This window comes from Heteronotia binoei, chromosome 21, assembly GCF_032191835.1.
Source record: "Heteronotia binoei isolate CCM8104 ecotype False Entrance Well chromosome 21, APGP_CSIRO_Hbin_v1, whole genome shotgun sequence".
Classification (NCBI taxonomy): Eukaryota; Metazoa; Chordata; class Lepidosauria; order Squamata; family Gekkonidae; genus Heteronotia; species Heteronotia binoei.
Genome location: NC_083243.1, coordinates 13,429,272 through 13,499,884, shown reverse-complemented (window position 1 = coordinate 13,499,884; position 70,613 = coordinate 13,429,272). Strand labels below are relative to the sequence as shown.

Here is a 70,613-nt window from a genome sequence, read left to right as displayed (position 1 = left end):
TGGAATGGTTTTTAAGACATTGTTGATTTAAACTATTGTATAATTTTTAATGCTGTTTTAAAATTACTGTATATTGTATAACTTTTTATCTGAATTTGTTGTTAGCCTGAGCCTGCCTAGGCGGGGAGGGCGGGATATAAATAAAAATTATTATTATTATTATTATTATTATTACTTTTCACGGCTTAATCTATAGGTTTCAACCTTTTCTGTGACTCTCTCTCACCTGGAGGTTGGCAAAACTCATAGCATCATATTCTCTGCTGAGTCCGCTGCTGTTCTTAAAGTGTTCAACTATAAGGAAAGAAGGAAAGGTCCCCTGTGCAAGCACCAGTCGTTTCCGACTCTGGGGTGACGTTGCTTTCACAACATTTTCACAGCAGACTTTTTATGGGATGGTTTGCCATTGCCTTCCCCAGTCATCTACACCTTCCCCCCAGCAAGCTGGGTCCTCATTTTACTGACCTCAGAAGGATGGAAGGCCGAGTCAACCTCGAGCCGGCTACCTGAAAACCCAGCTTCCGCTGGGGATCGAACTCAGGTCGTGAGCAGAGCTTAGGACTGCAGTCCTGCACCTTTACCACTCTGCGCCACGGGGGTCCTGCATTTAACTATAAAATATGTGCCAAACTATTATACGGTGCCCCAATTTGGATTTCTGCCCTTAATGAAACAGTCGAAAGAGTCCAATCTAAATTTCTGAGGAAAATTTTAGGGTTTCCAGCTTGTGTACCTTATGCAGCAATATGTCTTGAGACAAACCAGAGACGTTTGGCCACAAAGGCATGGATCTCCACTCTCAAATTTTGGCTGCGTCTTCATTTCGGAAGTGGGCCTAATAGTCTCATTGCACATATGCGGCATGAATCTTATCTATCTGATTGGCTGACCCACATTGAAGAGAAAATCACATTGATGGGGCTTAGCATCGATGATCTTGATAGAATAAATATAAGATTCATTAATTCAATGAAGAAGGAGATATAAAGCCCGAAGGCCTCCCCACCCCTTCACCAGCTTTTGGCAGATGAACTATTTTCGTGTGCTAGCTTCCTGATATGGTTTTGTAGTCAAGCTATTTCCTATTGCAGCGTCTCAAACAGGTTGTTAGTTTCTGACCACTTTTCCAACCCACTCCTTCTCATTGTTTCTTTCAGATCTTAGCCCTTCTAAACAAAGACTTTTTGCTTTCTTTAAGGTTTGTTATGATTTAAATACAGGCTTTTTATAGTTAATCAATATTTAGCATAAATAGGTGAATAGAGCAAAGGACAAGTAAGTAGCTAGCCAGGGACGCCAAGTATAAGATTCAGGAGGCCCCCACCTCCTCTCTGACAGTTGAAGCTGTGCTGCTACTGGCTTCCTGTCTCCCTCGATGTGGCTTTGTGGTTAGGCTATTTCCTATAGTAGTTTCTTAGCAACCCTCTAGTTTTAGGGTAAGATACTCACTCCCCCTCCCTCACCATATTCCTATACATCAGCCTCTTAAGCCTGCAAAAGTAAAATGCTTCTTTCTTTTTTTATATGCTAACAAGACAACTATTATAAGTATAGTGATTTATAATATTCAGCATAAATAGTGAGTAGAGTGCACAACAAAGAATCAATCCATCACAAGGGCAAAATTGGTTTTATAAGAGGTGTCAGAACTGGAAATTTCAAAGGGGCATCTGCAGATGTTTGTGAGTGGTTATCTGTCACCTTTCAGTGGTTAGTGGTTGTTTGAAATGCAGAATCACAGGGTTAGTAAAATTCACAATATGGAGTCAGTTGTGCTAACTGAATACCATTTTAGCTAAGCATATAGATAAAGTTACAAGTTCTGACAAAAGGAAGTGTTGTTGGGCGGAGATATTTGTAACTTTTACCTTATTTGGCTAAAAGCCCTCAGCCTAATCGGTAGTTGAAGCTAGGACTGTGAACTCTGCGTCAACTGGCTGTTAGCCACAGAGTAAGGGAGGGATTTATGACGTCGGGGCCCTATAAAAGGCATGGGCTTGGCCAAAATTAGTCAGAGGGAGAACAGCCTTGTTACCTGATCTTCCTCTCCACTCCTGCAGAAGTGAAAATAAAACAGTTTTCTCTGAACAACAAAGCCTCCAGCCTGGTAATTGGTATCTGGGAGAAGGGGTATTGCCCCAAAAACCGGTTGACAATCTCACCCTTTTTTCGGAGAAGCCTGCTTTTGTCATGATTAAACAGAGATTAATTGACATGGAGAATCAGAAGTCTTGCTTCTGGGCGTTGCTCTCCCATGCAATGGGGGATTCCTTTTAGGGGGTTCACTTACAGAGTATTTTTCTTGTTTGATTGACCCACATATTCGAAGGGCGTTTATGCTAATCTGTTTTAATGTGCTTCCTTCTGCTGTGCTATACAGGAGGTTTAAAAAAATACCATTCCTTGATAGGCTTTGTCCCTGTGGGCTGAAGGAAACTGAAGGAACAGACCATGTACTTTGATCCTGTAGATTCTACTGTGATTTACGTGCATCTTATCTGGATCCTATATTGCAATCCCTGGAGGGTAAATCTGATGAAAGCAAGATAGTAAGCTTAAAGGTAAAAGGTAAAGGTAGTCCCCTGTGCAAGCACCAGTCGTTTTCGACTCTGGGGTGACGTGCTTTCACGTTTTCATGGCAGACTTTTTATGGGGTGGTTTGCCATTGCCTTCCCCAGTCATCTACACTTTCCCCCCAGCAAGCTGGGGACTCCTTTGACTGACCTTGGAAGGATGGAAGGCTGAGTCAACCTGGAGCCGGCTACCTGAACCCAGCTTCCGCTGGGATAGAACTCAGGTCGTGAGCAGAGGGCTCCTACTGCAGTACTGCAGCTTTACCACTCTGCGCCACAGGGCTCTTGACATAGTAAGCTTACTAGCCTCAAATAAGGCTGAAACCCATCAAAGTGGTGGCAAACTTCCTTTACTGTGCTTTTAAGAGGAGAAGTCCGCTTTGATTTAGAATGTTTAATTAACCACCTTTTTCCCTGCTTCCTTGATTTGATACTGTCGTCGTTATGCCCATAAAGGTTCTGTGACTCCCCTCCCCTTCCCAAACTTCACCCTTCCCAGGGTCCCTCTTTCCCATCTCCAAGAATTTTCCAACTAGGGCCTAGCAGCTCACTAGTGGGGGAGAAGGTTGCCAACTCCAGGTTGGGATTCTCCTGGAGATTTAGGGGGGGGGGGCCTGGGCAGAACGGGGACCTCAGCAAACTGGAATGCAACGCCCTCCAAATATCCGGTTTCTCCAGGGGCACCGATCTCTGCAGTCTGGAGATGAGCTGGAATTCCAGGGGATCTCCAGGCCCCACCTGGAGGTTGGCACCCTCGTTGACTCCCTACCTTTGGGTTATATTCGGCATTTCTGGCGTGAAGGGCAATGTTTTTGAGATCCAGCTTGCAAGCCAAGTTCACGGTCGCCACAATATTCCTGGGAAAGCAAGAAAGGCGGCTTTTAGAGAGCGCGAAGCGAAAAGGCGATCGCAGGTCTCTTACAACGCTTCAGATCTTCCCTATGGAGACCGATTCCCACAGGGTATAACGGACAATTGATCTGGGGCTCCGAGGGGGGCTGTTTTTTGACACAGAGGCGCACCACATTTGCTGCATAGTATCCAGTGCCTCTCCTCAAAACACCCTCCCAAGTTTCTAAAAGATTGGATCAGGGGGTCCACTTCTGTGAGCCCCCGTAGAAGGTGCCACTATCCATTATTTCCAGTGGAGGAAGGCACTTGTGATGGCCGGAACTCCCTTCGGAGTTCAATTGTGCTTGTCACACCCTTGCTCCTGGCTCCACTCCAATGTCTCCTGGCTCCACCCCCAAAGTCTCCTGACGCCACCCCCAAATTCCCCAAATATTTAATGAATTGGACTTGGCAACCCTAAATTCAGGGGTGTGTGGCCTAATATGCAAAGAGGTTTCTGCTGCAGCCCTGCTGAGAGTCATTAGCTGCATTCGTCTCCTCTCAAGTCTCCAAAAGGTGCCCCCATCCTTCATTATTTCCAGTGGAGGGAAGGCATTTAAAAGGTGTGCAGTCCCTTGAAATGTGATGGCCAGAACTCCCTTTGGAGTTCAATTACGTTGTCACAACCTTGCTCCTGGCTCCACCCCCAATGTCTCCTGGCTCCACCCCCAAGGTCCCCAGATATTTCTTGAACTGGACCGGGCAACCCTATCTGCAGGGGATAATGCCGCAGAGTCCACCCTCCAAAGCAGCCGTTTTTCTCCAAGGGAACTGATTTCTTTCGCTTGGAGACCAGCTGTAACTTGCCAGGGGCAAATCCCAGGGATCAGCCTTGAAGGAGCCTGTTTCCCCTTCCCGCCAATAGCTTACGTCTCTCTGAATGCAGCAGTGCCAGCTTCTCACTAAGCATGCCCAGAGATGCTCCTTTGCATATTAGGCCACACCCCCGATGTAGCCAATCCTCCAAGAGCTCTTGGAGCTGCCCTGAGCCTGCCTCAGTGGGGAGAGTGGCATATAAATGCAAAAAAATTTTAAATAAATAAATTGTCAGCTCTTGGAAGATTGGCTACATCAGGGGGTGTGGCCTAATATGCAAAGAAGCTCCTGCTAGAATTCCACCCCTGAGCCTGCCGAAGTTACTTACTGTAACTGTGGGACGATGCCTGAACTTTCTGAAGCGGAGGTCATGGGGGTCATCGGTGTCAAGGGGGGACAGAGCCCAGAGGCGTCGGGCAATGGCTGGGCTGCCTGTTCCTTCCCTTGTTGGCGCAGGTCGCCATCTTCCAAGACCACGCTACTGTCTTGTGCCACCGACGGAGAGTCGGACTCCTCTCCCAGCAGCCTGCTGTCGTCGTCGTGCCTCTGATCCTGACCGAGGTCGTCCGGGAGGAAGCTGAGGTCCACCGAAGAGTAGCTAGTCGAGAAGTCTTTGGTCAAGTCGGACGGACCATCAAATGACGTGTCCGGGATGGAGGGGAGGGGCAGGTCTGTCGCAAAAGGACTCAAGGGAGAGAACGTCGGCGGGCTGCTTGAGACCAGATCGTCCTTGGGAAATACAGAAAAGAGCAGGGATTTTTTTCTTTTGTAGCAGGGACTCCTTTGCCTATTAGGCCACACCCCTCTGATGTAGCCAGTCCTCCAAGAACTTACAGGGCTCTCCTTGCAGGGTCTACTGTAAGCTCCAGGAGGATTGGCTACATCAGAGGGGTGTGGCCTAATAGGCAAAGGAGTCCCTGCTACAAAAAAAAGCCCTGCTGTGAATGATTAGCTACATTCGTCTCCTCTCAAGTATTTATTTATTTATTTATTCGATTACATACGGAGTACGGAGGTAACCTTGAATATACCTTGAATAAAATTTTGTCGGTCTGAAAGGTGGCGCTGGTCTCAACATTTGTCCTATGAAGCACTGTTTCCCCAGCCTGTCAGTCGGGACCCCAAAGTGGGCTGTCGACCAGCCCCTCCCTACTGGTCACCCCTGCCTTTCCCATTGTGTTAAGCATGCTATTTCTAAAGGTGGTTAGCAGACAAGCTAGATACAAAGCAGAACACTCCTCTTACTTTCCCCCCCTCCTGTTTTCTTCCTTTTTTCCAAAGGATGCATAATAAATCCTTCTGTACCCAGGATGTTTAGAGTAACATTGTATTAACGGTCTAGAGTGCCTCTCCCCCAGATTCACACAGCCAGGTCTTATCGGTTCTCAGAGGATGTGTGAGAAAAGGAGATGTTTTTATTAGCTGACATTCCTTAGTCATAAAAGAGATAGTAGTGAGTAGCCTTTGAGCCCTCAATTCAGTTTGCATCTTTATGTTATTCTTTTGAAGTTATCTGTAACCTAGCCTTTTGAAGTGTGCCTATAAGTTACTATCCAATGCTATGTACGTCATTACTTCCAAGGAGTCCGTCCTTGGGCAAGCTATTGAGTTTTACAATAAAGCAACTTTTGATAAAAGAACAAAAGCTTGATTATTGAGAAATATCAAAGCTTGACACATTCCGCTCTTTTGTATTTTGGAAACCAAGATCTAACCCTGGGAGAAGTATCTTGCATGTCATATCCCCTACCACCAGGGCTTGTTTTGTAGCAGGAACTCCTTTGGATATCAGGCCACGCCCCCCTGATGTAGCCAATCCTCCTGGAGCTTGCAGTAGGCCCTGTACGAAGAGCCTTGTAAGCTCTCGCAGGATTGGCTACAGCAGGGGTGTGTGGCCTAATACGCAAAGGATGTCCTGCTACAAAAAAGCCCTGCAAAAGAGACAAATGGGTTGGTTACGGAATGCTGGCCCGAGTCTAATAGGTGCTGTTTTGAATCCTCCAACTCTGCCTCAGACAGAAACAGCAGTATAATGCTAGATATCCCTGCTGTCTCTCTCCATACCCGACAACATTAAGAACATAAGAGGAGCCATTTTGGATCAGACCAATGGCCCATCCAGTCCAACGCTCTGTGTCACACATAAGAACATAAGAGAAACCATCTTGGATCAGGCCAATGGCCCATCCAGTCCAACACTCTGTGTCACATAAGAACATGAGAGAAGCCATGTTGGATCAGGCCAATGGCCCATCCAGTCCAATGCTCTGTGTCACACAGTGGTCAAAACCCAGGGGCCATCAGGAGGTCCACCAACAGGGCCAGAATTCCAAAAGCCTTCCCACTTTTGCCTCCAAAGCACCAAGAAAGCAAAGCATCACTGCCCAGACATAAGAGAAACCATGCTGGATCAGGACAATGGCCAATCCAGTCCAACAGTCTGTGTGAGTGTCACACAGTGGCTGAAACCCAGGGGCCATCAGGAGGTCCACCAGCAGGGCCAGAACTCCAGAAGCACTCCCACTGTGGCCTCCCAAGCACAGCATTGCAGGAGAATTTTCAAAAATAATACAGCACAGCCTCTTGTTAGGTGGGACCTGGAATTCCAGCTCATCTTCAAACTACAGAGATCAATTCCCCTGGAGAATGGAAACTTTGGTGGGTGGACTCTGTGGCATTGTACCTCACTGAGGTCTCTGTTCTCCTCAGGTTCCATCCCTAAAACTCCAGGAGTTTCCCAAGCTGGATGTGGCAACCTTATACCCCCATTCCTTGCCAGTGTCAAGGGTGCTATGGCAACCCTATCTCTTGTATTTACTGGAAGTTGATGCAGCTAGTGAAAAAGGTCGCTCCATGAATTACCAGAAACTCTGTGCTCAAAGCCTACTTTTTGGTGATTCCTAGAGCTACCCCTTTAGGTCCCTCTCGGTGAGAAAGGTGAGGGATAAATGATGAGGTAAATAAAGTGCTTTGAGCACTTGAACAGGCTATTTAAATGTTAAACATTATTAGTACATCCAGCATCAAGCAATATGAGTATACGGAAATGTCTATGACATTTTTAGCCTGCCCCTTCCTTTGATGTCTTCATATTTGCACACACGGTTACCACAGTCTCCATTTTTTCTTCACACCAGTACCGTGAGTTGGGTGATAATGAAGGAATAATTGGCCCAAGGTCACCCAGAAGAAGACGACTGCAGATTTATACCCTGCCCTTCTCTCTGAATCAGATACTCAGAGCGGCTTACAATCTCCCGTATCTTCTCCCCCCACAACAGACACCCTGTGAGGTGGGTGAGGCTGAGAGGGCTCTCACAGCAGCTGCCCTTTCAAGGACAGAGTCTCAGAGCGGCCTACAATCTCCCATATCTTCTCCCCTCACAACAGACACCCTGTGAGGTGAGTGGGGCTGAGAGGGCTCTCACAGCAGCTGCCCTTTCAAGGACAGAGTCTCAGAGCGGCCTACAATCTCCCATATCTTCTCCCCTCACAACAGACACCTTGTGAGGTGGGTGAGGTTGAGAGAGCTCTCACAGCAACTGCCCTTTCAAGGACAACTTCTGCAATAGCTATGGCTAACCCAAGGCCATTCCAGCACCTGTTAAGTGGAGAAGTGGGGAATCGTGCAAACTTCATGGCAAAGAATGGGCTGGAATCTAGTTCTCCCCCGCCCGGCACTCTAACCATTGTCCCACACTGCCTATCATATACAATTTATGCCAATAAGTAACCCTGTAAGCGTAGGATTTGCCTATTTTTTTGTTCAAAACCAATTTTTTATTTAATTATCATATTCATAGAATTACAAAGATCTTTCGGAAGGATTTGCCTATTATTAAAGGGCAGTTCATGCTCCTTGGATAAAACATAGGAGATGGGAATTTAAATGACGTTAGGAGCTTCCCAGTAACACTAAAGTCAGAGAAGGAAAGACCCCAAACTCCCGTTAGCCTAAATCCATCATCCTTACTCTACCTGGTTAGTGCACTGCTCAAAGTAGCTTTCCAGGAAGAAATCTCCATCCATGACTCGCTTCTCTGCCTCAGGATACAACCAAGGGACATGCAAAAGACCAGCAAATAAGAGAATCCAGTGATTGTAGAGGGGAAAGGGGGAATTGCCTCTGAAGGCAGAACCGCTGTGTCTCCAGCTGCAGACAATTGAATGCATTTGACTTGAAAGAAGGCTCTTCTAAGAACAAATTTTCAGGTGTTTTCTTTCTTTCAAACTGGGTTGTTTTGGCTAGGATCCCTGAGTTTTGAGTTGGGAAATGCCTGAAGATTTTGGAAGAGATTTGGAAGAGGTTTGGAACACTTTCCCTATGAAGAAAGGTTCAAACGCTTGGGGCTCTTTAGCTTGGAGAAATGTCGACTGTGGGGTGACGTGAGAGAGGTTGACAAGATTAGGCATGGGGTGGAGAAAGTAGAGAAAGAAGTCCTTTTCTCCCTTTCTCACAATACAAGAACTAGTGGGCATTCAATGAAATTGCCGAGCAGTCAGATTAAAATGGATAGAAGGAAGTACTTCTTCACCCAAAGGGTGATTAACATATGGAATTCACTGCCACAGGAGGTGGTGGCGGCTATAAGCATAGCCAGCTTTAAGAGGGGATTGGATAAAAATATGGAACAGAGGTCCTTCAGTGGCTATTAGCCACAGTGTGTGTGTGTGTGTGTATATATATATATATATATATATATATATTTGGCCATTGTGTGACACAAGTGTTGGACTGGATGGGCCCTTGGCCTGATCCAACATGGCTTCTCTTATGTTCTTAAGAGGAGCTCAAACAGGGGTTTGGGGGGGGCAGTTAGGGTTGCCAATCTCCAGCTGGTATGTCAAGATAGAGAGCTCACAGGTATAAATAGGCAAATAAATACAGAACACTCTGCAGGGGTTTTTACTAATGTATATACCAAAACTGTTATTATACTAAATGATATTCAGTGAAATTCCAAAAATTTTCTTCTGCAGAAAACTGTGCAATGTCCTCTCTTTGTTTGCAGAGCTACACAAAGTCGAAGAAATTCCAAAATGGCTATGACCGCTTCCCAAAACAGGTGTGGCTGCAAACGGACTGCGTTTCTGTCCTCTTTTCGGAGTTCCCTTATTCAGGCAGCTCCCCTAGGGGGCTGGCATGTCATTTAAGAAAATAATTATACAGTATTTTAAACAATATTTTAAATACATGTTTTCTGGAGGCTTATTCAAGATACTCCCCATCTATACTCACTAAATTGTTTCAATTGACTGTGCTCTTGTCTCCAATGGATCCAGCTCAACACTTCTATTTCCCCTGGGCTTCTCTTGAAAGAGTAGGAGTCCCGTGGCGCAGAGTGTTAAAGTTGCAGTACTGCAGTCCTAAGCTCTGCTCACGACCTCAGTTCGATCCCCCAGTGGAAGCTGGGTTTTCAGGTAGCAGGCTTGAGGTTGACTCAGCCTTCCATCCTTCCGAGGTCAGTCAAATGAGTCCCCAGCTTGCTGGGGGGAAAGCCAATGGCAAACCACCCCGTAAGAAAAGTCTGCCATGAAAACGTTGTGAGAGCAACATCACCCCAGAGTCGGAAACGACTGGTGCTTGCACAGGGGACCTTTCCTTTTCTCTTGAAAGAGCCAGACAAAGAATCCAAGGGAGTCCAGTTTATGAAAACTACCAGGTGTATCCAATTGATTTAGGAGTACACTGGAATAAGACTACTGTTTTACAAAGATCCTGAATTAACTCACAGCTTGTAGCACAGCACACCTATAGGGATCCTGAATTAACTTAGAACTTTTTAACAACAGTTTTTACAAAAATTATTTAACCAAACTAAGAAGACTGCAGATTTATACCCTGCCCTTCTCTCTGAATCAGAGACTCAAAGTGGCTCACAATCTCCTTTATCTCTTTCCCCCACAACAGACACCCTGTGAGGTGGGTGGGGCTGAGAGAGCTCTCCCAGCAGCTGCCCTTTCAAGGACAACTCCTACGAGAGCTATGGCTGACCCAAGGCCATTCCAGCAGCTGCAAGTGAAGGAGTGGGGGATCAAACCTGCTTCTCCCAGATAAGAGTCCGCGCACTTCACCACCACACCAAACTGGCTCTCTCTACACTCTCTTAAGACTTTTAAATGGTGGTGGCTGGTGAGCCCCTGCTATTACATCGGATCTGCAGGCAACAACGATCACTTCACGTGGGGAAAATGGCAGTTTTGGAAGGTGGACTCTGGTATTATACATCCCTTTGAAGTTCTTCTTCTCTCCAAACCGCACCCTCTTCAAGCTCCACCTCCAAAATCTCCAGATATTTTCCAACATGGAGTCGGCCAACCTAGGTATGCCGCCACAGAAGAACCCGCCTTCCAAAGCAGCCATTTTCTCCAGGGAGACGAATCTCTGTTGCCTGGAGGTCAGTTATAATCCCAGGGAATATCCAGGCACCACCTGGAGGTTGGCAACTTCAGCTTTGGTGGGGAAATAAGAGCCACCTGGTAGCTTTTCTTAGCTGTTTTCTAATCCTGTTATAGTGTGCGAAGGCAAAAAAATGCCAACGCTACAGGATTCACCAGGAAAATCTATACGTGCCATTCATTGACCCTGTGGAGAAACGCCATTTTAATCCAGGTTGGAGCTTCATTGGGAGGGAAAACATGAAACTGCGAAGCAGGCTTGGGCCTAGCCTTCCCCTCACTCCCCCCTCCCTTCCAGAGCCAAACCAACAACGTTAGGGGGAAAGTCTCCTAGAGAGACAGGAAGTTCTTTTGTTCTCTGCATGTGGGTTAGGAGGAAGAGTTTTCAGTTCTCAGCTGCAGCTCGAAGGAAGAGGTTGCCAGTGTGGGAGCTCCTGCCTGTGCATGCGGCCTAGTCAGGAAAATGAGGCCTCCAGGCAGTAAGACCAAGTAAGTCATCCCAAAAGGCAGGGTGTGTTTAGATCAGGGACAGTAAGATGCGTTTATAACCACATTTCCTTTGTCATGCTGTTTGCTGTGCGGGTGTTGTGCTGTGTAACCTTTTACAAGCAACTGTTTTTGTTTTGTTCTTCTGTTCTTTTCTTTTTCTCTTTTAATTAAATATTTTTACTGTTTTAAATGCTGGCAGTCCATCTCTGTACCACATAGATCCCCAAACCGCTTAGACCACGCTGTTTTATAAAGGGGGCCCCGGGCAAGGGGGAAGGCATGCAGTTGGATAAGGTGCCAATCCTCCAGGGGTTCCCCAAAGAAGTGCTGAGGTCTCTGTGATACCCAAGTACAGGGTGGCAGAGGACTTTGAGGCCCGGCCTCATAGCTGGAGAGGGGGATTGGGAGTCCTGTTCCTCTCAATCTGAACCCCTAGACTGAGCAGGTGGTGGCAGCGAGCCCAAGGGGCAGGAGGAGAAATAGCTCCCTCCAGGAGTTGGCGACTCAAGAGGGAGCTGACGGGACCGGGTCTGAAGGCAGAATTGGGCCGGTTCCGCCACACTATCCCACCGCTGCCACCAAATGTGACGGAACCGGCCCAATTCTGCCTTCAGACCCGGTCCCGTCAGCCCCCTATTGAGTCGCCAACTCCTGGAGGGAGCTATTTCTCCTCCTGCCCCTTGGGCTCGCTGCCACCACCTTTTATTTGATTTAACCTGTCTGCTCAGCAATTTCATTGAATGCCCACGAGTTCTTGTATTGTGAGAAAAGGAGAAAAGTACTTCTTTCTCTACTTTCTCCACCCCATGCATTATCTTGTAAACCTCTATCATGTCACCCCGCAGTCGATGTTTCTCCAAGCTAAAGAGCCCCAAGCGTTTCAACCTTTCTTCATAGGGAAGGTGTTCCAGCCCTTTAATCATTCTTGTTGCCCTTCTCTGTACTTTTTCCAATGCTATAATATCCTTTTTGAGGTGCGGCGACCAGAACTGCACACAGTACTCCAAATGAGACCGCACCATCGATCTATACAGGGGCATTATGATACTGGCTGATTTGTTTTCAATTCCCTTCCTAATAATTCCCAGCATGGCGTTGGCCTTTTTTATTGCAAACGCACACTGTCTTGACATTTTCAGTGAGTTGTCTACCACGACCCCAAGATCTCTCTCTCTTGCTCCTGCTTTAAAATAAAGTAGGAGTCCCGCAGCACCTTTAAGACCAACAAAGTTTTATTCAGACTTTAAGCTTCCGAATGCGTGTAGGCTTCTTCAGTCGAGTGAATGGGCTTTGTGTTTGCTGTTTCCCTTGCTTGCCATTAGATGGCAGGATGCAACAGGACTGTGTATACAAAGGCCTAATGGATTTAGTGAACCCCTCTCGTCCAGGGTAAGGCCATTTTCAGGGCTTTTTTGGGGGGGAGGGGGGCTCCCAGTCCAAGAGCCCCGTGACGCAGAGTGTTAAAGCTGCAGTACTGCAGTCCTAAGCTCTGCTCACGACCTGAGTTCGATCCCCGGCTGTACTCCATTCATGACTTACCAGAAACTCTGTGCTCAAAGCCTACTTTTTGGTGATTCCTAGAGCTACCCCTTTAGGTCCCTCTTGGAAGCTGGGGACTTTGGGGGTGTAGCCAGGAGACTTTGGGGGTGGAGCCAGGAGCAAGGCTGTGACAAGCACGACTGAACTTAAAAGGAATTCTGGCAATCACATTTAAAGGGACCACACAACTTTTAAACGCCTTCCCTCCAGAATTAATGTAGGGGTACCTTCTTTTGGGGCTGGGTTTTCAGGTAGCCGGCTCGAGGTTGACTCAGCCTTCCATCCTTCCGAGCTCGGTCAAATGAGTCCCCAGCTTGCTGGGGTGGAAAGTGTAGATGACTGGGGAAGGCAATGGCAAGGAAAGGAAAGGCCCCCTGTGCAAGCACCAGTCGTTTCCGACTCTGGGGTGATGTTGCTTTCATGACGTTTTCATGGCGGACTTTTTATGGGGTGGTTTGCCGTTGCCTTCCCCAGTCATCTACACTGTCGCTACAATGGCAAACAACCCCGTCAAAAGTCTGCCGTGAAAACACTGTGAAAGCACTGTCACCCCAGAGTCGGAAACAACTGGTGCTTACACAGGGAGCCTGTCCTTTTCCTCCCAATCCACCCCGGCTTCTTTTCTACCTGTCCTAGAGGGAAGATTCATTGGGACCAGTCCCAGAAGCAACTTGCTACTATGCAATTGACACGGCTCACAGGGTTCGTCTTGTAGAAAAAGAGGTGCTGGAGCTCATTAGCACAACTGATTTGCAAAACTCATTGGCCTCTGCTGCACGCCCCTGACATCACCAAAAGGTGGACTGAAATCTCTCTGCTTTATATGTTTGGTTATTTCCCCATTCTTGGGAGGAGAAATGTATTAGAAAGTTTGTCAAATCCTAAGAGTTCAGCCAAATTCTCACGGGGGGTGGGGTGGGGGTTTCAACAATGTAGTCCAGAAGCAAGAGGGTGGTTAAGAAAGAGCACAATAAAATTTAGAGCAGGGGTGTCAAACATGTGGCCTGGGGGCCAAATCAGGCCCCCGGAGGACTCCTATCAGGCCCCTGAGCAACTGGCTTTCATCTGCTTCCTTCTCCCTCTCTTGCTTCCTTCTGCATCACAGAAGGCTTGTTCAATTACCTCTTCACCCAAAGGGTGATTAACATGCGGAATTCACTGCCATAGGAGGTGGTGGCGGCCACAAGCATAGCCACCTTCAAGAGGGGTTTAGATAAAAATATGGAGCAGAGGTCCATCAGTGGCTATTAGCCACAGTGTGCGTGATTGTATAAATTTTTTTGCCACTGTGTGACACAGAATGTTGGACTGGATGGGCCATTGGCCTGATCCAGCATGGCTTCTCTTATGTTCTAATTGCACAGGAGCTACAGAGCAAAACCTCTACTTTATCCATTGGATGAGGCTTCTCCCTTGGGGAGGAAGGGAGAGGCAGAGCTTGCTTTGCCAGGCTCTCTCAATCTCACAGCAGAGCTACTGAGCCAAGCCTCTCTTCCTTCTATTGGCTGAGGCTCCTCCCCCACCAGTCCCCTGGGAAAAAGAGAGCACCAGAGCTTCCTCTGCCCAGTTCCCCAGATCCCATGGGAGAAATACAAAGAAAGCACCTTTAAAACCGAGTGCTAACGTTTTAAGCATGCTTTAATTAAAAATATATATATATATATTTATTTATTTGTCTGTGTCCCTTATAAAGTTTATATCTCTGCTACTAATCTGAAATAGGTGCACACATGGCCCAGTGCAGCATGGTTTCATTTATGTCAGATCCGACCCTCATAACAAATGAGTTTGACACCCCTGGCTTAGAGGTTTCAGAACTCCGCTCCTGCCCAAAACGAGGCCTGGGTGTCGCAGCGTCTGCCAGACTGCACAACTCACCTGGGCCCAACAGCCATCTCTGCACAACTTAGATAGGTCCAGCAGTGGCTGCCGCACAACACACCAGAGTAAGGTAAACAGGTCTCTCCTCCTCCGGCCCACGGCAAGGAGTGGCCAGCTGGGTTTACCATCTTCTGGTTGGGAAACTCCTGGAGGTTTGGCGGTGGAGCCTGCGGAGGACGGGGACTGCAGTGGCGTACTCTGCCATGGAGTTCGCCACCTCCCCAGAAGCCTGTTCCACTGAAGGAGCGTGTGGCTGGCTCGAGGCCACCTAGCAAATTTTACGACTGGGAGTTTGAATCAAGAGTTGTACCAGCCTTACACTCCCAATACAAGCGTGGCCGAACTCGCTAAATGTAAGAGCCACGCAGAATAAAAATCAGATGTTTGAGACTTGCAGGATACAAATGTCAGATATTTGAGAGCTGCAAGAGGAAGGAAGGAATCAGAGTTGAAAGGGACCTCCAGGGTCATCTAGTCCAACCCCCTGCACAGTGCAGGAAACTCACAAACACCTCCCCCTGAATTCACAGGATCTTCATTGCTGTCAGATGGCCATCTAGCCTCTGTTTAAGAACCTCCAAGGAAGGAGAGCCCACCACCTCCCAAGGAGGAAGCCAGTTCCACTGAGGAACCACTCTAAACTCACAAACACCTCCCCCTAAATTCACAGGATCTTCATTGCTGTCAGAGGACCATCTAGCCTCTGTATAAGAACCTCCAAGGAAGGAGAGCCCACCACCTCCCAAGGAAGCCTGTTCCACTGAGGAACCACTCTAAACTCACAAACACCTCCCCCTAAATTCACAGGATCTTCATTGCTGTCAGATGGCCATCTAGCCTCTGTTTAAGAACCTCCAAGGAAGGAGAGCCCACCACCTCCCAAGGAAGCCTGTTCCACTGAGGAACCACTCTAAACTCACAAACACCTCCCCCTAAATTCACAGGATCTTCATTGCTGTCAGATGGCCATCTAGCCTCTGTTTAAAAACCTCCAAGGAAGGAGAGCCCACCACCTCCCAAGGAAGCCTGTTCCACTGAGGAACCACTCTAAACTCACAAACACCTCCCCCTAAATTCACAGGATCTTCATTGCTGTCAGATGGCCCTCTAGCCTCTGTTTAAAAACCTCTAAGGAAGGAGAGCCCACCACCTCCCGAGGAAGCCTGTTCCACTGAGGAATCGCTCTAACGGTCAGGAAGTTCTTCCTAATGTTGAGCTGGAAACTCTTTTGATTCAATTTCAACCCATTGGTTCTGGTCCTACCTTCCGGGGCCACAGAAAACAATTCCATACCGTCCTCTATAGGACGGCGCTTCAAGTACTTGAAGATGGTGATCCTATCACCTCTCAGCCGCCTCCTCTCCAGGCTAAACATCCCCAGCTCCTTCAGCCTTTCCTCATAGAACTTAGTCTCCAGACCCCTCACCATCTTCGTCGCCCTCCCCTTGACCTGTTCCAGCTTGTCTCTATCCTTCTTAAAATGTGGTGCCCAAAACTGAACACAATACTCCAGATGAGGTCTTCTCAGAGCGGAAGGAAGGAAGGAAGGAAGGAAGGAAGGAAGGAAGGAAGGAAGGAAGGAAGGAAGGAAGGAAGGAAGGAAGGAAGGAAGGAAGGAAGGAAGATGGGGGAGAGGTGGAAAGAAAGCAACTTTAACTTTAAATGCATTTTCCAGGCCCCCAGCTGGGGCGTTGGGGGCTTTGAGAGCCACAGTTTGGCCACCCCTGCTCCAGTAGATCTCTCAGAATAACTCCCCCCCCCAACACACATCCCAGAAGAGATAGTCTGCAATGAGCAAGGCAGAGTCATTTTGCAGGTTCCCCCCCCCCGCACCAAAAACACACACACACACACACACAATGTAAGAAGCAGGTTTTACTCTGCCGCTTTTTAAATATTTCAGCCATCGACAAATGCAAAACAAACACGGTGCTGAAAGAAAGTTACACGTGCAATTACAGGTTCCAGGCAGTTCTCACCCTCCACTTCTAAAGAACTATATAAATAATGGTCCAGGGGTGGAATTCTGGCAGGAGCTCCTTTTGCATATTAGGCCACACCCCCCTGATGTAGCCAATCTTCCCAGAGCTTACAAGGCTCTTTTTTGTAAGCTCTTGGAGGATTGGCTACATCAGGGGTGTGTGGCCTAATATACAAAGGAGCTCCCGCTAGAATTCCACCTCTGAATAATACAGGAGGGTCGAGAGCCCGGGGGCACCTATCTTGCCGCTGGTACCCATAAATATATCACTGGCGCTGGTTTTGTCAGACAGAAAGGGGGGAGGGGCATCCAGTGGCGGCACTGCTTGGGAGGGTGCTCCCCGTTCAGCTCCATTGCAGTCACCAGAATGTGGGAAAGGAACGGGGGAGGGGAAGTGCCAAATGAACGGGGGGGGGGGGGGGGGAGGGTCCTCTCTCGGCCAGATCCCTATTTCTCAGTGGAAAAGGCTCTTTTCATCAGCGGAGGTGGCGTTTTCCCGACATCAAACATCATTTCCAGGGGAGGGTTATTGAGGCAACACCAGTCGGGGATGCGGCCGGTCTGGTTGTAGTACTCCTTCGACACGGAACGGCTCCCGAGGATATCCTGAAGGGCTCCAAAGACGGCTCCTGAAGAAGTCCACACGTGAACAAGAGTCAGAATCTTATTTTAAGAGCAAAAACCTTATCACTCCGGGCTCTTTAAGAGGAAAACCCAAATAATTCTTGCCTATTTTAAGAGCAAATATCTTATCACTCCAGGCTCTTTAGAAGCAAAACCCAAATCATTCCTCGCTCTTTAACAGTAAAAACCTTATAATTCCTGGCTCTTTAATATTCTACTGGACTCCTCTTTATTGCTGAGATTTGTATTTGTAAGTGAACAAGGTTGAGTGAGGGCCAAAAGGACACCAGGAGATATGGGATATATATCTCACCCTATACTCCGAATCTCCTTTACCTCCCCCCGCACCACGTACAACAGACATCCTGTGAGGCGGCTGGGGCTGAGAGAGCTCTCCCAGAAGCTGCCCTTTCAAGGACAGTTCTGTGAGAGCTATGGCTGACCCAAGGCCATTCCAGCAGCTGCAAGTGGAGGAGTGGGGAATCAAAGCTGGTTCTCCCAGATAAAAGTCCACAATAGATAGATGATAGGGGAATGGGGGGATGGAGGAAGATAGATAGATAGATAGATAGATAGATAGATAGATAGATAGATAGATAGATAGATAGATAGATAGATAGATAGATAGATAGATAGATAGACAGACAGACAGACAGACAGACAGACAGACAGATATTGGATTTATATCCCACCCCCCCACTCCGAATCTCAAAATCTCAGAGTGCCTCACAATCTCCTTTTCCTTCCTCCCCCACAACAGACACCCTGTGAGGTGGGTGGGGCTGAGAGGGCTCTCACAGCAGCTGCTGTTTCAAGGACAACCTCTGCCAGAGCTCTGGCTGACCCAAGGCCATCCCAGCAGCTGCAAGTGGAGGAATGGGGAATCAAAGCCGGTTCTCCCAGATAAAAGTCCACAATAGATAGATGATAGGGGAATGGGGGGATGGAGGATGATAGACAAAAGATAGATAGGAAGACAGACAGACAGAGATAGACAGACAGACAGACATTGGATTTATATCTCACCCCCCACTCCGAATCTCAAAGTCTCAGAGCGGCCTACAATCTCCTTTCCCTTCCTCCCTCACAACAGACACCCTGTGAGGTGGGTGGGGCTGAGAGGGCTCTCACAGCAGCTGCCCTTCCAAGGACAGAGTCTCTGAGTGGCCTACAATCTCCTTTCCCTTCCTCCCCCACAACAGACACCCTGTGAGGTGGGTGGGGCTGAGAGGGCTCTCACAGCAGCTGCCCTTTCAAGGACAACCTCTGCCAGAGCTCTGGCTGACCCAAGGCCATCCCAGCAGGTGCAAGTGGAGGAGTGGGGAATCAAACCCGATTCTCCCAGATAAGAGTCCGCACACTTCACCACTATACCAAACTGGCTGAGAAGAGCACCCAGAGCCCTGAGTCTCTCTCTCTCTCACACACACCCCCATTTCCTTCTAAGCCGTTTCAGACTCACCTCCCAGCCAAGCCACGCAGTTGGGTTTGGCAGGTGGGTTGTGCACGCGGAAAGCCTTGGTGGCCAGCGTCTCCTTGTACTTTGGCTTCTCCACCAGGTACCTGATCTCCGCCATCAACCGGTGCAGGAAGCCGGGCAGCATGGCCGTGCCCCCGATCACCACCAGGTTCTCTGCCAGCTGCTTCCGGGTGTCGATTGGACACTGGCGGGAAGAGAAGAAGAGAAAGATATTGGGTTTATATCCCGCCCTCCACTCTGAATCTCAGAGTCCCAGAGCGGCTCAAAGTCTACTTTATCTTCTCCCCCCACAACAGAAACCCTGTGAGGTGGGTGGAGCTGAGAGAGCTCTGACAGAAGCTGCCCTTTCAAGGACAGAGTCTCAGAGCGGCCTGCAATCTCCTTTCCCTTCCTCCCCCACAACAGGCATCCTGTGAGGTGGGTGGGGCTGAGAGAGCTCTCATATCAGCTGCCCTTCCAAGGACAGAGTCTCAAAGCGACCTACAATCTCCTTTTCCTTCCTCCACCACAACAGGCACCCTGTGAGGTGGGTGGGACTGAGAGGGCTCTCACAGCAGCTGCCCTTCCAAGCACAGAGTCTCAGAGCGGCCTACAATCGCCTTTCCCTTCCTCCCCCACAACAGACACCCTGTGAGGTGGCTGGGGCTGGGACAACTCCGGAGAGCTATGGCTGACCCGAGGCCATTCCAGCAGCTGAAAGTGGAGGAGTGGGGAATCAAACCCGGTTCTCCCAGATAAGAGTCTGCACACTTCACCAACATGGCTCTCAGAGAAACCACGACCAGGTGGTTGCATAACAGATAGGAATATATGATTGCCGTAAAACCCATGGACTGAGCGAATGTGGATGTGCATTGAAAGGGAAATTGGGAATGCCAAAACGGACGGTTAGGGGAGGGATGGTGGCTCAGTGGTTGAGCATCTGCTGGGAAGCAGAAGGTCCCAGGTTCAATCCCTGGCATCTCCAAAAAAGGGTCCAGGCAAATAGGTGTGAAAAACCTCAGCTTGAGACCCTGGAGAGCCGCTGCCAGTCTGAGAAGACAATACTGACTTGGATGGACCGAGGGTCTGATTCAGTATAAGGCAGCTTCATATGTTCATATGAAAGTAGGCCTGGAGATCTCCTAAAATGATCACTGATCTCTAGGCTACTGAGATTACGCCCCATGGAGAAAATGGCTCCTTTGAAGGGTGTGCTTTAAGTTATCACATCCCTCATAAACCCCCTCTCCCAACCACTGCCCTCCACAGGCCCCATATCTCACCCCCCTGAGGATTCCTATCCCCCTCCATTTCTATTCATTTGAAAGAATGCACAGTGCTCCCACAGTGGCCAGCCAGTTCCTCTGGCGGGCCCACAACAAGGCAGAGAGGCCGAGGCCTCCATAACAACATCAGAAGAACCCTGCTGGATCAGACCAGTGAGGGTCCATCTAGTCCAGCCTCCTGTCTCACACAGTGGCCAGCCACTTCCTCTGGATGGCCAACAACAAGACACTGTCTTCCCCTGATGTTGCCTCCTGGCCCTGGGATTCGGAGGCTGACTGTCTCTGAACATGGAGGTTCTCTTGGGGGGCAGGGTAAAGCATAGTGAATGGAATCTTTCCAGTCAGATGAGCTCAAGGGAAGCCAAATGCCCATGCGTCCTGGATCTCCGTACCTGTAAGAGTGAGTCCAGGATCAAAGTGGCCACCGACTGCTCTTCGTTGTCCTGCTCAAAGAGTATTTCGACCACGGAGTCCCTGTTGACAAGAAACAAAAGGGTGGCTCAGGATTCCCTGCACAGAAGACAAGGCAGCATTCTGATCAGAAAGATCACCCACCATTTGGTAAGGTGAGAACGTAAGAGCATAAGAGAAGCCATGTTGGATCAGGCCAGTGGCTCATCCAGTCCAACACTCTGTGTCACACATAAGAACATAAGAGAAGCCATGTTGGATCAGGCCAATGGCCCATCCAGTCCAACACTCTGTATCACACATAAGAACATAAGAGAAGCCATGTTGGATCAGGCCAGTGGCCCATCCAGTCCAACACTCTGTGTCACATAAGAACATAAAAGAAGCCATGTTGGATCAGGCCAATGGCCCATCCAGTCCAACACTGTGAGTCACATAAGAACATAAGGAAGCCATGTTGGATCAGGCCAGTGGCCCATCCAGTCCAACACTCTGTGTCACATAAGAACATAAGAGAAGCCATGTTGGATCAGGCCAATGACCAATCCAGTCCAACACTCTGTGTCACATAAGAACATAAGAGAAGCCATGTTGGATCAGGCCAATGGGCCCTCCAGTCCAACACTCTGTGTCACACTTAAGAACATAAGAGAAGCCATGTTGGATCAGGTCAATGGGCCATCCAGTCCAACACTCTGTGTCACACAGTGGCCAAAAAAACCCAAGTGCCATCAGGTGGTCCATCATTGGGGCCAGGACACTAGAAGCCCTCCCACTGTGGTCCTCCAAGCACCAAGAATACAGAGCATCACTGCCCCAGACAGGGAGTTCCAACAATACACTGTGTCTAATAGCCACTGATGGACTTCTGCTCCTGATGTTGATCCAATTTCCTCTTGAAGCTGGCTTTTCTTGTAGCCGCCACCACCTCCTGTGGCAGTGAATTCCACGTGTTGATCTCCCTTTGGGTGAAGAAGTACTTCCTTTTATCCATTCTAACCTGACTGCTCAGCAATTTCATTGAATGCCCACAAGTTCTTGTATTGTGAGAAAGGGAGAAAAGGACTTCTTTCTCTACCTTCTCCATCCCATGCATAATCTTGTAAAGGTCGATCATGTCATCCCTCAGTCGACGTGTCTCCCAACCATTCTAACCTTCCCTCATAGGGAAAGTGTTCCCTATGAAGAAAAAGGTGGGTTTTGGCCACAACGACATATTCATTATTCTTTGCAGGGCCGCAAGACTATCTTGCTACCTGCAGCCTGTGGCAGCATTTCTTTTGGGGTTGGTTCTCTTATGAAATTGGCCAAAAGGGGTCCAAGCTATCCAGCACTATCAAGCACTTAGGCTGAGAGCTAGCTGCTAGACATCTAGGTCAGAAGAAAGTAGGTTAGAGATAAAAGCTATCTAAGGGCAATCTTAGCCTTACGTAGATTGATTTGGCAGCATAATTGTTGATGTCAAGAAGCAGAAAAAGAAGATATTGGATTTATATCCCGACCTCCACTCCGAATCTCAGAGCGGCTCACAACCTCCTTTCCCTTCGTCCCCAACAACAGGCACCCTGTGAGGTGGGTGGGGCTGAGAGAGCTCTGACAGAAGCTGCCCTTTCAAGGACAACCTCTGCCAGAGCTATGGCTGACCCGAGGCCATGCTAGCAGGTGCAAGTGGAGGAGTGGGGAATCAAGCCCGGTTCTACCAGATAAGCGTCTACGCAATTAACCACTACACCAAACTGGCTCTTATATTATACTACTGTATAATATATCTAAATACTACTATATAACCTTCTAACTGTTATGTATTCTGAAATTGTACTAATGTTACCTATTGTTTTGCCTTTTTACATCTGTGTTTGTTTGTTTGTTTTGGAATTGCAGACTGTTTATTTTGGCTGCTCTCTCTTTCTTTTAAAATTTTTTTTTCTTTATTATAAACTCAAACAGCTTACAGAAAAACAAAGTTCCAAAATATGAAACTCAACATAAACTCAACATAAACATAAACTTTATTACACAAATTAAGACAAAGTGAAATAATTAGCAAAATGGATTCTTTAAAAAGGAGACCATTTTTCCATTACAAATTTATGTGGAGGTATAGTAGCACATGACTGCACCTCACCTGTAACGTTATCTAGCGTAAAGTCATCCCATACTTTGAGATTCCAAGCCCATAGACTAGGGGTTTGCTCATCTTTCCATTTACATGTAATAACCGCTTTAGCTGCAGTGAGTAAAGTCATTATAAGCCCTTTATCTTGTTACAAAGAAAATCTAGATTCCTTTCTACATATGTACTTTTTAGCTTTCTGTCCGGAGAAGAAACCTGAGTGTAATAAAGTTTATCAGTGCAGTTTAGAAACCTATTCATTTGTCTGTGTGAGTTCCGGAAAAGCTACAGGTTGTTTGAGTTACTGAGAGTACGAAAGGTGTACAAAAGTAAATCCCGCCTCACAGTCGATCCCCTGGAAGTTGAGGGAATGCCTTGATTCTCTTATGCTTATAGATAAAAATATGGAGCAGAGGTCCATCAGTGGCTATTAGCCACAGTGTGTATATGTGTGTGTGTGTGTGTATATAAAAAATTTTGGCCACTGTGTGACACAGTGTTGGACTGGATGGGCCATTGGCCTGATCCAATATGGCTTCTCTGATGTTCTTATGTGACACGGACTGGATGGGCCATGGGCCTGATCCAACATGGCTTCTCTTATGTTCTTCTGTGACACAGAGTGTTGGACTGGATGGGCCACTGGCCTGATCCAACATGGCTTCTCTTATGTTCTTATGTGACAGAGTGTTGGACTGGATGGGCCATTGGCCTGATCCAACATGGCTTCTCTTATGTTCTCTTATGTTCTTAAAAAAGCAAAATTCAAATTTTCTCACCTGATGGCTCCGGTCACGTGCAAGATCTTCTCTCCGTCCAGCGGGTAGTCGACGTCCGGAGGAGGAGCTGGACGCTAAGTTGAAAGAGACTTGGTCAGAGTCGACCCCTGAGATCCAACCCAATTACAAAAATCCCCAAAAAACGAGGAACACAGTTTCTGCTGCCAAACTGAAAAGGCGGGAGATTTCCTTGCCTACCTCAGCACTGCCGTCCACGTTGAACTTCGCCGCCTGAATTTTCAGTCCTCTCTGGAGGTCGCTCACAAAACAGGTGCGAACTTCACAAGATGGAGAAAAAAAGCTTTCAATTACCCACTGCCGTTTATCCATCCACCCTTTTCCTGCCCAAAGTGTTGGCCATTCTCTAGTTCAATGCGGTCAGTTTGGTGTAGTGGTTAAGTGTGCGGAGTCTTTTCTGAGAGAACCGGGTTTGATTCCCCACTCCTCCACTTGCTCCTGCTAGCATGGCCTTGGGTCAGCCATAGCTCTCATAGGAGTTGTCATAAGAACATCAGAGAAGCCATGTTGGATCAGGCCAATGGCCCACCCAGTCCAACACTCTGCGTCACACAGTGGCTAAAAAAAGCAGGTGCCATAAGGAGGTCCATCAGTGGAGCCAGGACACTAGAAGTCCTCCCACTGTGCCCCCCCCAAACACCAAGAATACAGAGCATCTCTGCCCCAGACAGAGAATTCCAACGATACATTGTGGCTACTAGCCACTGATGGACTTCTGCTCCAGATGTTGATCCAATCCCCTCTTGAAGCTCTTGTCCAGTGGCTCTCCAGATGTTTTTTGCCCACAATTCCCATCAGCCCCAGCCATTGGCCATGCTGGCTGGGGCTGATGGGAGTTGTAGGCAAAAAAAGCAACTGGAGAGCCACTGTTCCCCACCCCTGCTCTTGTCCTTGAAAGGGCAGCTTCTGGGAGAGCTCTCTCAGCCCCACCCACCTCACAGGGTGCCTGTTGCGGGGGTAGAAGATAAAAGAGATTGTGAGCTGCTCTGAGACTCTGAGATTCGGAGTGGAGGGCAGGATATAAATCCAATATTATAATCATCGTCGCTGTTGTTGTCATCCTCGTTTAGCTCCAGGAGAAGGAGCTCCATGCCATACGTGAGGCTCCTCCCTCTGCAGAGGCTCCCTGATTGCTTCAACAGAGGAAGCTGATTGGTATATTGCATTTATATTCCCCTTGAGTATGGGGTCCCCACCCTGGTGCCCACCAACCCCTTCCCTGGTGCCCGCCAAGCGCTTTTAGAAAGTAGGCGGGATGAGGTGGGGCTTTTCCCAGCAAGGCTCCTGGTTGGCCTTTGGACATTTTTTTTTTAAATACTGCTTTAGCAGCAGGTGACACTAAAGTGCAGGGATCTTCACAGTGTGACTGAAGGTAAGCTGCTGTAGTCCTTTTGTGGCTGGCTTCACCTCCTGTGGTGGCCATTTTCTACTTAGAATCATAGAGTTGGAAGGGACCTCTAGGGTCATCTAGTCCAATCCCCTGCACAATGCAGGAAACTCACAAATACCTCCCCCTAAATTCACAGGATCCACACTGCAGTCAGATGGCCCTCTAGCCTCTGTTTGAAAACCTCCAAGGAAGGAGAGCCCACCACCTCCTGAGGAAGCCTGTTCCACTGAGGAACCGCTCTAAACACACAAATACCTCCCCCTAAATTCACAGGATCCTCATTGCTGTCAGATGGCCCTTTAGCCTCTGTTTGAAAACCTCCAAGGAAGGAGAGCCCACCACCTCCCAAGGAAGCCTGTTCCACTGAGGAACCGCTCTAAACTCACAAATACCTCCCCCTAAATTCACAGGATCTTCATCGCTGTCAGATGGCCATCTAGGTTCTGTTTGAAAACCTCCAAGGAAGGAGAGCCCACCACCTCCTGAGGAAGCCTGTTCCACTGAAGAACAGCTCTAAACTCACAAATACCTCCCCCTAAATTCACAAGATCTTCATCGCTGTCAGATGGCCCTCTAGCCTTTGTTTGAAAACCTCCAAGGAAGGAGAGCCCACCACCTCCCGAGGGAGTCTGTTCCACTGAGAAATCGCTCTAACGGTCAGGAAGTTCTTCCTAATGTTGAGCTGGAAACTCTTTTGATTGAATTTCAAGCCACTGGTTCTGGTCCTACCTTCTGGGGCCACAGAAAACAATTCCACCCCATCCTCTAGATGACAGCCCTTCAAATACTTGAAGATGGTGATCACATCACCTCGCAGCCGCCTCCTCTCCAGGCTAAACATCCCCAGCTCCTTGGAGGTTTTTAAGCAGAGGCTGGATGGCCATCCAACAGCAATGCTGATTCTGCGAACTTAGGCATGAGAAGGACGGTGGGAAGGGTTGCATCAGTGTTTAGCTCTCGTGGCCCCTTCTTACACACCCAGGGAAATACGGATTGCCGCTTTGGGGTCAGGAAGCTATTTTTTCTAGGCAAGAGACTTTTTGCCCTCTTTTGGGCATAGATCAACATCTGCAGCAGAGGACACTCAGTGGCAATTAGCCAAAGCGTACTGTTGGAACTCTCTGTCTGGGACAAGTGATGCTCTGCATTCTTGGTGCTTGGAGGGGCAACGGTGTGAGGACTTCTAATAATAATAATCATATATTTTATTTATATCCCGCCCTCCCCGCCGAAGCATGCTCAGGGCGGCTAACAACATATAAAATTTACAAATTACAATATAAAAACATTTCAATGCGATATATATAATGTACTAATGAAAACCATTATAATTAAAACCATCAAAACTACAATTGAAACAGTGCTATATTTTATACAATTTACAGTGCTGTATTCTAGATGTTCTCCTCAGTGGTTTATGATGGCCGGACATGGTAGACTAAATCCACATTTAAGCGAAGGCCATTTGAAAAAGGGTAGTCTTGCAGGCCCTACGGAATTGACCAAGACTCTGCAGGGCCCGCACTTCATCCGGTAGTTGGTTCCACCAGTGTGGAGCTGCGGTTCTAGTGTCCTGGCCCCACTGATGGACCTCCTGATGGCACCTGGGTTTTTTGGCCACTGTGTGACCCAGAGTGCTGGACTGAATGGGCCACTGGCCTGATCCCACATGGCTTCTCTTATGTTTTTATTTCTGGGGCAGTGATGCTCTGTATTCTTGGTTTCGGGGGGGGGGGGGAGGCAACAGTGGGAGGTCTTCTAGTGTCCTGGCCCAACTGATGGACCTCCTGATGGCAGCTGGGTTTTTTGGCCACTGTGTGACCCAGAGTGCTGGACTGAATGGGCCATTGGCCTGATCCAACATGGCTTCTCTTATGTTCTTATGTGTGACACAAAGTGTTGGACTGGATGGGCCATTGGCCTGATCTAACATGGCTTCTCTGATGTTCTTAGATCTCTAGACTGGTGCATTTCTTTACAAAAGCCTTGTGAAGCTTTACAGTGAAGCAAATTCTCACAGGGTCAACGTTGCCCTCCTATTGACCTGCTCGGGGCCACGATGGTCTTGTTGAAAGAGTTTCCAGTAAAGGAATCATGTCTGTGAGTCCACATGTCCACAATCATGGTACAGGCTGGGACAGAAGCTTGAGAACGGTCACTTGCCTACTATGATGTAGGGCCACGTGCAAAGACTACAACCGGTTTTTCATTATGAAAATGCAAAAAAACACCATCCTGCACCACAGAGCATCTAAAGATGCAGTCCAGGTAAAAATCTGAACGACGTTTAAACCCTGCCCATGTTATCATGAGCTACTGCACAAGGCTACTGCGTCCAAGGTAAGATCTGTATAAGAAAAGATATTTTCTTACCTTTTATGTCTTCTATGATGTCTTCAGGAACTGAGCCTGAAACACGAGAAAATGGTTTCAGCCCAACAGATCCGGCAAGGGTGTCGACCAAACAGAATCCAAACCCAGAACAGCCTGGGAGTTCAGGATAAATACCATGAGCTGACGTGCACCCCCCCGCCCCGCCTCAGCGTTAATACACGTGGTGCAGAGTGGTAAAGCTGCAGTACTGCAGTTGGAGCCCTCTGCTCACGACTGGAGTTCGGTCCCCGGCAGAAGCTGGGTTTTCAGGAAGCTGACTCAGCTTTTCATCCTTCTGAGGTCGGTCAAAGGAGTCCCCAGCTTGCTGGGGGGCGGGGGGGAAGTGTAGATCAGGGGTGGCCAAAGGTAGCTCTCCAGATGTTTTTTTTGCTTACAATTCCCATCAGCCCCCGCCAGCATAGCCAATGGCTGGGGCTGATGGGAGTTGTAGGTAAACAACATCTGGTGAGCTGCCATTGGCCACCCCTGCAATAGGGGAGGGCAGGATATAAATCTAATAAAATAGAATGCATTTGAAGTTAAAATTGCTTTCCTTCCACCTCTCCCTCCCCCTGACACCCAATCTATTTTCCTTCCTTCTTTGTGGCTCTCAAACATCTGACGTTCATGTCTTGAGGCTCTCGAACATCTGACATTTATTCTATGTGGCTCTTACGTTAAGCAAGTTTGGACACCCCCTGGTCTAGGTCAAATCCAACCTGGGCTCTCCCTAGAATCTAAAATGACTCAACTGAAGCTATCGTGCTTTGGTCACATCACGAGAAGACAGGAACCACTGGGAAAGACCATAAGAGGAAGAATTGCAGATTTATACCCTGCCCTTCTCTCTGAATGAGAGACTCAGAGCAGCTTACAACCTCCTATATCTTCTCCCCCCACAACAGACACCCTGTGAAGTGGGTAGGGCTGGAGAGGGCTCTCCCAGCAGCTGCCCTTTCAAGGACAGAGGCTCAGAGCGGCCTACAATCTCCTTTCCCTTCCTCCCCCCCAACAGACACCCTGTGAGGTGGGTGGGGCTGGAGAGGGCTCTCCCAGCAGCTGCCCTTTCAAGGACAGAGGCTCAGAGCGGCCTACAATCTCCTTTCCCTTCCTCCCCCCCAACAGACACCCTGTGAGGTGGGTGGGGCTGGAGAGGGCTCTCCCGGCAGCTGCCCTTTCAAGGACCGTGGGTGTCATAAAATGTTATGCCAGGTAGCAGAGATGTAAACTTTATAAAGGACACAGACAAACACAAAGATTTTTTAAAAATAAACTGAAAATAGTAAAGAAGAAGATGAAGAAGATATTGGATTTATATCCCACCCTCCACTCCAAAGAGTCTCAGAGTGGCTCACAATCTCCTTTCCCTTCCTCCCCCACAACAGACACCCTGTGAGGTAGGTGGGGTTGAGGGAGCTCTGACAGCAGCTGCCCTTTCAAGGACAACTCCCTCGAGAGCTATGGCTGACCCAAGGCCATTCCAGCAGGTGCAAGTGGAGGAGTGGGGAATCAAACCCAGTTCTCCCAGATAAGAGTTCGCACACTTAACCACTACACCAAACTGCCAGGAAAAGTTGAAGACAGCAGGAAAAGAAGAAGACTCAACATGAGACGGATTCCCTCAGTCAAGGACGCCACAAGGGCCCCCAGTTTGCAAGATCTGAGCAAGGCTGTTAATGAGGGGGTGTTTTGGAGGCCTGCCGGTGTGTGACGCACATTACCAGGTCTCCAATTTAGTGGGAGCTCACAGAAGAGCAGCTCCCGAACCTTTTGTAGAGTTCCACCTCCTCCTTCTGAGAATTCCACCTCCTTGCCCATTGAATAGTATTGCAGCTGCATAGCAATCCCTGGATGAGCTCCACCACCTATTTTTCTACAAAATGACCCCTAGATAGGTAGATTTGATAGATGGATTGGATGGATTGAAGATGAAATGCTTGGGACTCTTTAGCTTGGAGAAACGTCGACTGCGGGGTGACATGATAGAAGTTTACAAGATTATGCATGGGATGGAGAAAGCAGAGAAAGAGGTACTTATCTCCCTTTCTCACAATACAAGAACTTGTGGGCATTCGATGAAATTGCTGAGCAGACAGGTTAAAACGGATAAAAGGAAGTACTTCTTCACCCAAAGAGTGATTAACATGTGGAATTCACTGCCACAGGAGGTGGTGGCGGCCACAAGCATGGCCACCTTCAAGAGGGGTTTAGATAAAAATATTGAGCAGAGGTCCATCAGTGGCTATTAGCCACAGTGTGTGTGTGTATATATATAAAAAATTTTTGGCCACTGTGTGACACAGAGTGTTGGACTAGATGGGCCACTGGCCTGATCCAACATGGCTTCTCTTATGTTCTTATGGATGATAGATAGATGGAGAGAAGAGGGATGATGGATAGATAGATGGAGACAGGAGGAATGATGGATAGATAGATAGATGGAGAGAGGAGGGATGATAGATAGATGGAGGGATGATGGATGGATGATGGAAGATAGAAAGAAAGAAGATAATTAGAAAGAAGATAGATGGAGGATGGATGATGGATGATAGCTAGCTAGCTACCTAGAGGCCTCAGATTCAGTGGGAGCTCACAGGAGCGCAGCTGCTAAACGTTTCTGAGAGTTCCACCTCCTCCTCCTGAGAATTCCACCTCCTTGTCCACTGAATAGTTTGTGCAGCTGCATAACAATCCCTGGATGAGCTCCACCACGTATATTTCTACAAAATGTCCCCTGCACATTACCCATCACGGAGGGAAGGCTCTGCCCTTTGGTTGCTCCCGTATCCACCGTGCTCTGCTCCAGCAGCTGGTACTCCAACTCCCTGAAGGATCGCAACAACATTAAAAAGTAGTTTAACAAGATAAACAACAACAACACCACCCAGCATTTTTTCTCAGCCATCCCCCCACCAGATGCGTCCCTCCAGATTACTTCCCTTCCAACTCTGCGGCCCAGAACTTAAGATGTGCGGCAGTGAAACGGTTCTGGCAGCTGAAAGGTCACAGGGCGCTTGGAGCAGACGCGGCTGATGCATTCGGAACAAGAACACCCCGTCGACTTACTTGTGAATGGCTTTTCCTCCCAATGGAAGGGCTCCCCAGCAGCTCAGAACAGGGATTCCCTCGTAGATCTGGGAGCAGCTCAGGATGCGACATTGACAAAGATTCAAAGAACTTGTCTTTAAAAAGGGAGGGCTTCTCGTGTCCTGGCCCCACTGAGGGACCTACTGATGGCACCTGGTTTTTTTGGCCACTGTGTGACAAAGAGTGTTGGACTGGAGGGGCCATTGACCTGATCCAACATGGCTTCTCTTATGTTCTTACGTCTGGGGCAGTGATGCTCTGTATTCTTGGTGCTTGGTGGGGGGGCGCACAGTGGGAGGGCTTCTCGTGTCCTGGCCCCACTGGTGGACCTCTTGATGGCACCTGGGTTTTTTGGCCACTGTGTGACACAGAGTGTTGGACTGGATGGGCCATTGGCCTGATCCAACATGGCTTCTCTTATGTTCTTACGGCAGAGATAATCACAACTAATGGACATTGAAAGGGGCAGATTTAACAGAATGACAGGGTATGTTTTGTTTTAAAGTTCTCAAAGGGCTTTCGTTTTCAGTCATGGGAACTTCCACGTTCAGAGGCAGTCAACCTTTAAGTCTCAGTCAACCTCGGAGCCTGGTTGTGGGGAGGGCGGGTTACGAATAGGATAAAATAAATCCCAGAGCCAGGGGCCAACATCAGGGAAGGCCTCAGCCTTTATGCCCTGCCGTTGGACCTTCAGAATAACTGGTTGGTCACTGTGTGAAACAGGACACTGGACTAGATGGACCATTAGTCTGATCCAGCATTGCTCTTGTTATAGTTTTATGTTATGTTCTTATTCTTGTGCTTGTGATTTGTTAGGAAGGAAATATTTAATTTCGCTCTTCTGCAGGAACCACTTGGAATGATGGGTCTGAACTTTGCCCTTTTCGTTTGGGTGAGACACTCGGCCATCACAAGGCAGGCCATCCCAAAAGACAATAAAACACACAAACCAGCAATTACAGGCTGGGCCCAGTTTGGTGTAGTGGTTAAGTGTACGGACTCTTTCCTGGGAAAACCGGGTTTGATTCCCCACTCCTCCACTTGCAGCTGCTGGAATGGCCTTCGGTCAGCCAGAGCTCTCTTATCTGGGAGAACCGGGTTTGATTCTCCACTCCTCCACTTGCAGTTGCTGGAATGGCTTTCGGTCAGCCGTAGCTATTGCAGGAATTGTCCGTGAAAGGGCAGCTTCTGGGAGAGCTCTCTCAGCCCCACCCACCTCACAGGGTGTCTGTTGTGGGGGAGTAAGGGAAAGGAGATTGTAGGCTGCTCTGAGACTCTGTCCTTGGAAGGGCAGCTGCTGGGAGAGCCCTGTCAGCCCCACCCACTTCACAGGGTGTCTGTTGTGGGGGAGGAAGGGAAAGGAGATTGTAGGCCGCTCTGAGACTGTCCTTGAAAGGGCAGCTGCTGTGAGAGCCCTCTCCAGATCCACCCTCCTCACAGGGTGTCTGTTGTGGGGGAGGAAGGGAAAGGAGATTGTAGGCCGCTCTGAGACTGTCCTTGAAAGGGCAGCTGCTGTGAGAGCCCTCTCCAGATCCACCCTCCTCACAGGGTGTCTGTTGTGGGGGAGGAAGGGAAAGGAGATTGTAGGCCGCTCTGAGACTCTGTCCTTGGAAGGGCAGCTGCTGGGAGAGCCCTGTCAGCCCCACCCACTTCACAGGGTGTCTGTTGTGGGGGAGGAAGGGAAAGGAGATCGTAGGCCGCCCTGAGCCTCTGTCCTTGAAAGGGCAGCTTCTGGGAGAGCTCTCTGAGCCTCACCCACCTCACAGGGGGTCTCACAGACACCCTGTGAGGTGGGTGGGGCTGAGAGGGCTCTCCCAGAAGCTGTCCTTTCCAGGACAACCTCTGCCAGAGCTCTGGCTGACCCAAGGCCATTCTAGCAGCTGCAAGTGGAGGAGTGGAGAATCAAGCCCGGTTCTACCAGATAAGAGTCCACGCAACACATAGAGCACAAAACTTGGAAGGGATGTTTTTACTTAATCATGATGGGCGGTGGGTGGCGCTGGACTCAAGGAAAAGACGGGAAAGCTATCACAGCGAAAGGGGGCGCTAGAACGTTGGGGCGAAGGTGCACAGCGAATCCTCCAGACTTTGCAAAATCTAAAAAATAAGCAGTTGTCGTTCCTTTCGGACTTATTCACGCCGAAGGATACAGGCAGCACCAGGCTTTCCGTGTAGCCGCAATCGAGGACCATGGCGGAGTTAATCCCGAGGGTCAGCAGGGACATCAGGTGGCTGGGAGCAAAGAGCACCGAAGGAACCTGGAAGGAGGAGAATTGCAACAAGGAGACGTCTGCTCCAACATGGCCTCATACCCGGGTTCACCCGCAAGCGAAGTCGGAAGAGAAATCTAATCAACGAACCCTATTGACATTCATTGAGGAGAAGTCTATCAACGGCTGCTTGCCACGGTGACTGAGGGCAACCTCCATGTTCAGAGGCACTAATCCTCTGAATCTCAGAGCCAGGAGGCAACGTCAGGGGAAGGCCTCAGCCTCTTGGCCCTGTGTGAGACAGGAGGCTGGACTAGATGGACCACTGGTCTGATCCAGCAGGGCTCTTCTGACGTTCTTATGAAGGCCTCGGCCTCTCTGCCCTGTTGTAGGCCCTCCAGAGGAACTGGTTGGCCACTGTGTGAGACAGGATGCTGGACTAGATGGACCCTCACTGGTCTGATCCAGCAGGGCTCTTCTGAGGTTCTTATGAAGGCCTCGGCCTCTCTGCCCTGTTGATGGCCCTCCAGAGGAACTGGTTGGCCACTGTGTGAGACAGGATGCTGGACTAGATGGACCCTCACTGGTCTGATCCAGCAGGGCTCTTCTGACGTTCTTATGAAGGCCTCGGCCTCTCTGCCCTGTTGATGGCCCTCCAGAGGAACTGGTTGGCCACTGTGTGAGACAGGATGCTGGACTGGATGGACCACTGGTCTGATCCAGCAGGGCTCTTCTGAGGTTCTTATGAAGGCCTCGGCCTCTCTGCCCTGTTGATTGCCCTCCAGAGGAACTCGTTGCCCCCTGTGTGAGACAGGATGTTGTACTAGATGGACCCTCACTGGTCTGATCGAGCAGAGCTCTTCTAAGGTTCTTATGAAGGCCTCGGCCTCTCTGTCCTGTTGCTGACCCTCCAGAGGAACTGGTTGGCCACTGTGCGAGACAGGATGCTGGACGAGATGGACCACTGGTCAGATCCAGCAAGGAGTTTCTGATGTTTTTATTAGGCAGGTCAGCTAAAAACGGTCCCTGAAGCACATACCTCAAAGTACTTGAAAAGCACTCTCGTGAGCGTCTCTCTGAAGTGGGAAGGGCACAGCACGGACTCCACGATCACGACGCGCCTGTCTCGGGGATTCACCAGCAAGTGTCTGAAAAGGCAAATGAGAAAGAAAGGAGGACACGGTGATCTCATTTTGTTGATTTTTTTAGAAAGTCACATTCTGCAAACTCTCTGCCAGTGGCCCTTGATGAAACTTCCAACAACAGAAACAAAAGATAAACAATTAATGGAAATACTTAATACTAAGCAAAGAACATAAAGAACATAAGAGAAGCCATGTTGGATCAGGCCAAAGGCCCATCCAGTCCAACACTCTGTGTCACACATAAGAACACAAGAGAAGCCATGCTGGATCAGGCCAATGGCCCATCCAGGCCAACACTCTGTGTCACACATAAGAACATAAGAGAAGCCATGTTGGATCAGGCCAGTGGCCCATCCAGTCCAACACTCTGTGTCACACTTAAGAACATAAGAGAGGCCATGTTGGATCAGGCCAATGGCCCATCCAGGCCAACACTCTGTGTCACATAAGAACATAAGAGAAGCCATGTTGGATCAGGCCAATGGCCCATCCAGTCCAACACTCTGTGTCACACTTAAGAACATAAGAGAAGCCATGTTGGATCAGGCCAATGGCCCATCCAGTCCAACACTCTGTGTCACACTTAAGAACATAAGAGAGGCCATGTTGGATCAGGCCAATGGCCCATCCAGGCCAACACTCTGTGTCACATAAGAACATAAGGGAAGCCATGTTGGATCAGGCCAATGGCCCATCCAGTCCAACACTCTGTGTCACACTTAAGAACATAAGAGAAGCCATGTTGGATCAGGCCAATGGCCCATCCAGGCCAAAACTCTGTGTCACACTTAAGAACATAAGAGAAGCCATGTTGGATCAGGCCAATGGCCCATCCAGTCCAACACTCTGTGTCACACATAAGAACATAAGAGAAGTCATGCTGGATCAGGACAATGGCCCATCCAGTCCAACACTGTGTCACACATAAGAACATAAGAGAAGTCATGTTGGATGAGGCCAATGGCCCATCCAGTCCAACACTCTGTGTCACACTTAAGAACATAAGAGAAGCCATGTTGGATCAGGACAATGGCCCATCCAGTCCAACACTCTGTGTCACACATAAGAACATAAGAGAAGCCATGCTGGATCAGACCAATGGCCCATCCAGTCCAACACTCTGTGTCACACATAAGAACATAAGAGAAGTCATGTTGGATGAGGCCAATGGCCCATCCAGTCCAACACTCTGTGTCACACTTAAGAACATAAGAGAAGCCATGTTGGATCAGGCCAATGGCCCATCCAGTCCAACACTCTGTGTCACACTTAAGAACATAAGAGAAGCCATGCTGGATCAGGCCAATGCCCCATCCAGTCCAACACTCTGTGTCACACTTAAGAACATAAGAGAAGTCATGTTGGATGAGGCCAATGGCCCATCCAGTCCAACACTCTGTGTCACACTTAAGAACATAAGAGAAGTCATGTTGGATGAGGCCAATGGCCCATCCAGTCCAACACTCTGTGTCACAGATAAGAACATAAGAGAGGCCATGCTGAATCAGGCCAATGGCCCATCCAGTCCAACACTCTGTGTCACACTTAAGAACATAAGAGAAGCCATGTTGGATCAGGCCAATGGCCCATCCAGTCCAACACTCTGTGTCACACATAAGAACATAAGAGAAGCCATGCTGGTTCTGGCAACTGGCCCATCTAGCCCAATTGTGTCACACAGTGGCCAAAACCCAGGTGCCATCAGGAGGTTCACTAGCAGGGCCAGAACTCCAGAAGCCCTCCCACTGTTGCCCCCCATAGACAGAGCATCGCTGTCCCAGACAGAGTGTTCCATCTATATCTTGTGGCTAACAGCTACTACCTCTGCTCCATATGGCTAACAGCCACCAGCTCTGCCTGGTTGTGCTACCTCTAAAGGAGTCCTTACCTGGATGGTTCAGGCTAGCCCAGTTCTGTCAGATCTTGCAAACTACGCAGGGTTGGCCCCGGCAAGTATTTTTAAATAGCAGACCACCAAGGAACACCAGGGTCACGACACAGAGGCAGGCAATGACAAAGCACCTCTGAACATCTCTTTCCCTGAAAATCGAAGTGGGGAAAGCCATGCAAACGGAATCAGAGGTCGGGATTCTCTCCCCTTCCTCGTCTCCTGGTAAAAACTTATCTTCTACTGTGATTCGAAACCACAGAGCTCTTGATTTGAACAGTGGGGCCTGCATTTTTAGGGCAGGAAAGAGAGACAGAATCGAGTCACATGGTGGGGGGCCATTTTTGAACCTGTAAGCTACCGTGGGCGGGTTCTCTGAAGGAAGGGCATGACAATAAATAACATTCAAATGGTGCCTCTTAGCCCAGTCAGACATAGAATCATAGAGTTGGAAGGGGCCACGCAGCCCATCTAGCCCAACTCCTTGCTCAAGGCAGGATCAGCCTAGAGAAGAAGAAGAAGATGAAGATATTGGATTTATATCCTGCCCTCCACTCCGAAGAGTCTCAGAGCGGCTCACAGTCTCCTTTCCCTCCTCCCCCACAACAGACACCCTGTGAGGCAGATGAAGATATTGGATTTATATCCCGCCCTCCACTCCGAAGAGTCTCAGAGCGGCTCACAATCTCCTTTACCTCCCCCCCGCACAACAGACACCCTGTGAGGTAGATGAAGATATTGGATTTATATCCCGCCCTCCACTCCGAAGAGTCTCAGAGCGGCTCACAATCTCCTTTCCCTCCTCCCCCACAACAGACACCCTGTGAGGTAGATGAAGATATTGGATTTATATCCCGCCCTCCACTCCGAAGAGTCTCAGAGCGGCTCACAATCTCCTTTCCCTTTCTCCCCACAACAGATGCCCTGTGAGGTGGATGAAGATATTGGATTTATATCCCACCCTCCACTCCGAAGAGTCTCAGAGCGGCTCACAATCTCCTTTACCTTCCTCCCCCACAACAGACACCCTGTGAGGTAGATGAAGATATTGGATTTATATCCCACCCTCCACTCCGAAGAGTCTCAGAGCGGCTCACAATCTCCTTTCCTTCCTCCCCCACAACAGACACCCTGTGAGGTAGATGAAGATATTGGATTTATATCCCGCCCTCCACTCCGAAGAGTCTCAGAGCGGCTCACAATCTCCTTTCCCTTCCTCCCCCACAACAGACACCCTGTGAGGTGGGGGGGGGTCTGAGAAAGCTCTGACCGAAGCGGTCCTTTCAAGGACAACCTCTGCCAGAGCTACGGCTGACCCAAGGCCATGCTAGCAGGTGCAAGTGGAGGAGTGGGGAATCAAACCTGGTTCTCCCAGATAAGAGTCCGCACACTTAACCAGTACACCAAACTAGCAGAGAGCAGAGGTCTCCAACCCCCGGTCTGTGGACAGTACCGGTACATGGCCTGTTAGCAACTGGGCCGTAAGCTGTATAATTATTTCATTATATATTACAATGTAATAATAATAATAATAAAAAGAAGACATTGGATTTATATCCTGCCCTCCACTTTGAATTTCAGAGTCTAAGAGCGGTTCAAAATCTCCTATATCTTCTTCTCCCACAACAGACACCCTGTGAGGTGGGGGAGGGGCTGAGAGAGCTCTCACAAAAGCTGCCCTTTCAAGGACAACCTCTGCCAGAGCTCTGGCTGACCCAAGGCCATTCCAGCAGCTGCAAGTGGAGGAGTGGGGAATCAAACCTGGTCCTCCCAGATAAGAGCCTGCACACTTCACCACTACACCAAACTGGCTCTTAGTGTAGGGCCTACTGTAAGTTCCAGGACGACTGGCTGCATCAGGGGTGTGTGGCCTAATATGCAAAGGAGCTCCTGCTACAAGGAGGGAGCAGAGCTTCAGTCAATAGAAGGAAGAGAGGCTTGGCTCAGTAGCTTTGCTGTGTGATTGAGAGAGCCTGGCAAAAGCAAGTTCTCCCTCTCCCCCTCCACTTCCTTCCCAAAGGAGGAGCCTTAGTCAATGGAAGAAGAACACATTGGATTTATATTCTGCCCTCCACCCTGAATCTCAGAGCGGCTCACAATATCCTTTATCTTCCTCCCGCACAACAGACACCCTGTGAGGTGGGTGGGGCTGGAGAGGACTCTCCCAGCAGCTGCCCTTTCAAGGACAGAGTCTTAGAGCGGCCTACAATCTCCTTTACCTTTCTCCCCCACAACAGACACCCTGCGAGGTGGGTGGGGCTGAGAGGGCTCTCACAGCAGCTGCCCTTTCAAGGACAGAGTCTTAGAGCGGCCTACAATCTCCTTTACCTTCCTCCCCCACAACAGACACCCTGCGAGGTGGGTGGGGCTGAGAGGGCTCTCACAGCAGCTGCCCTTTCAAGGACAGAGTCTCAGAGCGGCCTACAATCTCCTTTCCCTTCCTTCCCCACAACAGACACCCTGTGAGGTGGGTGGGGCTGAGAGGGCTCTCCCAGAAGCTGCCCTTCCAAGGACAACCTCTGCCAGAGCTATGGCTGACCCAAGGCCATTCCAGCAACTGCAAGTGGAGGAGTGGGGAATCAAACCTGGTTCTCCCAGCTAAGAGTCCACACACTTAACCACCACACCAAACTAATAGAAATAAAGTGCACAACTGTATTATCCTGAAACTATCACCCCCCCCCCCACTCGGTCTGTGGAAAAACTGTCTTCTATAAAACTGGTCCCTGGTGCGAAAAAGGTTGGGGACTGCTGGCCTAGAGCATTCCTAACAAGGGTTTGTCCAGCCGCTGCTTAATGACTGTCAATGACGGGGAGCTCATCGCCTCCCTAGGGAGCCCCATTTAGGGGAGGGACGGTGGCTTAGTGGTGGAGCATCTGCTTGGTAAGCAGAAGGTCCCGGTTCGATCCCCGGCATCTCCAACTAAAAAGGGTGCAGGCAAATAGGTGTGAAAAACCTCAGCTTGGGACCCTGGAGAGCCACTACCAGCCTAAGTAGACAAGACTGACTTTGATGGACCCAGGGTCTGATTCAGTAGAAGGCAGCTTCATGTGTTCCTATATGTTGGGGAGGGACGGTGGCTCAGTGGTAGAGCATCTGCTTGGTAAGCAGAAGGTCCCAGGTTCAATCCCTGGCATCTGCAACTAAAAGGAAAGAACAGACTGACTACCCCTGGGCCAAGACAAATCAAACTACAGAACACTCGCTCTCGGGCCTTTTCGGCCGCAGCCCCACATCTCTGGAACCAACTCCCAGAGGAGGTGCGGGCCCTGCGGAACCTTGATCAGTTCCGCAGGGCCTGCAAGACCACCCTTTTTAAATTAGCTTATGAATAACTGAATTATACCGACAACGAAGAAAATCCGCCATCAGCATCAACTAGAAGAGCGTCAAGGATAGCGTTATAATATGTTTTAGTTAATTGTTTTAATCAGGTTTTTAAGGTTAATTAATGTTTAATTTAATGTTTCTAATGCAACTGTTTTATTGTTGGTGCACCATTGGTCACCGTATTGTTAGCCGCCCTGAGCCTGCTTCGGCAGGGGAGGGCGGGGTACAAATAAAATTTATTATTATTATTATTATTATTATAAAAAGGGTCCAGGCAAGTAGGCGTGAAAAACCTCAGCTTGAGACCCTGAAGAGTAGGAGGGACAGTGGCTCAGTGGTAGAGCATCTGCTTGGGAAGCAGAAGGTCCCAGGTTCAATCCCCGGCATCTCCAAAAAAGGGTCCAGGCAAATAGGTGTGAAAAACCTCAGCTTGAGACCCTGGAGAGCCACTGCCAGTCTGAGTAGACAATACTGACTTTGATGGACCGAGGGTCTGATTCAGTAGAAGGCAGCTTCATGTGTTCATTCCACTGTTGAACAACTCTTGACTGTAAAAAGGTTTTTCCTAATATCCAGCCACTACCTCCCCACCCTTAAGTTAAACCTATTGTTGCGAGTCTGCTGCCAAGAGGATCAGTTCCCTGCCCTCCTCCAAGGGACAGCCCTTCAAATACTTCAAGAGCACAACTGTGTCCCCCCTCTTAACCTCCTCTTCTCCAGACTGAAACCTCCCCAAGTCCTTCAGTCTTTCCTTGAGGGCTCCAGGCCCCTGATCATCCTCGTCACTCTCCTCAGCACTTGCCCCATTTTGTCCACATCCTTCGTGAAGGGAGGCCTCCGGGACCGCCCACAATGCTTCAGGTGCAGCCTGACCTCAGGAAGGAGCTCCTGGTTAAGCAACTGCATGGTGTCAACGTAACAGGAATGAGGCAGGACGCTGGACTAGACGGACCACTGGTCTGATCCAGCTCTCCAGGGTCTCAGGCAGATGTCTTTTATCATCATCAAATACCTGGCCCTTAACAGGAGATGCCAGGTATTGAACCTGGGCCCTTCTGCATGCCAAGCAGGGGCTCTTCCACTGAGCCATGGCTCCTCCTTCTGACTCTCCAGGGTCTCAGGCAGATGTCTTTTTATCATCATCTAATACCTGGCCCTTAACAGGAGATGCCGGGGATTGAACCTGGGACCTTCTGCATGCCAAGCAGGGGCTCTTCCACTGAGCCATGGCTCCTCTTTCTGGCTCTCCAGGGTCTCAGGCTGAGGTCTTTCCCATCATCTACTGCCTGGTCCTTAACAGGAGATGCCAGGGATTGAACCTGGGACCTTCTGCATGCCAAGCAGGGGCTCTTCCACTGAGCCATGGCTCCTCTTTCTGGCTCTCCAGGGTCTCAGGCTGAGGTCTTTCCCATCATCTACTGCCTGGTCCTTAACAGGAGATGCCAGGGATTGAACCTGGGACCTTCTGCATGCCAAGCAGGGGCTCTTCCACTGAGCCATGGCTCTCCAGGGTCTCAGACTGAGGTCTTTCCCACCATCTACTGCCTGGTCCTTTTAATTGGAGATGCTGAGGATTGAACCTGGGACCTTCTGCATGCCAAGCACAGGCTCTGCCACTGAGCCATGGCTCCTCCTTCTGGCTCTCCAGGGTCTTAGGCTGAGGTCTTTCCCACAATCTACTGCCTGGTTCTTTTAATTGGAGATGCCGGGGATTGAACCTGGGCCCTTCTGCATGCCAAGCAGGGGCTCTTCCACTGAGCCATGGCTCCTCCTTCTGGCTCTCCAGGGTCTCAGGCTGAGGTCTTTCCCATCATCTACTGCCTGGTCCTTTTAATAGGAGATGCTGGGGATCGAACCTGGGACCTTCGGCATGCCAAGCAAATGCTCTGCTACTGAGCCACGGCCCCCTTCCTTACCTCAGAATCTTGGGCCTCTTGAACACCTGAAGCTGCCTTATACTGAATCAGACACTTGGTCCACCAAAGCCCGTCTTGCCTACTCAGACTATTAGTGGCTCCCAGGGTCAGGCTGAGGCCTTTCCCATCTCCAGCTGCCTAGTCCTTTTTACCTGGAGATGCCAGGGATTGAACCTGGGACTTTCTGCAGGCCAAGCAGAGGCTCTGTCAGGGAGCCACTGCTTCTTCCCAGAAGCCTCTTCCTTTCACCTATGCCACAGTCACTCAATACGACACAGAATCACCGTCGCAACCTTTCCTACCTGAAATAAAGCATGTGGATGAACTCCTTCAGGTACGAATACAACTCCTCCGTATTGATGTTGTACTGAACAACCTTGACAGGCTGCAGGGGGGGAATTAAAAAAAAAAGGTAATTTTTTAAAATGTGATGTGGATGTCACCCCTCAGTCGACGTTTCTCCAAGCTAAAGAGCCCCAAGCGCTTTAACCTGTCTTCATAGAGGAGGGAGGTGGAAGAAGAGGAGTGCAGATTATATCGGGAGCCACCGCTGTCCTCAACCAGACTGTACGGGGAACTGTGCTGTCCTCAAAGAGAATTTCAGTGAGCACTTACAAAGCTGCAGCATCACCTGCTGCAGGGGTGGCTAACGGTAGCTCTCCAGATGTTTTTTTTGCCTACAATTCCCATCAGCCCCAGCCAGCATGGCCAATGGCTGGGGCTGATGGGAGTTGTAGGCAAAAAAACATCTGGAGAGCGACCGTTGGCCACCCCTGAGTCCTACTGCAATGGCTCTGCATTGCAGTTACAGTTTTGTCCAGTGCAAGGACTACGACCCCTTGCAGAGTGAGAAGCCAACTGCAAACAGGACATTTTAAGGATGACAAAAGCACATTTAAACTCTGCTTTCAACATGTATTTAAGGTCTATCCAACAAAATGCTGATAAGAGAAAAAAAAATTAAGGGTTACCTTTGGAATACCAGGTCTCTTTATTTCACTAGGAATCACACACCTTGGTCCAGTCTCGCCAGCAAAGCCACACCTAGAAAACATTTATTGTATTTTAGTTCTTTAAGATATCTTTATTAGCTGCCTTTCTACACTTATAGGAACTCGAGGCGATTTACAGTGCAAACAAGATGATGCATGGGATGGAGAAAGTAGAGAAAGAAGTCCTTTTCTCCCTTTCTCACAATACAAGAACTCGTGGGCATTCAATGAAATGGCTGAGCAGTCAGGTTAAAACGGATAAAAGGAAGTCCTTCTTCACCCAAAGGGTGATTAACATGTGGAATTCACTGCCACAGGAGGTGGCGGCGGCTACAAGCATAGACAGCTTCAAGAGGGGATTGGATAAAAATATGGAGCAGAGGGGTGTGTGCGTGTGTGTGTGTATTTTGGCCACTGTGTGACACAGAGTGTTGGACTGGATGGGCCATTGGCCTGATCCAACATGGCTTCTCTTATGTTCTTATGTGTGACACAGAGTGTTGGACTGGATGGGCCATTGGCTTGATCCAAAATGGCTTCTCTGATGTTCTTATGTGTGACACAGAGTGTTGGACTGGATGGGCCATTGGCCTGATCCAACAGGGCTTCTCTTCTGTTCTTAAGTGTGACACAGAGGGTTGGACTGGATGGGCCACTGGCCTGACCCAACATGGCTTCTCTTATGTTCTTATGTGACACAGAGTGTTGGACTGGATGGGCCATTGGCCTGATCCAACATGGCTTCTCTTATGTTCTTATGTGACACAGAGTGTTGGACTGGATGGGCCACTGGCCTGATCCAACATGGCTTCTCTTATGTTCTAAACCACAACAGCAAAAAAAAACAAAACCCCATAAAAACAGTAGCTAATCAATAAACTAAACATTAAAACCACTAATTAAAATCAATAATTCGAAACTGCCAATTGGCAGAAGAATAAATGATATTTAAAATATCGACCTGTTTGCAGCAGCAAGATCGGGGGTGGGGGCTTTGCTCTGCATGCAGAAAGTTCCAGGTTCTATTCCTGGCATAAATCTTTCGCCATCCGAGTAGACAATTCCGACCTTGGTGGACCAGTGAACTCATTCAGTATAGGGCAGCTTCATGCGTTCGTACAAAGGAGTGCTCAGAGAATGAGATATATTCCAGAAAGCATCAGACCGAAACTTTGAGCCAACCACATCTGAACGTGTATGTGCCAAGCTGGGTTGGAAACAGCACGGCACTCTAGCTATTAACTCAAACGCTGGAAAAGCATTTCAAAAGAGATCACTCGGCCTCCCGCCGATGCTTTGTCTATCTGGGAAACCAAACAGATACGAACACTGTCGGCAGATCGACGATGGTTGACTTTTGCTCCACCCTGACGCAGGAAGCTTTCCTGCAATGCTGCCGACATAAGATCACAGCTTTGGCGAAGCACAACTGAATACTAACAAAATTTGTGGCGGGGTATGTTGTGAAAGCAACGTCACCCCAGAGTCAAAAATGACTGGTGCTTGCACAGGGGACTACCTTGACCTTTTTTATGAGCTTCTTGGAGTCAATGCTCTGTTCTTCAAACTGGAGAGCCAGTTTGGTGTAGTGGTTAAGCGTGCGGACTCTTATCTGGGAGAACCGGGTTCGATTCCCCACTCCTTCACTTGCAGCTGCTGGAATGGCCTTGGGTCAGCCATAGCTCTGGCAGAGGTTGTCCTTGAAAGGGCAGCTGCTGGGAGAGTTCTCTCAGCCCCACCCATCTCACAGGGTGTCTGTTGTGGGGGAGGAAGGGAAAGGAGATTGAAGGCCGCTCTGAGACTCTGTCCTTGGAAGGGCACCTGCTGGGAGAGCCCTCTCAGCCCCACCCACCTCATAGGGTGTCTGTTGTGGGGGAGGAAGGGAAAGGAGATTGTAGGCCACTCTGAGCCTCTATCCTTGAAAGGGCAGCTTCTGGGAGAGCTCTATCAGTCCTACAGGGTGTCTGTTGTGAGAGAGGAAGGGAAGGAGATTGTAGGCCACTCTGAGACTCTGTCCTTGGAAGGGCAGTTTCTGAGAGAGCTCTTTCAACCGCACCTGCCTCACAGGGTGTCTGTTTTGGGGGAGGAAGAGAAAGGAGATTGTAGGCCGCTCTGAGACTCTGTCCTTGAAAGGGCAGCTGCTGTGAGAGCCCTCTCCAGCCCCACCCACCTCACAGGGTGTCTGTTGTGGGGGAGGAAGGGAAAGGAGATTGTGAGCCGCTCTGAGACTCTTCGGAGTGGAGGCGGGATATAAATCCAATATCTTCTTCTTCTACTTCTGATTTTTTAAAGAAAAAACCCTGGCTAGAATGAGGTGAGCAGTGAATAAATGGATCTGAATAAGTGAGCAGTGACTCATGGAAGCTCCTCCTCCACCACAAATTTTGTTAGTCTTTAAGGTGCTTCTGGACTCTGGCTCTTTTCTACTGCTACAGACAGACTAACATCTTGACACAAGTGAACATGTGTGCAATGTTCACACTCTGTAAGAAGCAAGAGACAGAAGGCTGCGTGTGTGTAATGGCTGAGAGACAAGCTGCAAGAAAAGTTCCTTCCTATGTTATCAAATGATGGGGGGGGAGAGGAAACTAGGCTCTGTGGCTCTTCGGAGTGCTTTCCCCACTGCATTATCTTCCCCACACAAAAACCACAACCGGCACTCCCAAGCACATCCGAACTTGGGGGGTAAGTGGCAGGAGTTTCCAGCATGCCTTCCAGAAAGCTTCAAATCCCTGTCAGCTCATGTCATCATCACAAACTACTCCTGGTACCCCCACCTACAGACACAAGGCAGGCAGTGGCCAGAGATAGGACCTTCTCAGTAGTGATGTGGAATGCTGTGAAAAACATAACAGCAAAAGAAGAGCCCTGCTGAACATCAAGAGAGCCCTGCTGGATCAGACCAGGGGTCCATCTAGTCTAGCCTCCTGTCTCACACTGTGGCCAAGCAGTTCCTCTGGAGGGCCAACAACAGGGCAGAGAGGCCAAGGCCTTCATAAGAACATCAGAAGAGCCCTGTTGGATCATACCAGGGGTCCATCAAGTCCAGCCTCCTGTCTCACACAGTGGCCAGCCAGTTCCTCTGGAGGACCAACAACAGGGCAGAGAGGCCGAGGCCTTCATCAGAATATCAGAAGAGCCCTGCTGGATTAGACCAGTGGTCTATCTAGTTCAGCATCCTGTCTCACACAGTGGCCAACCAGTTCCTCTGGAGGGCCAACAAAAGAGCATGGAGGATGAGGCCTTCACAAGAACATCAGAAGAGTCCTGCTAGATCAGACCAGTGAGGGTCCATCTAGTCCAGCATTCTGTCTCACACAGTGGCAAGCCAGTTCCTCTGGAGGGCCAACAACAGGGCAGAGAGGCCGAGGCCTTCATAAGAACCTTAGAAGAGCTCTGCTCGATCAGACCAGCCTGTTCCCCTGAGGAACCGCTCTAAACTCACAGATACCTCCCCCTAAATTCATAGGATCTTCATTGCTGTCAGATGGCCATCTAGCCTCTGTTTAAAAACCTCCAAGGAAGGAGAGCCCACCACCTCCCGAGGAGAAAGCCTGTTCCACTGAGGAACCACTCTAACGGTCAGGAAGTTCTTCCTAATGTTGAGCTGGAAACTCTTCTGATTTAATTTCAACCAGGGGTTCTATCCTACCTTTTGGGGCCACAGAAAACATTCCCGCACCATCCTCAATATGACAGCCCTTCAAGTATTTGAAGATGGTGATGATTCATTTGAACACATCTGAACTGCAGTACACTGGATCACATTCTTGGTCCATCAAAGTCAGCATTGTCTATTCAGATGGGCAGCAGCTCTCCAGAGTCTCAGGAAGAGGTCTTTCCCATCACCTACTAGGGATGCCAGCTCCAGGCTGGAAAAATCTGGAGGGTTTTTGGGGTGGTGCCTGAGGAGAGGAGAATTTGGGGAGGGACTTCAATGGAGTATAATACCATAGATGCCACCTTCCACGGTGACCATTTTTCTCCATGGGAATTGATATTTGTCACCAAGAGATCAGCTGTAATCACATCTCCAGTCACAACCTGGAGATTAAAACTACAAGCGAGAGAAGCCACTTAGGAATATAGAAAAACACAACCACAGGATTATAGTGACAAAAATTACTACTAATAAATGCAATTGCTATATTCATTTACAGAATCTACCAAACTGGTAGTAGAATAAACCATTTGCTTGAAGCAACACTCAATCTAGATGCTGCCGTACCAATATTGTCCCTTAGATCAAAAGCCCTTGCTCATGAAAACCCTTTCTTCTGAAGGGAAACAATGCCCTTTTCATGAGCCTTGGGACCCTCTGCACACCCACGGCCAGACTCCACATAAACCTTATTCAAATAAACCTAGGCAGGCAACAAAACATCAAAATGTCATTTTTTAAAAAAAGTACAAACTCCAAGGTAGGGGCTGTCACCACATCTGGTGATGATGAGTTCCACTGGTCCTGGGGTGGCCAAATTGTCGCTCCAGAGTCACATGTCACTCTTTCAAACATATTGTGTGGCTCTCCAAGCCAGCTGGAGGCTTGGAGAATGCATTTAAAGTTAAAGTCGCTTTCTTTCCATCTCTCCTCCCCCTCTCCCATCTATATGCCTTCCTTCCTGTCTTGTAGCTCTCAAACATCTGATGTTTATTCTCTGTGGCTCTTATGTTAAGCAATGTTAGATAGCCCTGCACTGGCCTCTAACAGGAGGTAAAATGCCAAAAGGCGACCCTCCACTGAGAGCCAGTTTGGTATAGTGGTTAAGTGCATGGACTCTTATCTGGGAGAACCAGGTTTGATTCCCCACTCCTCCACTTACAGTTGCTGGAATGGTCTTGGGTCAGCCACAGCTCTCGCAGGAGTTGTCCCTGAAAGGGCAGCTGCTGTGAGAGCCCTCTCAGCCCCACCTACATCAGAGGCTGTCTGTTGTGGGGGGGAGAAGACAAAGGAGATTGTGAGTGGCTCTGAGTCTCTGATTCAGAGAGAAGGGCGGGGTATAAATCTGCAGTCTTCTTCCCATTTTCTTGCACGTGTGAATGGGGCACTGAACTCTGGAGGAGAAGGGAAGAGCCCGAGAGAGCGGGAGAAAGGCGGGGAGGGAACCTGCTGCACCCCTCTTTGGGCAGGGCGGGGCCAGGGCTGAGGGGCGCCGCCCAGGAAGGAAGGAGCCGGGAGAGCCATACTTGGTGAAGGCCGCGCCCAGGTCGATCACCACGGCCGTCTTCTCGCCGCCGCTCCCGAGACCCTCGTAAAGCGGCATCCCGGCGGCTCCCTCCGACAGACGGGAGGAAGAAAAAGTGGCTCCGGCGAAGCCCTGGAGCAATGGGACCTTTTTCGCCGGGCGGCGCGCCGAGCGGATTGGCCGGACGGGCAGCTGGGGGCCTTCCACATCAGACGGCGCTGTGATTTTGCCCTTACAGCTGCCCCTGCTCATGCCTGATCGCTTTTTCGTTAGTTTTCTCTAATTTCTCCCAGGCTATTTTTTATCTATTCCGACATCTCCCTTCGAGAGCGCGATGCAGATGACATAAACGTACCTGTTTAGGTGCTTCCGTCCCAAGTCTTTGCAAGTGGGCTGCACAAAGGCAGTCGATTAGACACCTTTCCCTTCCAATGGCTGAGTGCAGCGGCACCTCTAGAACCGACGAGGTTTTGCTCTGGGTATACGGCTGCCCACCGGCGTCGTTGCAATGCTGTCACGGTTTGAGTTGCAGCCGCTTTAGCAGATATCAAGAAAGCGTCTCAGCGGATTAGCCTTGTGCCCGGAGCAAGAGTGGAGAAATCATGGGGAAGGAAGGGAGTCAGTATTAACATAAGAACGAGGGATGTCAGGCTCCAGGTGGGACTGTAGGGATGCCAAGTCCAATTCAAGAAATATCTGGGGAGTGGGGACTCTGGGGGTGAAGCCAGGAGACTTTGGGGGTGGAGCCAGGAGCAAGGTTGTGACAAGCACAATTGAACTCTTTGTTTAGCCTTGAGAGGAGGGGGCTGAGAGGTGATAGGATCACCATCTTCAAGTCCTTGAAGGGCTGTCATCTAGAGGATGGTGTGGAATTGTTTTCAGTGGCCCCAGAAGGTTGGACCAGAACCAACGGGGTGAAATTAAATCAAAAGCGTTTCCAGCTCAACATGAGGAAGAACTTCCTGACTGTTAGAACGGTTCCTCAGAGGAACAGGCTTCCTTGGGAAGGCTCTCCTTCCTTGGAGGTTTTGAAACAGAGGCTAGATGGCCATCTGACAGCAATGAGGATCCTGTGAATTTAGGGGGAGGTGTTTGTGAGTTTCCTGCATTGTGCAAGCGGTTGGGCTAGATGACCCTGGAGGCCTCTTCAAACTCTATGATTCTATGAACCCCTAAGAGAGTTCTGGCCACCACATTTAAAAGGAATGTAAGCCGCATTAATGTCTTCCCTCCATTGGAAATAATGATGGATAGGAGCACCTTCTTTTGGGGCTCATGGAATAGGACCCCCTGGAGAGCCAGTTTGGTGTAGTGGTTAAGTGTGCGGACTCTTATCTGGGAGAACCGGGTTTGATTCCCCACTCCTCCACTTGCACCTGCTGGAATGGCCTTGGGTCAGCCATAGCTCTGGCAGAGGTTGTCCTTGAAAGGGCAGCTGCTGTGAGAGCCCTCTCCAGCCCCACTCACCTCACAGGGTGTCTGTTGTGGGGGAGGAAGGTAAAGGAGATTGTGAGCCGCTCTGAGACTCTTTGGAGTGGAGGGCGGGATATAAATCCAATATCATCTTCATCTTCTTCTTCTGGTTCAATCCTTTTGAAACTTGGAGAGTGTTTTGAGGAGAGGCATTGGATGTTATGCTGCAAATTTGGTGCCTCTACCTAAAACAACAGCCTCTCCAGAGCCCCAGATCAGTTCTCCATTATACCCTAGGCCTAGGGGATTGGTCACCATAAGGAATAATGGAGTGCCCAGCAGTCATTTCCCTCTCTCCTCCCCCCCCCCCCGCTTTCTAATGACCCTGAAGCATTGGGAGGGCCTCCAAACCAGTTCCTCTGGAGGTCCAACAACAGGGCAGAGAGGCTGAGACCTTCATTAGAACATCAGAAGAGCCCTGCTGGATCATACCATCTACTCGTGTCCTGCCTCACACAGTGGCCAACCAGTTCCTCTGGAGGGCCAACAATAGGGCACAGAGGCCGAGGCCTTCATAAGAACACCAGAAGAGCCCTGCTGGATCAGACCAGGGGTCCATTTAGTCTGGCATCTGGTCTCACACAGTGGCCAGCCAGTTCCTCTGGAGGTCCAACCACAGGGCACAGAGGCTGAGGCCTTCGTAAGAGCATCAGAAGAGCCCTGCTGTATCAGACCAGGGGTTCATTTAGTCCAGCATCCTGTCTCACACAGTGGGCAACTAGTTCCTCTGGAGGGCCAACAACAGGGCACAGATGCCGAGGCCTTCATAAGAACACCAGAAGAGCCCTGCTGGATCAGACCAGGGCTCCATTTAGTCTGGCATCCGGTCTCACACAGTGGCCAGCCAGTTCCTCTGGAGGTCCAACCACAGGGCACAGAGGCTGAGGCCTTCGTAAGAGCATCAGAAGAGCCCTGCTGGATCAGACCAGTGAGGGTCCATCTAGTCCAGCCTCCTGTCTCACACAGTTGCCAACCAGTTCCTCTGGAGGACCAACCACAGGGCACATAGGCTGAGGCCTTCATAAGAACACCAGAAGAGCCCTGCTGGATCAGACCAGTGGGGGTCTATCTAGTTGACAAGGTGGTCCCTCTACTCCTTTTAGCTAGGACGGGGTGAGGGAATGACTGGCCCAAGGTCATCCAGTATGTTTCATGACAGATTTGTAGACAGGTCTTCCATATCTCCCGGGTCCTACTTGTAATGTCCCCCTTTGGCTGTGGGTTCTCTTCCCATGTCAGAGTACTCACTCAGGCACCCATTCTCAGGTCCATGCAGCACAGACAAGCTGGCTTAAAACATCAGCCATTTATTTGCAAGGAGACAACTCCCAACAACCAACAACTGCGGCTAACATACACAACTGGAAACTGAAACACGAGCTCCACTCACTAGGACCAATCATACAGCTATCCAGGGGGAGGGGGGAAGCAGACTGTTCCATATACAATATAAGATACCACAGTACTCTAGTTACTATCCCACACTAATTCTCTTTTGCGTTTGTATGCATTGCCCATGGATGATCTATGGCAGAGGTCACTGACCTTTCTGAGCCTGCGGGCACCTTTGGAATTCTGACACAGTGTTGTGGGCGCGGTCACAAAATGGTTGCTGCAGGGAGTTGAGCCAGCAACAAAATGGCTTCCCTTCAGTCCCAGCAACAAAATGGCTTCCCTTCAGTCATACAGCAACAAAATTGCTTCCCTTCAGTTATATAGCAACAAAATGGCTTCCCTTCAGTCATACAGCAACAAAATGGCTTCCCTTCAGTCATACAGTGAAGATCCTTCTACTGCGGTGCCAATAGGGTTGCCAATCCCCAGTTGGGTGAAACCGAGCAAAAAGTGTGAAATAGTTAACGAAAAAAACTCAACGCAAAACTTCTGTTACAAATGTTTAAAGGCAAAAACTTAATAACTAAATTACAAGCGCTTAAAGAAATACAACGCAAAAATTCACAATATCAAAAATGCATCCTAATTACATACCAGTAGCAATCATCAGTCATCTACAAATTTCATCACTTCATTTTTTTCAGTCCTTTTAATAGCGTCAATTTCCAACTTATAAAAACTCACGACGATTCACCCGTTCCAATGATTTTCTCCATGCGTGAGTGCTGTGACTGAACTCATACAGTGGGATATGCCTCTCTGAGGAAGGGTTTTTCCCAGAAACAGATGTAAAGGCGCGTTCCTGTTAGAGGCTTGTGACATAGCCACTTCAACTTCACGTCTGGAAAGTTCTTGCATGAATACCGGAAGCCAGAAATTTGGCATGACTGAAAAAGCGTGTTGAAAATATAGAAACTTTTCCTGTTGCATTATCGGAGCACCAGCGCTTTAATTCAGCCCGTTGGAACGGGTGAATCGTCGTGAGTTTTTATAAGTCGGAAACTGACGCTATTAAAAGGACTGAAATAAATGAAATAATGAAATTTGTAGATGATTGCTATTTGTATGTAGTTAGGATGAATTTTTGATATTGTGAATTTTTGTGTTGTATTTCTTTCAGCTCTTGTAATTTAGTTATTAAGTTTTTGCCTTTAAACATTTGTAATAGAAGTTTTGCACTGAGTTTTTTTCGTTAACTATTTCACAGTTTTTGCTCGGTTTCAGTCTTCTGCCGTGATACTCTAGGCGTCCTGACCAATCCCCAGTTGGGGCAGAGGATTCCCCAGTTTGGAAGCCCTCCCCCCACTTCAGGGGAATCAGAAAGGAAGGAGAGGAGAAACGTCTGCTGGGCACTCCATTATTCCCTATGGAGACCGATTCCCATAGTGTATAATGGATAATTGATCCCTGGGGCTCTGGGGGGCTGTTTGTTTTAGGTAGAAGTACCAAATTTTCAGCATAGCATCCAATGCCTCTCCTCAAAAGACCCTCCAAGTTTCAAAAAGATTGGACTGTGGGGTCCAGTTCTATGAGACCCAAAAGAAGGTGCCCATATCCTTCATTGTTTCCAAATGGAGGGAAGGCATTTAGAAGGTGTGCTGTCCCTTTAAATGTGATGGCCAGAACTCCCTTTGGAGTTCAAATATGCTTGTTGCAACCTTGCTCCTGGCTCCACCCCCAAAGTCCCCAGATATTTCCTGAGTCGGACCTGGCAACCCTACTGCACAGCCAATCAAGTTTCCAATAGAGCCAGTTTGGAGCAGTGGTTAAGTGCGTGGACTCTTATCTGGGAGAACCGGGTTTGATTCCCCACTCCTCCACTTGCAGCTGCTGGAATGGCCTTGGGTCAGCCATAGCTCTGGCAGAGGTTGTCCTTGAAAGGGCAGCTGCTGGGGGAGCCCTCTCAGCCCCACCCACCTCACAGGGTGTCTGTTGTGGGAGGAGAAGATATAGGCGATTGTAAGCCGCTCTGAGTCTCTGGTTCAGAGAAAAGGGCAGGGAATAAATCTTCAATTCTTCTTCTTCTTCAATAACCAATCAGAATCTTTGATGTGTAAAAGCCCCACCTGGTGCCCGCCACATATCTGAAAATATGTGGCAGGCACCAGAAAAGGTATCGGCAGGTGCCATGGTACCCACAGGCCCCTCCTTGGGAAGCACACAGACCTTGGGGAAGATGGAGGCCACATCTGATTTACGGGTGCTTTTCACCAATTCAGAAAGAGTTATTAAGCATTTATTTATTTACTTACTTCACTGATACCCTGCCTTTCTCCCTGATGGGCACCCGAAGTGGCTTATGTCATTCTCCTGTCTTCTGTTTTATCTTCACAACAGCCCTGTGAGGTAGGTTAGGCAGAGAGTGCGTGGCTGGCCCAGGATTCCATGGCACAGCAGTGATTTGAACCTGGATTTCCCAGATACTAGTCGGAGCCTTCTGTACGGTTGCCAAGTCCAATTCAAGAAATATCTAGGGACTTTGGGGGTGGAGCCAGGAGACACTGGGGGTGGAGCCAGGAGCAAGGTTGGGACAACCATATCTGAAACTCCAAAGGGAGTTCTGGCCATCACATTTAAATGGGCTGCATACCTCCATTGGAAATAATGAAGGATAGGGGCACCTTCTTTGGGGGCTCATAGAATTGGACCCCCTGGTCCAATTCTTTTGAAACTTGGAGGGTGTTTTGAAGAGAGGCACTGGATGCTATGCTGAAGACATGGTGCCTCTACCTCAAAAAACAGGGCCCCCCAGAGCCCCAGATATCCACAAATCAATTCTTCATTATACCCTATGAGAATCAGTCTCCATAGGGAATAATAAAGGTCCAGGCAGACATTCCCCCTCCCCCCCCACTTTCTGATGAAGCGGAGGGAGAGGGCTTCCAAACTGGGGGATCCCCTGTCCCCAGCTGAGGATTGGCAACCCTAGCCTTTACCCACTGTCCTACGTGAGTGCCTTTAAGGCCAGTGGAATTGCATGAAGGACCACATCTGGGTGGACGGCTGCTTTGGGGGGGCTCCGACTGCGATACCAGCTCTTCCTGTTTCCACCTTGATGGTACTGGAAACAGAAAGGTCCCACACCCCCTCTGGGGCCCTGAAAAGCAGGCTGAGAGATTCTGGTGCTGTGGCCATCGACTGAAACATTTTGTCATTTAATACCTTACTGAGTGTGTCTAAAGTTGGTGTAGTGGTTAAGTGTGCGGACTCTTATCTGGGAGAACCAGGTTTGATTCCCCGCTCCTCCACTTGCACCTGCTGGAATGACCTTGGGTCAGCCATAGCTCTGGCAGAGGTTGTCCTTGAAAGGGCAGCTGCTGTGAGAGCCCTCTCCAGCCCCACCCACCTCACAGGGTGTCTGTTGTGGGGGAGGAAGGGAAAGGAGATTGTGAGCCGCTCTGAGACTCTTCGGAGTGGAGGGCGGGATATAAATCCAATATCTTCATCTACCTCACAGGGTGTCTGTTGTGGGGGAGGAAGGGAAAGGAGATTGTGAGCCGCTCTGAGACTCTTCGGAGTGGAGGTCGGGAAATAAATCCAATATCTTCATCTACCTCACAGGGTGTCTGTTGTGGGGGAGGAAGGGAAAGGAGATTGTGAGCCGCTCTGAGACTCTTCGGAGTGGAGGGCGGGATATAAATCCAATATCTTCATCTACCTCACAGGGTGTCTGTTGTGGGGGAGGAAGGGAAAGGAGATTGTGAGCCGCTCTGAGACTCTTCGGAGTGGAGGTCAGGAAATAAATCCAATATCTTCATCTACCTCACAGGGTGTCTGTTGTGGGGGAGGAAGGTAAAGGAGGTTCTGAGCCGCTCTGAGACTCTTCGGAGTGGAGGGCGGGATATAAATCCAATATCTTCTTCTTATTATTATTTTTTAATTTAATTTTATTGGATTTATAGCCTGCCTTCCCCACCGTCCAGTTGCAGATTTATGGCAACCTCATAAAGTTTTCAAGGCAAGAGACCCTGGAATTCCTTGGTGGTCTCTTATCCAAGTACTAACCGGGGCTGACCCTTCTTAGCTTCCAAGAGCCTATGACAGGGGTGGCCGAGGGTAGCTCTCCAGATGTTTTTTTGCCTACAACTCCCATCAGCCCCAGCCACTGGCCATGCTGGCTGGGGGTGATGGGAGTTGTAGGCAAAAAAAACATCTGGAGAGCTGCCGTTGGCCACCCCTGTTCTATGAGATTATGCCATATAGGTTAGGGCAATACCTTCTTGATGAGCCTTAATTAGTGAGAATGGACTGGTTTCACCCAAGATGCCCCAGAAATTGTCTCCTGGGGTCTGCCTTTAGCTTTAGGGTTGCCGCCTTCATTCCTCTCTCTCTCTCTCTCTCTGTGGAGGCTAATTTTGAAGTTCAGAATATAGGACAGAAAGAAAAAAAATAACTCAAGTACTTCAGGGAATTGACAGATGGTGCGTTAAGCTGAAATTCTGTGGGTGAGAGTGTGCAAGTGTGTGTGTGTGCGGGGGGGAAAGGATGTGACTTCCTTCAGCAACTTCCTTCTGGGAGCATTTTCTTCCTGCCAGGTCTCTCCATGGATTTTAAGAGACCCTCTAAGAGACTGTACTTAACAAGGACTTACTTAGTCTAGGAGACTGAAGTGATTCATCACTGATTGAAATGTGGAATTCACTGTCAGAGGATGTAGCGATGGCCACAGGCATAGATGGCGTTTAAAGGGGACCTGACGGGTTCATGGAAGAGAGGTCTATATGAACATATGAAGCTGCCTTATACTGAACCAGACCTTTGGTCCATCAAAGTCAGTATTGTCTTCTCAGACTGGCAGCGGCTCTCCAGGGTCTATGCACAGCTACTAGACATGGTGACTAAAAGGAAAAGTTGGCCTCTGAATTTCAGTCCCAAGACCTTGAGGAAAGACCTTGGCCTCTATGCTGTGTTGTTGACCACTGTGTGAGACAGGAGGCTGGACTATATGGGCCACTGGTCTGATCCATAAGGGCTCTTCTGTCGTTCTTATGAAGGCCCCGGCCTCTGTGTCCTGTTGTTGGCCCTCCAGAGGAACTGGGTATGAGACAGGATGCTGAACTAGATGGACCCTCATTGGTCTGATCCAGCAGGGCTCTTCTGATGTTCTTATGAAGGCCTCAGTCTCTCTGCCCTGCTGTTGGCCCTCCAGAGGAACTGACTGGCCACTGTGTGAGGCAGGATACTAGACTAGATGGGCCCTCACTGGTCTGATCCAGCAGGGCTCTTCTGATTTTCTTATGAAGGCCTCGGCCTCTCTGCGCTGTTGTTGGTCCTCCAGAGAAATGGGTTGGCTACTGTGTGAGGCAGGATGCTGGACTAGACGGACCCTCACTGGTCTGATCCAGCTGGGCTCTTCTGATTTTCTTATGAAGGCCTCGGCCTCTCTGCCCTGTTGTTGGTCCTCCAGAGAAATGGGTTGGCTACTGTGTGAGGCAGGATGCTGGACTAGACGGACCCTCACTGGTCTGATCCAGCTGGGCTCTTCTGATTTTCTTATGAAGGCCTCGGCCTCTCTGCCCTGTTGTTGGTCCTCCAGAGAAATGGGTTGGCTACTGTGTGAGGCAGGATGCTGGACTAGACGGACCCTCACTGGTCTGATCCAGCTGGGCTCTTCTGATTTTCTTATGAAGGCCTCGGCCTCTCTGCCCTGTTGTTGGTCCTCCAGAGAAATGGGTTGGCTACTGTGTGAGGCAGGATGCTGGACTAGACGGACCCTCACTGGTCTGATCCAGCTGGGCTCTTCTGATTTTCTTATGAAGGCCTCGGCCTCTCTGCCCTGTTGTTGGTCCTCCAGAGAAATGGGTTGGCTACTGTGTGAGGCAGGATGCTGGACTAGACGGACCCTCACTGGTCTGATCCAGCTGGGCTCTTCTGATGTTCTTATGTTTACTTTCAGTGCATCTTATCAGACCTGCCTGGATTTATATCTTGTCCTTCACTCAGAGTGGCTTACAAACTCCTTTCCCTCCCCCGCCCTCCCCCACAACAGACATCCTATGAGGCAGGTGGGGCTGAGAGAGCTCTTTGGGGGACTGCTCTTGAGAAAGCAGTTCTTTCAAGACTGTGACTGACCCAATGTCACTCCAGCCGGTGCATGTGGAGGAGCAGGGAATCAAACCCAGTTCTTCTAAATTATTTATTTGTTTGTTTGTAATTTATATCCCGCCCTTCCCACCAGGTGGCTCTAACATAAGAGTATAAAATTAAGCATAAAAGTTTAAACATTTCACAATTTACATAGTTAAAACTAAACATTTCACACAGATATATACTTAAAACATTAGAAGCATACAGCGGTCTTACAAACTACACTCAGTTTCAAATTTCAGTGCCGGTTAGTTGTAAACCAGCCGGAAGAGGGCTGTCTTACAGGCCCTGCGGAATTGAGCAAGGTCCCGCAGGGCCCTTACCTGTTCCGGCAGCTGGTTCCACCAGGAAGGGGCCATTACAGAGAAGGCCCTATCCCTCGTAGTTTTCAAACGGGCTTTGGAGTTCGTGCACTGAACTACTACACGAAACTGACTCTCTTAAGAACATAAGAGAAGCCATGTAGGATCAGGCCAATGGCCTCTCCAGTCCAACACTCTGTGTCACACGGTGGCCAAAAAACCCAGGCGCCATCAGGAGGTCCACCAATGGGGCCAGGATACTAGAAGCCCCCCCACTGTGCCGCTCCAAGCACCAAGAATGCGGAGCATCACTTGCTGCAGACATAAGAACATAAGAGAAGCCATGTTGGATCAGGCCAATGGCCCCTCCAGTCCAACACTCTGTATACACATATATATACACACACTGTGTCTAATAGCCACTGATGGATCTCTGCTCCATATTTTTATCCAATCCCCTCTTAAAGCTGGCTATGCTTGTAGCCGCCACAACCTCCTGTGGCAGTGAATTCCACACGTTAATCACCCTTTGGGTGAAGAAGTACCTCCTTTTATCCATTCTAACCCGACTGCTCAGCAATTTCATTGAATGCCCACGAGTTCTTGTATTGTGAGAAAGGGAGAAAAGTACTTCTTTCTCTACTTTCTCCGTCCCATGCATAATCTTGTCAACCTCCATCATGTCACCCCGCAGTCGACGTTTCTCCAAGCTAAAGAGCCCCAAGCGTTTTAACCTTTCTTCATAGGGAAAGTGTTCCAAACCCTTTAATCATTCTAGTTGCCCTTTTCTGCCCTTTTCCCAATGCTATAATATCCTTTTGGAGAACCAATGACAGTGACGTCAAATCACCTGGTAGGCCAGTGGTTTAGAATGCAAAATGGTACAACGGCAGAATAGTAACATGGACCAATTGAGCAAAGCTTTGATCTGAGGAGCGAGAGTTCCAACCGTACCTCCTGACGGCCCTCTGCTCCGGAGGGCGATCCAACTCTGCTCTCAGCCAGCTCGGAGGCGGGGCCAGGGGTAGGCGTGGCCAGGGAATCGGGGGCGGGGCCTCGGGGCTCCCGCCTGCGCCCAATCGGGGAGCCCGAGAGGGAGGAGCTCGTGACTTCAACGCCCTCCCCTCTCCCCTCCCGCCCCTTGCCTCAGGCAAGAGCCCCGGAGTCAGTCGCTGGGAGCAGGATGCGGCTGAGGACCGGCTGGGAGCGCCTCCCGCGTCCTCTGAAGATGCTGCCGACGTAAAGGGGGAGAGGGGCAGCGGCTGCTCAGGTAAGGCACCGGGAGAGGTTGTGTTGCAAACCTGGGGGTGGTGGGGGCTTGCTCAGGTCCGGAAAGGACGGGTCTAAAGTGCTTTCTCCAAGGACTCTTAACAACGCCGCGCAATACGTTGCGTGCAAGAACAACGAATGCAAGAATAACCTGCCAAAGAATACCAGGCTGCATGGATGCCGGGAGAACAGCGAAGGCATGCGAGAATAACCCGCCGGATAACAACAGGCTGCATGCACGCACGCAAGGAGAACAACGAAGGCTTGCAAGAGCAACGAACGCAAGAATCACTCGCCAGATAAATAACAGGCTGCCTGCATGCAAGGAGAACAACGAATGCGAAATAATAGCACGCTGCATACACGCAATAGTAACAGCCAATGCGTGCAATATCCCCTTGACCTGTACTTTTTTTTTTTTGGAGGAGGGGGGTTGAGAGGTGCAAGCAAGCCGGCTTTGCTAGCAATCCTCCCCCCCCCGCAGAAAACTCTTAGCGCCCCCTCCCCCCCAAGGATCCAGAGGGTCGCGTGGGTTTTCCTTCTGCCCCTTCTTTGTCTCTGGCGTGAGCCTCTGGCTTCTGTCCGTCTCCCCACCCCCCCCCTCCTCCAGACTTCGCTGCTGCTGCAGCAGGCCCGGTCTGGTCTGCCTTTTGTTTGGGGATTTAGGCTCTCTCCCCCTCCCCTCTCTCGCCTGCCCTCCTTTTTCTCCTGCGAAGATCAGATCTCTCTTTCCCTCCACCTCCCCAAACGCATGGCTTCGATTTCATTCATTTCTCTGGCTCGCCTGCTTCTGGCGGGGGGGGGGGGGGGAAAGGGAGGGGAGACGGTGGAATTCCCAGGCGGAAGGGTTTGCAGAGATCTGCAAAGCGAAAAAGGAGAGAAAGAATCCAGAAGTGACCTTTCTTTTGGGCCTATGTGCCAACGGGTCTCCTCCCCAATTATTGTCTGTTGCAACAACCTAAGAGGGCATCGGGGCTGTCTTCTAGTAACCTCACCCGCTCCCCCTCCCTCCCCAAATGCTTCATCTTTATTATGCAGAAAGGCTACACATTTGGCAAAACTGAAGAATTTGGAAAAGGCGAGCGAAAGTTAATGCCGTTTGTGTTTCTCGGGTTCTGCACAGAGATCCGGGTTGGAACAGTTGCCAAAAACCTCCTGCCCACCCCCCAGCTGAAAATCTGAAGGGAGCTTTTCTGGTGCAGAACAAGTAAAGCATCTGTTATGGTTTTTCTCCAGACGGCTGTTTCAGAACAAGAAGACAGGGGAGGGACGGTGGCTCAGTGGTAGAGCATCTGCTTGGGAAGCAGAAGGTCCCAGGTTCAATCCCTGGCATCTCCAACTAAAAAGGGTCCAGGCAAGTAGGTGTGAAAAACCTCAGCTTGAGACCCTGGAGAGCAGGGGAGGGATGGTGGCTCAGTGGTAGAGCATCTGCTTGGGAAGCAGAAGTCCCAGGTTCATATATCCCTTGGGAAGGGATGGTGGCTCAGTGGCAGAGCATCTGCTTGGGAAGCAGAAGGTCCCAGGTTCAATCCCTGGCATTTCCAACAAAAAAGGGTCCAGGCTAGTAAGCATGAAAAACCTCAGCTTGAGACCCTGGAGAGCAGGGGAGGGACGGTGGCTCAGTGGCAGAGCATCTGCTTGGGAAGCAGAAGGTCCCAGGTTCAATCCCTGGCATCTCCAAAAAAGGGTCCAGGCAAAGAGGTGTGAAAAACCTCAGCTTGAGACCCTGGAGAGCAGGGGAGGGACGGTGGCTCAGTGGTAGAGCATCTGATTGGGAAGCAGAAGGTCCGAGGTTCAATCCCCGGCATCTCCAACTAAAAAGGTCCAGGCAAGTAGGCGTGGAAAACCTCCGCTTGAGACCCTGGAGAGCCGCTGCCAGTCTGAGTAGACAATACTGACTTTGATGGACCAAAGGTCTGATTCAGTAGAAGGCAGCTTCATATGTTCATGTTCAAGAAAAATCGCCTTTCTTGGGCACCTCTTGATATGGAAGACCCCTCTCGGGGCAGGGAGAAAGCTTTTACGACTGTGCTGTTTATTCCTGTAACAAACCGATCTCTGGATTTGGGGACAAGGGAGGAGAATATGGAGCTTGTAGACCCCACCTCTGTCTGTGCTTCAATACAAGGCAGTTGAAAGTGCCTTCAAGTTAACAACTGACTCACGGCGGCGTCCCTGGGACTGGGGGGTTTTCAAAGCAAGAGGTGGTGGTTTTCCCACTGCAAAATACTAACCAGGGCTGACCCTTGCTTAGCTTCTGGGATCTAACAAAATCAGGCTAGCCTGGGCCTTCCGGGTCAGAGCAAAGGCAAACGGAGGTGGTTTTGCCGTTGTCGGGCTCTGCGTAGCAACCTTGGACTTCCTCAGTAGTCTCCCATCCAAGTACCAACCAGGGACAGACCCGCTTAGCTTCTAAGATGTGACGAGGTGGAGCTAGCTTGGGCCATTCAGGTCAAGGCGAGAGACAAACAGTTGATTTGTCATTGCCTGTCTCTGCAGAGCAACCCTGGGCTTCCTTGGTGGTCTCCCATGCAAGTACCAACCAGGGTCAACTGGGGCTGACCCTGCTTCGCTTCTGAGATGTGATGAGATGGAGCTAGCTTGGGCCATCCGGGTCAAGGCAAGAGACGTTCAGAGGTGGTTTTGCCATTGCCTGCCTCTGCGTAGCAACCCTGGACTTCCTTGGTGGTCTCCCATCCAAGTACCAACAAGGGACATACCTGCTTAACTTCTGAGATTTGATGAGATTGGGTTAGCCTGGGCTATCCAGGTTAAGGCAAGAGATGTTCAGAGGTGGTTTTACCATTGCCTGCCTCTGCGTAGCAACCCTGGACTTCCTTGGTGGACTCCCATCCAAGTACCAACCAGGGTCAACTGGGGCTGACCCTGCTTAGCTTCTGAGATGTGATGAGATTGACCTAGGCTGGGCCATCCGGGTCAAGGCAAGAGACATTCAGAGGTGGTGGGCCATTGCCTGCCTCTGCATAGCAACCTTGGACTTCCTTGGTGGTCTCCCAACCAAGCACCAACCAGGGACAGACCTGCTTAGCTTCTAAGATGTGATGAGATCGAGCTAGCTTGGACCGTCCAGCTCAAGGCTAGAGATTTCAGAGGTAGTTTGTCATTGCCTGCCTCTGCGTAGCAACCCTGGACTTCCTTGGTGGTCTCCCATCCAAGTACCAACCAGGGACAGACCTGCTTAACTTCTGACATCTGATGAGGTTGGGTTAGCCTGGGCTATCCAGGTTAAGGCAAGAGATTTCAGAGGTGGTTTTGCCATTGCCTGCCTCTGCGTAGCAACCCTGGACTTCCTTGGTGGTCTCCCATCCAAGTAACAACCAGGGACAAACCTGCTTAGCTTTTGAGGTCTGACAAGACTGGGCTAGGCTGGGCCATCCAGATCAGGGTACAACACGGAGGCAGAGGGACTGTGGCTCTGTGATAGAGCATCTGCTCGGTCCCTGGTTCAATCTCCAGCATCTCCAGTTAAAAGATCTGGCAGCAGGTAATGTGAAAGCCCTGTGCCTGAGACCCTGGACAGCAGCTGCTGGTCTGAGTAGGCAATACTGAACGGGATGGACCAGCAGTCTGATTCAGCGTAAAGCAGCTTCATGTGTATCCGTGTGTTCAGCTGTGTGTCAAGCTATAGCTGATTCATGGTGAACCCAGGATAGGGTTGTCGGGTCCCCCTAAGCAGGCAGCCATCAATGGGGTAGGGTTGCCAGCTTCAGGTTGGGAAACTCCTACAGATTTGGGAATGGAGCCTGGGGAGGACAGGGACCTCAGTGGGGTACAGTGCCATAGAACCCACCCTCCAAAGCATCCAGTAGGAGAGCTTCTAGTGTGCTGGCTCCATTGATGGACCTGCTGATGGCGCCTGTTTTTTTGGCCACTGTGTGACCCAGAGTGTTGGACTGAATGGGCCATTGGCCTGATCCAAGATGGGTTCTCTTATGTTCTTATGTGACCCAGAGTGTTGGACTGAATGGGCCATTGGCCTGATCCAAGATGGGTTCTCTTATGTTCTTATGTGACACAGAGTGTTGGACAGGATGGGCCATTGGCCTGATCCAACATGGCTTCTCTTATGTTCTTACGTGTGACACAGAGTGTTGGACTGGATGGGCCATTGGCCTGATCCAACATGGCTTCTCTTATGTTCTTATGTGACACAGAGTGTTGGACTGGATGGGCCATTGGCCTGATCCAACATGGCTTCTCTTATGTTCTTATGTGACACAGAGTGTTGGACTGGATGGGCCACTGGCCTGATCCAACATGGGTTCTCTTATGTTCTTATGTGTGACACAGAGTGTTGGACTGGATGGGCCATTGGCCTGATCCAACATGGCTTCTCTTATGTTCTTACGTGTGACACAGAGTGTTGGACTGGAGGGGCCATTGGCCTGATCCAACATGGCTTCTCTTATGTTCTTATGTGACACAGAGTGTTGGACTGGATGGGCCATTGGCCTGATCCAACATGGCTTCTCTTATGTTCTTATGTGACTCAGGGTGTTGGACTGGGTGGGCCATTGGCCTGATCCAGCATGGCTTCTCTTATGTTCTTATGTTCATTTTCTCCAGGGTTAACTGATCCCTGTAGTCTAGAGATGAGCTTTACTTTGGGGGGGGGGATCCCCAGGTCCCATCTGGAAGCTGCCCTCCCTTGCCCCAGCACCATGAGTTTTCAAGGTTAGAGATGTTCAGAAGTGGTTTGCCGTTGCCTGCCTCTGCACAGCTACCCTGGGCCTCTTTGGTGGTCCCCTATTCAAGTACTGAACACGGCTGACCCTGCCTAGCTTCTGAGATCTGATGAGTTCAGGCTAGCTCTGTCAAGTTGCAGCTAATTGTAAGCCACTCGGATTCTCTGATTCAGAGAGAAGAAGAAGATGATATTGGATTTATATCCCGCCCTCCACTCCGAAGAGTCTCAGAGCGGCTCGCAATCTCCTTTCCCTTCCTCCCCCACAGCAGACACCTTGTGAGGTGGGTGGGGCTGAGAGGGCTCTCCCAGCAGCTGCCCTTCCAAGGACAACCTCTGCCAGAGCTCTGGCTGACCCAAGGCCATGCTAGCAGGTGCAAGTGGAGGAGTGGGGAATTAAACCCAGTTCTCCCAGATAAGAGTCCGCACACTTAACCACTACACCAAACTGGCGGGGTATAAATCTGCAGTCTTCTTCTTGTTGTCAATGGGATTAGAAGGATATAACTCTGCACAGGATGGCACTATGTGTTGCTTTTGTCTTCCCAAGAGTCTTCCCTGTGGTGCAGGCTGGCTGTGCAGGCCAGCTGTATACATTGCCATACCCGCTCTCTCTTTCTCTTTGGTCTGTTTCTGAATATGTAAGTCAGACCTCCATTCCCCCACCGAGGAGCAGGGTGCAAAGATGCTCTCCCGTTTTATCTTCCCAAACCCTTTGCAAGGCAGACTTGGCAGAGTGCTCGGGACTTCCCCAAAGCCTTGTGGCTTAGCAGGGATTTGAACCTGGACCTTGCCGAGCTAAGTTCTGCACGCGCATAAAGCACATAAGAGCAAGAACCCGGCAGCACCGTGAAGACAAGCAAACCTTAAACACCTTAAAGCAGGGGTGTCAAACTCATTTGTTATGAGGGCCAGATCTGACATAAATGAGACCTTGTAGGGCCGGGCCATGTCGGGCCGGGCCATGTGTGTACCTATTTAAGATTAGGTAGCAGAGATAGATAAACTTTATAAAGGACACAGGCAAACACAAAGATTTTTTTTGGGCTTTAACAATTTATTGATGGCATATGGTTACACAAATTAATTATTTCTTAATTATTTCAGTATTAGCCCATATGACATTTCAATCCCCCCTCCCTCCAATGTTGACTTCCCCGAGGTTATAAATTCAAATTCAATACTAAAGGTACTACTAACTGATCAAAATTCAGTATATATGTTCTTTCTACTAAAAAATTGTCCAGTGTCTTTTTACTTTCCACTCTTTCTCCATATATCCTTTAAATTTCCTCCACTCCCTTTTGAATATCTCTAAATCATAGTCTCTTAGTGTTCTAGTTAGTTTGTCCATTTCACACCACAATAAAACTTTCATGGTCCAGTCCCATTTCTCCGGTATTTTTTCTTGCTTCCAAAGCTGCGCGTATAATGTCCTAGCAGCTGATAGCAGGTATCAAATTAGAGTCCTGTCTTCCTTTGGAAATTTTTCTAATTGTAATCCAAGCAAAAACGTCTCTGCAGTTTTCTTAAAATCATAGCCCAAAATTTTGGAGATTTCTTGTTGTATCATCTTCCAGTATTCTTTCGCTTTTTCACATGTCCACCACATATGGAAGAAAGAACCTTCATGTTTTTTACATTTCCAACATCTATCCGACATTTTCTTGCTTATCTTAGCCAGTTTTTTCGGAGTCATATACCATCTATACATCATCTTAAAACAGTTCTCTAAAAAACTTAAAACATGCTTAAAACATTAGCACTCGTTGGTCTTAAAGGTGATTTCTTGTATCTCTCCCATAGGATCCAGGGAACTGGGTAAAGGAAGCTCTGGCTCTTTCCCTCCTTTAGCAGGGGACCAGGAGAGGGAGGAGCCTCAGCCAATAGAAGGAAGGGAGGCAATGGCTCAGTAGCTCCGCCGTGCGATTGAGAGAGCCGGGCAAAGCAAGCCGGGCAAAGCACGACAGACACCCTGTGAGTTGGGTGGGGCTGAGAGAGCTCTCGTAGCAATCTCCCTCCCCCCTTCCTCCCCAAGGAAGGAGCCTCAGCCAATGGAGAAAATAGAGACTTTGCTCTGTAGTTCCTGTGTGACTGAGCAAGCCTTGCAAAGCAAGCTATTAAGCGGAAGGAAGCAAGAGAGAGGGAGAAGGAAGCAGATGACAGCCAGTTGCTCAGGGGCCGGATAGGAGCCCTCCGAGGGCCTGATTCGGCCCCCCGACTGCATGCTTGACACCCCTGCCTTAAAGAATTGAAGCACGAACTGTGATTTGTGCTAAAAATGGCCAGTTTGTGGTTCGCTACAAAGCAATTCGGCAAATGGTGCTGCCAGGAAATAAAACCAAAACGGCTTGTTTTTATTTGGGGGGGGGGGCAGTTCTTCTGTATTGTTATTGGTGGGGGAATCCTCCTCGTGTGCCATGATGCACCCAGCGTGACAATGTCACCTGGAAGTGGCGTTATCGTGGCAGGCACATCACCGCGGGGTGGGGGGGAATGCTCTGTCGCTTGCAAAAAAACCTATGATTATCATAGTTTTTCCCCAAGTGATAGAGTGTCCTCTTGGCGGTGTGCCTGGTGCGATAACATTCGGCCATGTCACAGTGCACTTTCTAGCCCTCTTGGGGGCCGTTCCACTCCTTCCTGAACTCAACGAATCACGAAATTGTTCAGGAAATCGAAAAACCATGAGCCGAACCATGGAATTGGGTAACCCAATGAACCACGAAGAAAAATGAACCACCGTTTTCGCGTTCTGTGCCCTTCCCTACTGCTCACTGGCAAACGTTGATAGTCTTTAGAGTGCTCCTGGCCTCTTGCTCTTTTCTACTGCTACAAACTCACAGACACAACGGCTCCTCTTGATCCATCTCCATGGAAGGCATCACATTTAGTTCCGCGGCCTGGAAAGCCATCAACCTTATGCAGAAGAGAGCCAGTCTGGTGTAGTGGTTAAGTGTGCGGACTCTTATCTGGGAGGACTGGGTTTGATTCCCCACTCCTCCACTTGCACCTGCTGGAATGGCCTTGCGTCAGCCATAGCTCTGGTAGAGGTTGTCCTTGAAAGGGCAGCTGCTGTGAGAGTTCTCTCAGCCCCAGCTACCCACCTGAGAGGAGAAGACATAGGAGATTGTAAGCCACTCTGAGACTCTGTCCTTGAAAGGGCAGCTGCTATGAGAGCCTTCTCAGCCCCACCTACCCACAGAAGAAGAACTGCAGATTTATACCCTGCCCTTCTCCCTGAATCAGAGACTCAGAGCGGCTTACAATCTCCCGTATCTTCTCCCTCCACGACAGACACCCTGTGAGTTGGGTGGGGCTGAGAGAGCTCTCGTAGCAGCTGCCCTTTCAAGGACAGCCTCTGCCAGAGTTATGGCCTTCCCAAGGCCATTCCAGCAGGTGCAAGTGGAGGAGTGGGGAATCAAACCCGGTTCTCCCAGATAAGAGTCCACGTACTTAACCACTACACCAAACTGGCTCTGTTGTGGGGGAGGAAGGGAAAGGAGATTGTAGGCCGCTCTGAGACTCTGTCCTTGAAAGGGGGAGGTAGTTGGGAATTTCCTGCATTATCTAGGGGTCTGAACTAGGTGACCGTGGGGGGTCCCAGTTCTGTGTTTCTATGTCTTCTCCTATACTTGCTGCTAGGGTTGCCTACTCCAAGTTGGCAAATTCCTGGAGATTTGGGAATGGTGCCTGGGGAATACAAAATCTGGAGAGGTAGCCCAATGGGGATAAGAGGTTTCACAGCAGCGGTGGCCAAACTGTGGCTTGGGAGCCACATGTGGCTCTTTCACGAATATTATGTGGCTCTCAAGGCCCCACCCCCACTCTTATCAGCTGGCTTGGAGAAGGCATTTAAAGTTAAAGTTACTTCCTTTCCACCTCCCTTCCCTTTCCCTCTTCATCTATTTGTTTCCCTCCCTCCCATCTCCTCCCTCCCTCCCTCCCTCCCTTCCTTCCTTCCTTCCTTCCTTCCTTCCTTCCTTCCTTCCTTCCTTCCTTCCTTCCTTCCTTCCTCCCTCCCTCCCTCCCTCCCTCCCTCCCTCTTTCCCTCCCTCCCTTCCTTCCTTCCTTCCTTCCTTCCTTCCTTCCTTCCTTCCTTCCTTCCTTCCTTCCTTCCTTCTCTCCCTCCCTCCCTTCCTTCCTTCCTCCCTCCCCCCTCCCTTCTTCCTTCCTCCTTCCCTCCCTCCCTCCTTCCCTCCCTCCCTCCCCCCTCCTCCCTCCCTCCCTCCCTCCTTCCCTCCCTCCCTCCTTCCCTCCCCCCTCCTCCCTCCCTCCCTCCCTCCCTCCCTTCCTTCCTTCCTTCCTTCCTTCCTTCCTTCCTTCCTTCCTTCCTTCCTTCCTCCCTTCCTCCCTTCCTCCCTTCCTCCCTTCCTCCCTTCCTCCCTTCCCTTCCCTTCCCTTCCCTTCCCTTCCCTCCTTCCTTCCCGTTCTCAAACATTCGACATTCATATCTTGTCATTCTCTGACGTTTATTCGATGGGGCTCTTACATTAAGGAAGTTTGGCCACCCCTGCTGTAGAGTCTGCTCTCTACAGCTGCCGTTTCCTCCAGGAGAATAAATCTGTGTTGTCTGGAGATCAGTTGTAGTTTCCAGAAAAGCTTCAGGCCACATCTGGAGGTTGGTAACTCTGCTTGCTGCTGCAGTGCTTTCGCTGGAGATGCCAGGTGCTGAATTTGGGCCTTTCTTGCAGCCAAAGCAGGTGACTCTACCCATGAGCCAAAGATGCAAACTGCAGCCGTTGCCCATATTTCAGTATTGTCCCTACAAGAAGCATTCTCAGCATCTGAGGCAGATCTCCCTAAGGTGGCTTAGAGACAGTTGCCAAGGCAGACCTGGCCTCCACCTTCACCCGCCTCTCCTCTCTGGCCCCAGGAGGTAGAGTCCCAAAGCATCCCAAGATTGTGTTGCCTGCACTGATATCGGTTAGCAAAGGTTTTGTTTCTTTTTGTTGTTGCTCAGTTGCACAGTCGAGTCCGACTCTTTGTGACCCCATGGACAAAGTCACGCCAGGCCCTCCTGTCTTCCACCATCTTCCGAAGTCTGCTCAAATTCATGTTTGTTACCTCAGAAATGCTGTCCAGCCATTTCATCTTTGGCCGTCCCCTTCTTCTTTTGCCTTCTATCTTTTCCAGCATCAGGGTCTTCTCCCGTGAGGGCTCCCTTCTCATTTGGTGGCCAAAATAGTTCAGCTACAGCTTCAGCATCTGACCTTCCAGGGAACAGGCTGAGTTGATTTCCCTCAGGACGACTGATTTGATCTTCTTGCAGTCCTAGGGACTTTCAAGAATCTTCTCCAGCACCACAGCTCAAAAACATCTATTCTTCTGCGCTTGGCCTTCCTTATGGTTCAACTCTCACAGCCATACATTACTGCTAGGAATACCATCGCTTTGACTATATGGACTTTAGGAGTCTTCTATATCAGGGCCACCAGCTCTGGGTTGGGAAATAGCTGGAGATTTTGGGGTTGGAGGCTTGTGGAAGGTGAAGTTTTGGGAGAGATCTCAGCAGGGTCTAATGCCCCTTTAAAAGTCCACCCTCCAAAGCATCCATTTTCTCCAGAGGAACTGATATCTATTGTTTGGAGATCTCCAGGTCCCAACTGGAAGTTGGCAACCTTCCCTGCTTCCGCTCTCTGCTTCTATGTTCTATCCCACCATGTCTAATTGTACCCCTCTGATTAGAACAGGTGAAGGCAGAAATGATTTGTGATCCTGTAGGGAAAGCCGACACGTCTTTAGGCATTATCGAGTGGTTTGTTAATACAACATACTTTGTCCCCATCTCCATGTGATTAGAAATCAGTCGGGATGAACGACTGGGAGCCTGCCGGCTGCTCCTAACCTCAGTTTATTGGAGACTGGAGGGATATTGTGTTTCTCAATTGACCATGAATCAATATAGGAAAAGTTGGTTTCTGCAGATCTTGTCTCCACACAGGTTCTTCTGTCTGCAAGCAAGGAATGAGTTTCCTTCCCTTTCCCTTCTTTCCTTCCTTCCTTCCTCCCTCCCTTTCTTTCTCTTTCTCTCTCTCTTCCTTTCCTTCTTCTTCCTTCCTCCCTTTCTCTCTCTCTCTCCCTCTTATCTTTTCCCCCTCCCTCCCTCTTTCTCTCTTCCTTTCTTTCTTCCTCCCTCCCTTGCTCCCTTCCTCCCTCCTTTTCTTTCTTTCTTTCTTTCTTTCTTTCTTTCTTTCTTTCTTTCTTTCTTTCTTTCTTTCTTTTCTTTCTTTCTTTCTTTCTTTCTTTCTTTCTTTCTTTCTTTCTTTCTTTCTTTCTTTCTTTCTTTCCCTCTTTCTTTCTTTCTTTCCCTCTTTCTTTCTTTCTTTCTTTCCCTCTTTCTTTCCCTCTTTCTTTCTTTCTTTCTTTCTTTCTTTCTTTCTTTCTTTCTTTCTTTCTTTCTTTCTTTCTTCTTCTTTCTTTCCCTCTTTCTTTCTTTCCCCTCTTTCTTTCTTTCCCTCTCTCTTTCTTTCTTTCTTTCCCTCTTTCTTTCTTCTTTCTTTCTTTCTTTCTTTCTTTCTTTCTTTCTTTCTTTCTTTCTTTCTTTCTTTCTTTCTTTCTTTCTTTCTTTCTTTCTTTCTTTCTTTCTTTCTTTCTTTCTTTCTTTCTTTCTTTCTTTCCCCTCCCCTCCCCTCCCCCTTCCCTTCCCTTCCCTGCTCTCCCTCCCCCCCTCCCTTCCTCATTCATTCTCTGTCTCTTTCTTTTGCTGTCTTTCTCTCTTCATCTCTTTTATCCCTCTCTTCCCCTCTTGTCCCCCAGTGGGGATCCAAATCGGCTCACATTTTTCCCTCACAACAATCCTGTGAGATGGGTTAGGTTGAGGGTATATCGAGAGCCTGTTGCTGGCCCAAGGTCACCCAGTGATCTTCCATGGTAGAATAGGAATTTGAACTCAAGTCTCACAGATCCTGGTTTGACACTATAAAAGGACTGTATCATACTGGCTCTGTTGCCTCCTTACCTTCTCCTCCTTACCCACATTCTGTATGAGTTTCATTTCCCCCTCAGCCAAATGAACTTTCACTCCCCCCTGAGCAACTGAACTAACAGCCACTATGAGCCTGTTTGTGGGGTAGGGTGGGATAAAAATAGCAAAATGAAATTAAAAATATTCCAGGACTGACCAGTTTCCCTCAGGAGTTATGACTGCATGAAGATGCTACCCTTTGAGTCAGTAATCCCTTGGACTGCAGCGACTCTGGATAAATGGGCACTCAAACTGTACTTGAAAATTCTCTCTCTCAGAATAAATCATCTAGCTTTGTTGGGCAATATCTTGTGAGGAAAAATAGGCATCTTAAGAACATTAGAGAAGCCGTGTTGGATCAGGCCAATGGCCCATCTTGTTCGGTGAAAATGTTTTAAATGGTATTGTCTTAAAAAAAAGTCCAGAACCTTAAGCCTTTCAAGTCCAGATTGGCCAGTGACCTTCTAGTCTTTTCTGTGGGCCAAACTAGATTCATGAGTGGATCTTTCTGGTGTTTTTTTTTTTTAAACAAGAAATGTGGACCTTCAAACTGGGGCAATAGTGTGTTTAGGGGGGATTTCACCAGTTCAAATTCAAGCAGCTGCTAGCCCTTAACGGGTTTTTTGTCTTCAGCATCCTGTGAAGAAACAAGCTCTGAGTGAGAGCGGCCACAGCCGCTCTCCATTGGCTGAAGCTTCTCCCTTGGGGAGGAAGGGGGGAAACGGAGAGCTTTCTTTGATACTGACCACAGTATTGCAAGAGTGCTAAACCTTATTTTATTTTAGGGTGCTTTTTAAAAAAAAATCTGTGTCCTTTATTAAGCTTATATCCCCGCTACCTGGCGTTACATTTTATGACACACAGGGCCCCACCTGACAAGGTCTCATTTATGTCAGATCCGGCCCTCATAGCAAATGAGTTTGACACCCCTGGTCTATACATTGCGACTAATGGCCACATATGAACCTCTGCTCCATATATTTATCCAATCCCTTCTTGAAAGCTGTCTATGCTTCTAGCCGCCACCATTTCCTTCGACGGTGAATTCCACGCGCTCGTTACTCTTTGGGTGAAGAAGGACCTCCTTTGATCTGTTCTTAAACCTTCCGCTCATTCATTTCAGAGTGCCCATGAGTCCTTGTATGGTGAGAAAGGGAGAAAAAGGACTTCTTTCTCTTATGCTTTCTAGCCCACGTGTAATTTTTTAAGCCTCTCTCATGTCACCCCTCAGTCAACATTCCTCCTCTTTAACCTTTCTTCATAGGTCTGAGGCAGAGGTCCCCACCCTTTTGGAGGCTGAGGGCACCCTTGGAATTCTGGCACAGGGTGGTGGACACAGTCACAAAATGGTTGCCAGGAGGTGGAGTCAGCCACAAAATGGCTGCCGCAGCTTCCCTTCTGTCACCCAGTGAAGATCCTAGCGCTGTTGTGGCAGCTGCCACTAGAGCAACATTTTGAAAAATCTGTACAGCCAGTCAGAAGTCTTGCTGGTCAAAAACCCTCCCTGACCCTGCCCATTTCCTAAACACTTGGCAGGCACCAGAAAAGTTGTCAGTGAGACCATGGACTCTGCGTTGCGGTTTGTTTGGTCTAAAGCAACTTCGCATGAACCTGTGGGGTGGACGGGACCATCAC

At 49.3% G+C, this 70,613-nt stretch overlaps 2 protein-coding genes across 2 annotated transcripts in view; both read right to left on the bottom strand.

Moving 5' to 3' along the window:
* Nucleotides 1-8,875, bottom strand: part of LOC132588997 (TATA box-binding protein-like 2) — a 25,734-nt gene extending 16,859 nt beyond the window's left edge. Inside the window, exons 1-3 of the mRNA XM_060261509.1 lie at nucleotides 8,259-8,875; nucleotides 4,609-5,009; nucleotides 3,343-3,430 (exon numbers count right to left, since the gene is read on the bottom strand). Of these exons, the coding sequence (XP_060117492.1) occupies nucleotides 3,343-3,430; nucleotides 4,609-5,009; nucleotides 8,259-8,453 (684 nt within the window). The 5' untranslated portion in view covers nucleotides 8,454-8,875. The remainder of the gene's footprint in view (nucleotides 1-3,342; nucleotides 3,431-4,608; nucleotides 5,010-8,258) is intronic.
* Nucleotides 8,876-16,450: 7,575 nt separating this feature from the next.
* Nucleotides 16,451-46,940, bottom strand: ACTR10 (actin related protein 10). The gene is made up of 13 exons (XM_060262556.1): nucleotides 46,782-46,940; nucleotides 41,574-41,646; nucleotides 40,905-40,987; nucleotides 33,362-33,470; nucleotides 32,263-32,370; nucleotides 30,092-30,159; nucleotides 29,771-29,850; nucleotides 27,026-27,061; nucleotides 23,443-23,522; nucleotides 23,245-23,318; nucleotides 20,334-20,415; nucleotides 18,656-18,857; nucleotides 16,451-17,198 (listed from the first exon to the last, which is right to left on the bottom strand). Exons 1-13 carry the CDS (start codon nucleotides 46,856-46,858, stop codon nucleotides 17,017-17,019), a joined length of 1,254 nt encoding a protein of 417 aa, XP_060118539.1. The 5' UTR covers nucleotides 46,859-46,940; the 3' UTR covers nucleotides 16,451-17,016.
* Nucleotides 46,941-70,613: the final 23,673 nt, after the last annotated feature.

Bases quoted from the DNA above. Each gene is read 5' to 3' on its own strand.
- ACTR10 (XM_060262556.1), bottom strand. From the start codon at position 46,858: ATGCCGCTTTACGAGGGTCTCGGGAGCGGCGGCGAGAAGACGGCCGTG. The intron at 41,647-46,781 runs GTATGGCTCTCC...AATGTTTTCTAG, and splicing joins CTGGGCGCGGCCTTCACCAA to GTGTGGCTTTGCTGGCGAGA. The intron at 23,319-23,442 runs GTAGGCAAGGAA...CTTTCAACTTAG, and splicing joins ACGTGGACGGCAGTGCTGAG to CGTCCAGCTCCTCCTCCGGA.